Source organism: Chelmon rostratus, chromosome 11, assembly GCF_017976325.1.
Source record: "Chelmon rostratus isolate fCheRos1 chromosome 11, fCheRos1.pri, whole genome shotgun sequence".
Lineage (NCBI taxonomy): Eukaryota > Metazoa > Chordata > Actinopteri > Chaetodontiformes > Chaetodontidae > Chelmon > Chelmon rostratus.
In genome coordinates this window covers 26,118,219-26,188,080 of record NC_055668.1, presented here as the reverse complement: position 1 = coordinate 26,188,080, position 69,862 = coordinate 26,118,219, and the positions used below count along the sequence as shown (strand labels likewise).

At 45.2% G+C, this 69,862-nt stretch overlaps 6 protein-coding genes across 6 annotated transcripts in view; 5 read left to right on the top strand and 1 right to left on the bottom strand.

Annotated features, from left to right (window-relative positions):
* The first annotated feature begins 10,488 nt into the window (after nt 1–10,488).
* Nucleotides 10,489–13,248, top strand: adob (2-aminoethanethiol (cysteamine) dioxygenase b). The gene has a single exon (XM_041947729.1). It carries the CDS (start codon nt 10,531–10,533, stop codon nt 11,296–11,298), a length of 768 nt encoding a protein of 255 aa, XP_041803663.1. The 5' UTR covers nt 10,489–10,530; the 3' UTR covers nt 11,299–13,248.
* Nucleotides 13,249–15,330: 2,082 nt separating this feature from the next.
* LOC121614047 (early growth response protein 2b-like) lies at nt 15,331–18,339 on the bottom strand. The gene is made up of 2 exons (XM_041947815.1): nt 18,121–18,339; nt 15,331–17,910 (listed from the first exon to the last, which is right to left on the bottom strand). Exons 1-2 carry the CDS (start codon nt 18,290–18,292, stop codon nt 16,841–16,843), a joined length of 1,242 nt encoding a protein of 413 aa, XP_041803749.1. The 5' UTR covers nt 18,293–18,339; the 3' UTR covers nt 15,331–16,840.
* A 9,843-nt stretch (nt 18,340–28,182) lies between these two features.
* On the top strand, nt 28,183–45,210 carry kif11 (kinesin family member 11). Its single transcript, XM_041947226.1, has 27 exons — nt 28,183–28,334; nt 28,582–28,672; nt 29,920–30,049; nt 30,566–30,663; nt 30,781–30,859; nt 30,953–31,138; nt 32,457–32,581; nt 32,676–32,766; nt 34,032–34,177; nt 35,397–35,493; nt 35,592–35,687; nt 35,836–35,924; nt 36,324–36,411; nt 37,792–37,865; nt 39,223–39,337; nt 39,693–39,764; nt 40,463–40,598; nt 41,033–41,205; nt 41,318–41,443; nt 41,533–41,688; nt 42,412–42,551; nt 42,656–42,816; nt 42,906–43,024; nt 43,114–43,336; nt 43,529–43,695; nt 43,935–44,045; nt 44,968–45,210. The coding sequence occupies exons 2-27, from the start codon at nt 28,599–28,601 to the stop codon at nt 45,079–45,081; spliced, it is 3,186 nt and encodes a 1,061-aa protein (XP_041803160.1). The 5' UTR covers nt 28,183–28,334; nt 28,582–28,598; the 3' UTR covers nt 45,082–45,210.
* A 1,245-nt stretch (nt 45,211–46,455) lies between these two features.
* Nucleotides 46,456–48,344, top strand: LOC121614043 (SLAM family member 9-like). The gene has a single exon (XM_041947811.1). It carries the CDS (start codon nt 46,585–46,587, stop codon nt 47,488–47,490), a length of 906 nt encoding a protein of 301 aa, XP_041803745.1. The 5' UTR covers nt 46,456–46,584; the 3' UTR covers nt 47,491–48,344.
* Nucleotides 48,345–48,431: 87 nt separating this feature from the next.
* On the top strand, nt 48,432–62,954 carry slc22a15 (solute carrier family 22 member 15). Its single transcript, XM_041947603.1, has 13 exons — nt 48,432–48,555; nt 49,868–50,017; nt 50,145–50,277; nt 51,186–51,350; nt 52,736–52,865; nt 53,250–53,310; nt 54,917–55,083; nt 56,231–56,371; nt 56,480–56,565; nt 56,883–56,991; nt 57,132–57,204; nt 59,702–59,860; nt 60,960–62,954. The coding sequence occupies exons 1-13, from the start codon at nt 48,472–48,474 to the stop codon at nt 61,002–61,004; spliced, it is 1,503 nt and encodes a 500-aa protein (XP_041803537.1). The 5' UTR covers nt 48,432–48,471; the 3' UTR covers nt 61,005–62,954.
* Nucleotides 62,955–67,176: 4,222 nt separating this feature from the next.
* Nucleotides 67,177–69,862, top strand: part of LOC121614323 (TBC1 domain family member 12-like) — a 24,035-nt gene continuing 21,349 nt past the window's right edge. The window contains exon 1 of the mRNA XM_041948140.1: nt 67,177–68,678. Within this exon, the coding sequence (XP_041804074.1) occupies nt 67,177–68,678 (1,502 nt within the window). The remainder of the gene's footprint in view (nt 68,679–69,862) is intronic.

Sequence of the window (69,862 nt, the reverse complement as noted above, 5' to 3'; positions counted from 1 at the left end):
AGACCCAAACCAGCAGTGAATGCTAGCTGCTAACTGCTAACAGTTCACAGCCTGATCGATCTTCTTCCTCTGAGCCAAAGAGCTCCATTAAAACACATCAGTGAGCCTCACTTTCACTGGCTGACATGTTCCTTCATCACCATGAACACACACACACACACACACCGTCCTGCTGCCACAAACACTCACTACAGCACCAAACGTGGATTCATCCGCCGCTAAAAATAGTCCCAACGAATGCTCGATTTCCTCCCGTTTGTTTGCTGAAAACTACAGTGAGCAGCTGTTCGATGTGTCACTGAACCTTTTTAAACATGAAGCTGTAATTGTGAGGTGTTTTTAAAGATTTACGGACAGGAAGTCAGAAACTATTGCGAGGCGGACCAACACGTTGTTGGATTTGGTCTAATGATAGAAAGTGGAGCGTGTCAGTAAAGCAGAGTTGGAGTTGATTGGAGCTTTTGGTGGAGCTCAGCAGTTTCCTTCTTCCAGCCTTTGAGAGATTTTACCCTCCACTACATCGCCGGATAAAAACGAGCCATGCATGCAGGTGGACTTGGCTCAGGTCTGGAGGACGCCACACATAAAACGAATGTACTCTCGAGTTAACGTAGAGCTCACACTGAAGAGCCGCCGCGCTTTAAGACCCCGTCGCTCGGGCTTGAACCGGCACTCATTCACACAGAAACGGGTGGAGATTCTCCGATCACGAATGAATGACGTCGTATCAACGCTTTCATCCAAAGTGACTTACAGTGCCGTGAATGCAGTACATCACAGTACACCTGCAGTATCCTAAACAGCTCGTGGCGGCTCGTTTAATAGAATCATTCCCGTCTCTGCATCGTTCTGTTTACGCGTCATGTTTGCACTCATCCAATGATATGAATGTAAATGTAAAAGATGGTATTCGGTGTAAAATGTATCTTTGATGTCGGTGGTTTAGGTTTCGTTGACAGTGTTGATAGATATTTTGTATACGGAGCTATTATGTGTCGTCAGGTGGAAGTAGTAGTCCTACAGTACTTTAACTTGGCACAACATTTATCTGGGTCACATCTTTTACTTATTTTTATTTTTTTAATCAGGGTGTCTGCAGGCCCTGGAAAGGTCCTTGAATATAGTATGTAAATTCAAGGCCTTCAAGGATTTTACATACTAAAGACTCAGTAAGTCTTTGTATTCCTCTGCTCAGACTCTTCTGATGGGTCACACGATGACTTTTTAGTTTTAAGTTGTTCCAAATTAGTTGATTTTAGTTCATTCAATAGTCACTTTTCTAATTAACATTAATTAAGATTCTGAAAAGTCTGAAATGTTGGTGAACAGAGCTTTCAGGCACCTTTTTCAAAGACTCGACTAACAGTTGTGTCACTCATGATTTTAAGCCAAACGTTCTGATCTTTCTTTCATCAGTTTAACAGAGTCACACTGAGATCCTGCAGGTTCAGTAACAGCTGACACTGTTTCACAGGCTGCGAAGCGTTAGCCACCAGCTGTTTTAGTGGCTTCACGGGCGTAAGCTTGAGTTTTGTCAGGTTTGCTCTGATCCTGCCTGATCCAGGTTGATCTGGACAAACTGCCCGCTGAGAATTCCAGAGATCCACATGTGATCAGACGTCTGCTGTTTGAAGCCTGAGTGTTACCGCTGCTGTCCATTAAAAACCCTGCTTCTCAAGAACCAATAAACGTGTTTACTGCACATATGAACAGCATGAGATATATTTGTGTTTCAGTTTGTCGGCGTCACGGACCTGTCGGTTTACGTTCACCCAGAACCAAAGTGGGGTTTTTATGCAAACAGCAGCAAACTCGGGACTGACGTGTGTGTGCAGTGCTTCAGTTTGTCTCTGTTGTGCTGCTTCCTGTTGTGTGTTTATGGCGCTCAGTCATTGGAAGGTGGTGGAAGATGCATGAAGCAGCCCTACTACTACTACTACTACTACATATGTAGCTATTGTGTTACTGTGAAAGCATGCTTCATATGTAGCAAAGTACTTATTAAATACTGTTATCTTGTACTACTATGTGTACTTTTGTAGCAGAGCGAGGTCTATTTTAATGGGATAGTATTTGAAGGAAAGTTGCACTAAACCAACCCAGCGCTTAGCTCGGAGCTGTTGGATTTCATATGAAGGGACTGTTGCACACTGGACAATCAGCAGGGTTCATGCACGGGTTTGGAAAAGTCTGGAAAATACGTTTAATTGCTTCTGTGTTTTGAAATGTTTTTGGAAAACGTGCAAGAGGTCTGAAACGGGGAGAGAAAAGCTTGAGAAACATGACCGAGCAGGCGTTCTAACCGGAGTCGATTGTGACACTACTACCTTTCTCGCCGGGAGTCGGTGGAGATGAAGTTAGTTTTATGTTGTAAAACTGTTTCCGCACCACGTTTGATATCCTTCCGTTCATCATGTTTGTCTGTAGGGATTTCCTTTGCAGAAGTAATCTCTAGTTTTGTGCCTTCACTCAAAAACTCTGTAGTCTGTATAACACTGTGCAAAATGCAATACTGTGAAGAACTGGAATACTTTTTATGTTGAAACTTGTCGGTCTGTGTGATAACCATCGAAGATTAAAGAACAAAGATGACCCCAAGATTATGATCAGATTGTTTTTTTATTCAGAGATTATCACTGGTCTCCTGGATGTGAGAATAAATCCTAAAAGATTCTTTCACTTTTCATTCAGCGCCACCAGCTGGTCAAAGTTTTCTCTTTTTACTTGAGTTTAACATTGAACTTGTCATTCGTGTGTTTTGTTGTTGTGAATGTGACACAGTAGCGTCTGTATATTGTTGAATGTCACTGAAGTTGGGTGAGAATTTAGAGAAGCAGTGTAACTTCCTGTCATCACTAAGTTGTGTTCCTCTCTGTTATAAAAACAAACTGGACCCCTAACCCTAACCCTGGATTTTAATTGCTTTGTTGCAGTACCCACACATGGCCACTTGGTGTCACTCTGTCCCGCTGCAGGAAGGCTGGAACGGGTGTGTTTCCCTGCTCACTGAGGGGTGGCATCGGGCTTTTCTGCACTTTGTCTCAGCATGATCTTCTTCTTCTTCTTCTTCTTCTTCTTCTTAATTAATTAATTTCCATCATTTCCCAGCATGCCTCCTGTGAGCTGTTTGTGCCAGCTGGCTTTGTGCAGACTGTAGACATGCACTGCTTTTTGCCACAGTGTCAGTTTTTATTCCCTCAGTCATAAAACTCTCATGTTTTCGAATCCGACACAAACACGCTGTAAGTAACAGCTGGTTTTCTGTATTTTTTGCCCGTTTGTTGTGAATTCTTTTCATTACTTGACCACATTTTAAATCATGTGATCAGTCTAGTTATTCAGTGCTAAGGAGCGCTGTGCTGGTGTTGGCTGGTCAGTCAGTCCAGAACTTTGGTCCAAACTGAAATATCCCAACAGCTGTCGGATGGATCGGACGAAGTTTTCTAAAGACACTCATGTTCCCCAGAGGATGAACCCTGTTCCTGGTGGTGATCTCATGACCTTTCATCGAGCACCGCAGACGTTCACATTTGTGGTTTTGACTGAAATGTCTCAACAGCCGCGGATGGATTACTTCAGAGGTTACTCCAGACATTCACGTCCCTCTCAGGACGAATCGTAATCACCATTTAGATCCCTTAATCTTCCATCCAGCGCCACCATGAGGCCAAAATGTGTCCAGCACTTTGGTTTATGACCAAATATCTGCAAAGCTGATGGGATTCCCATCAGCCTCAGCTGTCTTGATGGACGTCTGCTAAACATGAGCATGTTAGCATTGTCATTGGGAGCGTGTTAGCATTTAGCTCAAAACACCAGGATGCCTAAAGGGAGAATGTCAGCTGTGAGGAGATGAGAAAGGAGCTGAATTTTGTCAAGACATGAAGGAAATCTTCATCGTTCAGTTTATCACAAACAGTCAACATCAACACGTCTGGAGATACAAGCTTTTCACCGGACAGAAAGGAATTTAAAGAGTAACAAAGTAACTAAAGCTGTCAGATAAGCATAAGTTCAGTATTTACCTCTGAGATGTGGTGGAGTAGAAGTACAAAGTTACATAAAGTGAAAATATTCAAGTCAAGTACAAGTAACCCAAATTTGTACCGAAGCAAAGTACTTGAGTAAATGTACTCAGTTACATTCACAAACATGTTTCTGAGTTGAGAATAGTCATGTGTCCGACAGCATGAGAGCATCCAAACTTTTCATTTGTGATGATGATGATGATGATGATGATGAAAGCAGGACGCGTTCATCAGCAGACACACACACACCCCTCACACACACACACACACACACACACACACACACACAGAGGAACCCACATGATGATGATGATGACGACAGTGTGTCCACAGTGGCTATATTTGCTGCTAATTATGTGACAGCCCACACACACACGCACACACACACATACGCGCGCACGCACACACACACACACACACTGACTGTAAGTTTGCAGCAAATCCAAATAACAAGAAGCTGAATTATTTCTAACAGTGTTGTGTTCAGTTACTCAGCGACTGTAGGACAAACCAGACATCTGGCTGCACTTTGTGTCACATGGTTTGATCTATAGCAGGCATGTCAAAGTGATTCCATAAAGGGCCGTGTGATGGCAGGTTTTCGTTCCAACCAAGGAGGAGCACACCAGGCTGGAATCAATTAATCAGCTGATCTCAGTCTTCAGCTGATAACTAAGTGATCCCTTGATGTTGATTGGTTGGCTTGGTGTGCTCCTCTTTGGTTGGTTTTGTGATCTATAGCAACTTTTTTAGTGAACACACACAGTCCTGTTTTAGTCCTGTTTGACATTTTTATTCACTGTCCAGCTGATCATGTCTGTGATGAAGTAAAACTGATCAATAGTATCTTCCCCCCTGATATTTCAGTCTGGATTCAGTTTGTGTGGCAGAAAAACACATTTTACACATATTTGTGTTTGATGGAAAGATGGTTGGTTTCAGGCAAAACGTCATAAAGCTGCTGAGGAAGGAGGGTCAGAGTCTCTCAGAGTGTGTGTGTGTGTGAGAGAGGGACAACATAAGGACGAGATTACCATGACAACACAGTTCTTTTTCCTCCCAGGCGCTGGCGGCTGCTTCACAAGTCCAAACTGAGCCTGAGCGGGAAACACAGACACGTTGAAGTCTTGTTCTGTGCGTCAGAGCTCGCTGATGTACGAGTGATGGTCACCTGGACCAGGTGTGGTCGAGTCCTCCTCCTCCTCTCGCTCTCTGATTACTTTGTGTTTGTGAGTTTTGACTTTGCAGAGTGAAACCTGGAATCCCCTCGAACAGATCACACAGCTGTTGCTGCCAGACGGCCCTTTTTCTCATGTCCTTAACAATCTGAAACACCCCCAGGTGTCAGCTTCATCTGCAGCGTGTGTGTTTTTATCTCCGTGTTTTTGGCCGAGCTCAGCAAACCATCTGTGTGTCGGTGGAGCTGAACCCGAGGCCACGGCAGAATGTTGAATGACTTGTTCTGTTGTGGTTCCTCGCTGCAAACACCGCAGGCTGCTGTTGATGTTTCATGGAGAGAGTAAACACGGTAACACAACACTTTGACGTCACGGCGGGGGCTCGGCGCTCTCGCTCCACACGCTCCCCCGTGAAACCCTCGCTCTGACGTCAGACGTTCGCTGCACGGAGAAAAGTGTTTTCTGAAGCCGTCGCGCAGCCGTATCGGCCGAGCATCTCTCGGGCCGCCGTGGGGGCCACAGATAACAGATTTCTGCAAGCGGAGACATGAAAATCACACGCGAGGCTGAGAAAACGCCACAGGAAGCAGCTTGTGGAAGCAGCTTGTGGACAGATCAAGCAGAATGTTATGCTGCTCACAGTTTTTGTTCTGTCCCTGCTTTTCTTCTGGTGTCCTTCAGGACCCTACAGTTGTGCAACAGTTTCTGGGATAAACTCCAGCTCCAGAGGAAAACCCGGACTTGTGTGTGATGTCTGTGGCTGCATGTGAGGCTTCCCTGTGGGACTCTCTGGCCTCCAGATCCAGTTTCCTGTCTATACCCCGTGGACCCAGGACTCTGTCAGAAGACACGTTTGGATCCACTCGAGGTGAAGTGTCAGAGGGACAATGGCACGCAAACCTCCGGTCGGCCTTATTCAGCCGTTCCAAACAGACTGTGATCAGCTCAGATTCAACATTCAATTCAAGATTCAAGAGTCTTTATTGTCATTGAACATGTCAATGAAATTTGCATTGCAACCCCCATGTTAGGAACAGATAGTCAGAAAGATAAGAAGATTAGAAAGAATAAAATTAAGATGACTACAATAAAATTAAATAAACATGCAGTAAAATATTTGTAAAAACAATTAAAAATATAACAGAATGAAAATATACTAAGGCAATAAAATATACTAAACAATAAACAATAAAATATGGAAGTGAAATGTACCGACAGAATAAAATATACCAGTGGACAATAAAATATACCAATGAAAATGAAATGTGCCAATATAGTAAAAAAGAATATAACTTAGTTAAGTGTATGTGTGTACCTAAAAGTTGAGTACACAGAAGGTGCAGGTGGAGGTGGAGGTGAGATCAGAGGAAACAGAACTGCTCAGAGGCCGACGTGATGATCGGAAATGTCTCAGTGGTACGACCCAAAAAGGTCTGAACTCTGTGTGAAACATCAAAAACCAGAATCAGTCATTAATAATCAAACTGTTTCCTGAAGTGTTGACCCTCGCTCCATCCTCGCTGTGAACCACTGAGCCTTCCAATCACCTGTTTACCTGTGGAATGATCCAAACAGGTGTTTTTGGAGCGTTCCACATCTTCCCCAGTCTTTAGTTGCTCCTGTCACATCTTGTCAGAATAAGCAGATATTTTCCATGACGCGTTCCTCATCGAAACATCCAGAATGTATGAAGGCTGGACACTTGTGTAAGTTCCATACTGGCCCATGATTGGCTCCAAGCTAGTTGTGATGTCACAGCATCTTGCAGGTGTGAAACTGAGACCGAAGGTGAGCTCAGGGGAAGTTTCCGCCTTCAGTCGATGGATGTGGAAACAGCTGGAGGCCACATCGTAAACCTGAGAGAGAGAAACCTTTAATTTCACAAGACTGAAGACAGTCGCAGGAGAGACGAGAAGAGAAAGCTCCTGTGACGTGAAGACTCACACCAACATCCAGAGCTTGTGTTTACTGTGTGTGTGTGTGTGTGTGTGTGTGTGTGTGTGTGTGTGTGTGTGTGTGTGTGTGTGGCCCGGCGGCGGCGGCCTGGTGCAGCACGATAATTCATCCTGTTTATTTGATCTGGAGGACGACCTACGCAGGGCTTCCACAGTTTGGCTCCACATCAGGGCTAAAAGCGTCCGAGCTCTGAATCACGCCGTCTATTTTCAGCCCGCCTTCAATTCCTGAGAAAAACTCGCCGTGTTGCTTCAGGACAGCCGCGGCGTCACGCGCTGACCGCGCACACACACACACACACACACACACTCGGGGGTGTTTCTGGTGCACAAGCGAGGCCTCGGTGTCACACTGTGAGTAGGTGGGTGTGGAGCTGACTTTACAGGATGCAGCTGAAGACGGTGGAGGTGAGGCGTGGGGGTGCGGGTGGTGCCAGAAATGATCCTTTTCTATCAGAAAGTCAGCACGGGGGTGTCCTGGGGGGTCAGTGGGCAGGAGGAAGCTCCACAATCTGGACTCAGATCTGACTGTTCACACCACAGCAGGTCTCAGACTCTGTGACGAGTGGATACAGTGGGGGAGGAGGGGGACGGGGACGGGGGGGGGGTTGTTTTCATTATCTGCGCCCTCAAATTTAGTGACTTGTACTATTTTCAGTTCAGTTTATGTCAAAAAGGATTTATTTCTGTTTCACATGGTGTCCCAGCTGTTACACAGTCTCCGCCTGTGAAAACTGAGGCTGACATTATGGGAAGTGTAGGATCCAGAGTTTTTTGGTTTTTTGGGGGGGGTTTGACCCCACAAAAACCTCTGCTGGATCAGACCACGGTTTTTAGATCTGAAGCCAACACTGATCCGTCCTTTGAGGGTCCAGCCTCTCCTGGCTCAGGGCTGATTGACTCCCAGCAGAAGAAGGACTTGCTGGTCCCTGCCGAATTGTGTTTAGAGCGCAGGGGAGTCCGGCCCTGGACGTGAGGAGGGAGGGGCAGCAGATGATCAGGATGTCTGGAGGCTGACAAACCTTCAGTACCTGCAGCAGCGTGGCGTCAGAGTCAGAACATCCCAAACGCAGCACGCCGTTTTTCCATCACAGATAAAATCAATGAAGAGGAGAAACACCAAATCTGATCACTTGAATCTGGAAATTAAAAAAAAATGTCTCAGCCACATCAGCCCCGGTCCTCCCACTGCTTCCTGTTCCTCTCTGCTGCGATGAACAAATATTTTAACAGGCCGACAAATTCCACCAAACAAATCTCTTTATCAGGCTGAAATTCCATAAAGTAGGTTGTCATCGCTCTCTTTTGGCGAGCGGGTGTGTGGGTGGGTGTTTCCCAGCAGAAAGACGTCCAAACGAGCTGCCTACGTCTTCAGAGCGAAGCGCCGATGCCACAACAAGTGAGTCACGCTCACACACATGAGTCACTGTTGATCTCGTGGGCACTGAAGTGTGTTTCTTACCCGCATGAAAACAAAAATCAGACTGTTTTCTGAAATCAGTTTTATCTCAGCGGCGTTCCAGCCGAATCAGTGTGACCTTTTGACCCCTGGAAGCTCAGGAGCCTCGGTCCAGAATGTTCCGTATGAAGATGGCGTCCCCCTCTGGGCGGGATTACTTCAGGCGTCCTCAGTCTTCACAGACGTGTCACATCTCTGGGTTGATTCTCCTCTTAGAAAGCATCCAATCAGAGAGCTTCAGATTCCAATGCTGTTCAGCTAACGGCGGCGCGAAGTTCAAACGTGCTCATTTAAATTGATTTGAAACCTAAAATAACAAACACGATTAACTAAATACAAGATGATGAATTAGATTATTCTTTATGCAACTGAACAATCAATGAATTTTATTTTTGCTTCTTCAGGGTAGCTTCACTCAGAGCGATGCTCTCCTCTCCACGTTCACACATTCACACCTGGAGGAGGAAGAACAACCACAGTCTGTTGTCAGCAGGTGGGATTGACAGCTCTGCTCGAGGGTACATCAGTCATGATAATAATATCCTGCCAGGAAGGGTCTCTGGCTCATCTTCAAACTAAAGGCTGAATGAATGAGTGGATGAATGGCTTTTTTTTTAACCACTGCTAACAGTAGAGTCAGGCCAAATTAAAGGTTTGCACATTATTTTTTTCCACTAGTTTTTATCTGCTATCTTAATATGCTCGCTCCAGAAGTCCAGATCTGCTGACGATGTGCTGCTGGGACAGAAACAGCAAAAGAATTGGTCATAATTTGTTCACTTTTCTGATTGGAATCAATAGACTCAGGACCTACAGACTAACTCTCCTTCCTGTAAATCACTTTGAGCTGCAGTTCCTGTATTAAAGGTCCTTTACAAATAAAGTTCATTAATATTATTAAGTGTGTGTTTTCCAGACATTGACAGCATGAAACATGCAGCACATAGAGCACATTAGTGCCTGCTGGGGACTGAAAGGTTTCACCTGCTGCTGGGTTTTCCCCTCACTGACAGTGCAGTTCATTGTATTTGGGTCATGACTGGGGGGCAAAGCTCATTAAAAGTTAAATTTTATGTTGCATGTTGGGTATTGTAGTACATTGTGCAGGCAGTTATGGATCAGATTTAAAAGTAATTCATTCATTCACAGGGAGACCATCCTTGGTTACATGCAGGAGTGTGACAGCAATGACAACTTTATTTTAGCAATATTTGAATTCAACTTTATTTTCTTTTTGACAGTGAGAACGGAACAGGCATGTGACTACATGCCCCACAATGCACAAGGTGTAACCGGTGAAGTGCTGTCTGGTGCGGACGTGTGTGACAGTTATTCAGAAATGGGGCTCTGGCCGCTTCTGAGCCAGATCCTGTCTGAAAATCGGCCCCGCAGATTCACGTTGTCACCTTTCTTTGTTGCTTTTCCGCGTGTAAATCCTCACGTGTTCATAGACAAAAAAACACGAATGTATGAGCACGTGAAACAGCAGAAAGCTGACACTTCTTTAAGTGCAGTGAAGGTGATGTCGTAAAGAGCAAAGAGCAAGAAAAGGTGTGAGGTCTTACTCTGCCTTCACTTCAGGCTACCATGACGTCATCGAAAAGCGCGACGCCTTTTCAGAACTGAAGTGTTTTATCAGGTTTTCGTTGTAAAAATGTAAAAGACCACCCGGACTGATATTGTCCCTGTTTGATTTTCATACGTATAGTGACGAAAATGTTTTATTTATGTTGGCACCAGTTTTGTGTGAAATCAGATTACAAACACTCCATATTCCAACCGTCCAAAGTGCGAGTCCGAAAATTATGTACGGAGTGACTGGTCTCGTTAGGAGACGATCTTCGGCGCTAGCTAAAGGCTACAGCTAACGAGCGTCCAGCGGAGCCGGACAGCGCGTTCCTCGCTGCGGAATGATGCCAGGTGACGGCGACATGACCTCCATCGTCCAGAGAATAGCTCGACAGGCTCTCCTTACCTACAGGAACCCGCCCCGGGTCGGTGAAGAGGTCGGTAAAACCTTCCTGGAGAACCACAGCAAACTGAAGAGCCTGATGACGGAAGTGCGAGCGGCGGACCTGAAGCTCGCCCCGCGCAGAGCCGACGACAGCTCCCCCGGCGTGCCCCCTCTGCTCCCGTACCACCACGGCGCGCCCCCGGTCACATACATGCACATCTGTGAGACGGACCATTTCAGCATGGGGGTGTTTCTTCTGAAAAGCGGCGCCTCCATCCCTCTGCACGACCACCCGGGGATGCACGGCATGCTCAAAGTCATGTACGGCAAGGTCAGGATCAGCTGCTTCGACAGGCTGGAGCGGCCGGCCGGCAGCCCGCAGGTGGCGCCTCCGCTCCCCCAGGCCCAGATGGACGCTCTGCGGCGCTCCGTGCTCCGCTCCACCGGGGAGTACACCGAGGAGAGCGGCCCGTGTGTCCTCTCCCCTGACCGGGACAACCTCCACCAGATCGACGCCGTGGACGGCCCGACGGCGTTCATGGACATCCTGGCCCCCCCGTACGACCCGGACGACGGCAGAGACTGTCACTATTACAAGGTTCTGACAGAAGCCGAGGTCAAAAACACAGAGCAGAAGGAGGAGGTCTGGCTCATGGAGATCTCACAGCCTCCGGATTTCTGGTGCGGAGGGGAGCCGTACCCAGGCCCGGAGGTCTGCTTCTGATCCATCTGACCTTCTCTTGGTCCTGGTCTGGTTTATGCGCCCTGCAGCAGAACAAGGCCGGGGCCTCTGGACTCGGATGGACAAACTGGGCTAAATGAAGGGTCATTCTTTAATCAGTAATCCATGTGTCGGTATCATGTGAAGCCACTACAGGCTAGAAACAAGTTAGAGGGTCAACTTGTGGGCTTTAATTCTGACCCAGAAGGTGCCCGTGCTGAGCTGGAGACCACCTGCTCCTTTAGGGACAGGATTCATGAACATTAGGTGGCTCAGTGTTCGGCACAGCGCTGCCCTGCAACGACGAAGAGCTGCAGCTTTTCAAAGGTGAAACATTAGAAGTCAAGTTCCCATTTCATTAGAACAGCTGGAGCTCCTGGCGGTCCTGAACCACGTCCTGTGGGCACTGTGGTCCCTCTCTGGATTACAGCCAGGGAAGCACATCATCTTCCTTTGAATGCACATACAGGTTCTCTGTTTTCTGACAAATATCAGATTACTTTTCGCCCTCAAAAAAGGTTTGAATCACATTGTCTCCTGAGCGATGTGGGAGCTTTAAGTCTCTGAGTTTAGAATCAGGACTTCAGTGTTGATGATTGACAGCTGCAACCAGGAAGTGGGAGCTCTCTGGGGGAGGTCACATGTCGCTCTGCCACTGAAGGCCTCGTTTATCTCCTGAAAGCTTTCGCCATCGGCACTTCAGGGTTTATCTGATGGATTTAGTGTCGTGAACGGGCAGAGCTCTGTAAACCAGAACCGGAGCAAATCATCCATCAGCTGAAAGGGTTAAAAAGTGAGAAGTATTAAAAGTGGAGTTACAGATGACGTAACAGTGGGCTAAAATGAGGTATTTTGGAGGAGAGATGCCGAGAAATGACAAACTGATGATGTGCAGGGTGCTAATGCTGCGTTCAGGAAAGGTCAGAAAGTCAGGATTTTCTCCTTCCCATTCTGGTCAAAGTCAAGTTTCAATTCCAAAATGGAAATTTGGGCCAGATTTCAGACCCTTCATGTTTCAAACTAAGTATAATGCAGCCATACTTTCAATAACCTTTAAATACACTACACTTTAGCTTTCCATATTGCATGACCTTCAGTCTAAATCAAGTCCTCGCTGGCGTCTGTTTAAAATGTGCAGTCACACTAACGACATGTCGCATGACGGATGCCGTGCATGCATTTCTCCCCGCTGCAGCACTGAAACGTACCCGTGACGTGACGATCTTCTCGTTGAGAATTCCAGACTTCTGCCTGCATCTTGAATGCAGCATTAAAAACACTGAGCTCGTGCTGCCCGGGACCACGGAGGGACCGCGTCCACGTCTTTTAACTGTCTTCCTGCTTCAGGCTTTGTGGATGAAGAACTGTGTGAATCTCCAGGTCTCTTTTGGAGACCTGCTCATGTGTAACTGCAGATCTTTTCTCTCGCTGTGTCTCGGACTCTTCTGTTTTTCTGAGTTTGATCCTCAGGGCTGTTTGTGACCTGTATCACTGACTGACTGTTTGAAAGACGTGCACTAAATTAAGCTTCTTAGCACAAATTCTGACCATCTTTACCACATAAGGAAAGAGGGGTTTTCACTGTTTGGTTACAAAACGAGGATCATAAAAAGATTTGTGTCACAGTTCGAGGTTGGGATTAATCAGCAGACTGAAGCTCCTTACAATCAGCACTTAACATAAAAACGATGCTTATTCTGAAACCAGTGGTGGCATGAAAGTAAAGCACTTATATTAAAATCTGCTCGTGAAGTTTTGGAGAATAAGACTGACGTGCTGTGTGTTGTGTCGCTGAGGGAACTTCTGCAGGTCTGATCATTAACCGGTGAACAGGAAGCTGTTCAGAGTCCAGACTGTGATCCTCCGGTCGGTGTTGAGTGAACAGTAACTGTGCTGATGTGTTTTGCCTGTAATGAAGATTTTCTGTTCATATAAAATGTGCTGTTTATTTTGCCTAAACACGCCTGCTTTATTTTTTTTGTTACTGAAAGAACAAAAAGGTTCTGGAAAGCGACACGATTCCTTCAGGACAGTTATTGCGCCGAATGTTTGTTCTCAGTTTTCTCGGTAAAATCTCCTGAATCAAAACTTTTCACATTTTCGGTAAAACTTGACGTTCCAGTCGCTGAGCTGCAGGATGAAGAAGCTCTGAAGTGTCAGCAAAGGTTAAAGTGGAAGAACTGTCTTTCACTCAGCAGCCGTCGAGGAGCTCAGGTGTTTTTAGGACACTATTAAAGGTGCAGTGTGTAAGAAGTGACCAATAGGGGGCAGCATATCAGCAGAGTAACTGCTTACAGCTGCTCTTTGTTGTAGTTGGCTTTAGCTACTAGCTGCTGTTAGCTAGTTAGCTCAGTTAGCCGTGCAGCTAGTAGCCCGATCAGCTGACTTGAGTTTTCCTCGACCGAGAGCTCGGAGCACCGAGGGAATATTTTCACATGGAACTCCAGAACCAAAGAGAGCAGACTGTTCCAACAGTCGAAGACAGTTTGGGTGAGTTTCATTTTGTCTCTGTCGAGTTTGAAGTTTGTTTATGATGAGTTAACAAGACAATTCAGCTCGTCTGAGCTCTGCAGGAAGGCTTGAAGGTGGACGGTTGCATTTTTCTGTTAAATCAGGAAAACAGGTGTAAGAAAGTTTCCTTTCTTGACATCGTGTGAGTTTATTTTGTCTATTAGACTAAAAAAGCTAAAAGAGCTTTGGGAAAGTCATTCATCTCCAGTTACAAAGTGGTATTATGAGAAAGGACGGGGCTGCGGCTAGCTGGTTAGCATGCTAGCTTCAGTCGCTGTCTGTGCAGGACGGCATCACAACCGTCACTGCTTCACGTTCTGTCCATAAAGTTGGTTCTGTTTTTGAACATTTAAAATCCTGTTCTTGCAGATTCCTCATTTTATGCAAAGATGCTTGTAAACTCTGGAGGCCTCTGCAGGGAGCGGTGTTACAGGTAACTGCAGGTCACACAGGAGCCCCCCAAAGCCCCCACGAGCCCACCTGATCCGGCTCTGTCCAGCAGGTTTGAAGCGCTGGATCTGGCCTGGATGCGTTAAGGCTTCAGTGTGCTTCAGATAGTGCTCACTCTTTGCAGTGATTGGCCACATGTGCACAGGTGGTTTGAACTTCTTCTTCACCTGTCGTGAGTCCAGCAGCAGAGCCTGATCCCTCGTGCTGTGGTTTGTTTGAAGCACACTGAAGTTCTGTTATTAAACCACTTTCCAGCTGCGTTTGTGTCAGTTTCATATAATATGCTGTAAATTTTCTATTTATCTCCACTGATTTCACTTATTATATCATTGCTTTATATTTGGATCATATTTTTAACAGAAGCCTTCTTATTTTTTTTTCATCTCTCTTTTCGTGCTGTTTGCTGTTCATGCAAACTCATTAAAAGTCTCCCAGAGGACAAACTGTCTTCCCCTTTTCTCCACAGGGAACCTTGTTTTTTTTATACAGTATGTGGCCAAAAGTGTGTGGACACCCAAACATTGCACCCACGTCTGATGGTTGAACATGTGAATCTCATCGATGTGTTGCTGTAACAGCCTGCGCTCCTCTGGTTTCAGGCTGCCCACCAGATGTTGAACCTGGTTTCAGGGATTTGCTCCCATTCAGACACAAGAGCATTGGGTGATCGGGTCTGGCTTGTAGTCTGATCCAGTTCATCCCAAATGTTTTTCCAACAAACAGGAAAAAACATTTATTTTTTGTCTTTATGATGTATTTATGATGGACGGGGGTGTCCACATACTTTTGGCCACATATAATATTATAAACACTGTGCATACCTGAAAATGGATTCAGGATGTGGGTGTTAAAGTAGCAGAAAACATTGTTGAGACGTCTTTAAAGGTTTCAGGAAAAAGCATCACAACTGGCAAACGCCATCATGTGACGCGACCCGACGCTCCGGAGGAACCACGAAATAGACTCAGAGGCAACAACAGCCAGAAGAACTCAAGTCAACATTTATTTGCATCGGCAAGAAGCATCAGTCCAGCAGAATAAAAGCCTTCGTGCTCGACTTGTTTGCATAAAAATTATAAAACTCAAAAACAGAACTTTTTTTTGTCCAGTGACTCTTTCTCTCACACTCGTCAGGTAGAAATGCTGGTTGGATCTTTGCAGTTATCGCCAGGTCTGTGCAGACACCTGAAAGCAGCCAAACATGGAACCAAAGCAGACAAAACAGATTATCAGGCTACAGTCTCATGAAATCCAAACCGAGCTGCACGTGGAGTCGACTCTTCTTCAGGTGCGTGAATGAAACAAGAATGAACGTCACCGTTTCAACATTTCTGATATGATACAAAACCAGGTTTAAAAAAAGCTCCAATGAAATTTTCACTGAGATTCCCACTTTAGCCCCGCCCTGCTTGTGATGTCACAGTATCTCTTCGGTGCACTGTGACATCACCAAAATGTCACCTGTAATTTTCCCACCTCCAAACATTTGAATCATGTTTTTTAATCCTTACATGAACCTCTCATCACAGCGCAGGGTGGCAGTTCAGTGCCTCCACTGTAAAAAACATCATTAGTGAGATCCAGTTTGTATCATCACAACAGTACAAAGTATTTTCTGTCTGATGTAAACCTGCAAAACGTCTTTTCACTTTAATATGAGTATTGTATTATGATTGTAGCTCACTGAACGTCGATGATGTAGCTACAGAGGAGAGGATGCAAAGATTTCAAGCTCATCACCATTAAATAAGAAGTAGACTGATGGTCAGATGAGTCTGAAATGACATTTTCCTCACGACAAAACCGAAATGCTGAAGAGAAACTCTTGTGTCATTATTGTAGTTTTGAAGTGAAACTACGGATTTGGATTTTGGGTGTAGGATGTTCCAGTGAATTGTATTTCTGTGTGTTTGGGGAGAAATGAGTGAGGCTCCAAAAGTCCCCTCAGACGCTATGACTTGTTGTATTATCTGAAATTAACAGGTTTTTTTTTTTCAACTTAGCTGCAATTGAAAGCCACCACCCACAGCTGGAGGCAGTGCAGCAGCAGCAGCAGCGAAGCCTCCAGCATCACTCAGACTCGGCTCACTTGCAGGATTTCGGTCTCATCTTTGCAGCCTGAATTGTAATTGAATCCCTGAGAATATGAAGCGTAGACAGTAGACATGGTGCCTTGCCACAGAGCACTGGAGCAGAAACATACGACTGGCACACTGACACCAACTGCTGTCTCTTTACAGTGTGTTTAGGAGTGTAAACCAAAGTCCCTTTACATTTCCTATAATTTAATGTTCTGTTAGTAATCTGGACCACTGCGTGAGGAATGATGTTTTAGATGATGTGATAAATAATGAAGTCATGACCAAACACATCACTGCGAGCTCTGGTTGTGATTCTCCCTGATTTTTTTTTCTTTTTAAAGATGTGGCCTCCAAACAGTTTTCTTCCCGTTGTTGTGAGGACACTACAGCTCCAGATGAGATGTGGGCTCTGTTGGCAGGCAGGCTGTGGCAGGAGCGCATCGAGCTCATGTTCAGACTCAGACAGTTTACATTCAGCAGCATCGGGCCGTGCGGGGTGAGGATTAGGACGCAGAGGACTTCTTCTCCTTCTGCCGTAGGTGAATCTTCATGTGCCTCCTCCGCTCGTCACTGCGGGCGAACTTTCTCCCGCACTGGTCGCAGGAGAAGGGTTTCTCCCCGGTGTGCGTGCGGATGTGAGTGGTGAGGTGGTCGCTGCGGCTGAAGTTCCTCATGCAGATGCGGCACTGGAAGGGTTTGTGGCCGGTGTGGATGCGCAGGTGCCGGCTCAGCTCGTCCGACCGGGAGAACCTGCGGTCGCAGCTCTCCGCCGGGCACGGGTACGGCCTTTGGTGGACGGGGGTCTTGCTCGGTCGGTTCGGGTACTTCCTGGGTCTTAAAATAGGCCTGAGAGGGAGGTTCTGGTGGCTGGGGAAAACGGCGGCCATCGGCCCATCGGCGGCCGGCGAGGGCGCACCGAGCGTAAAGTTCCTGATGGTGTTGAGGGGCGTGAGAGGCGGAGGCACCCTGAGGGAGTCTAACGGGTACGGGAGGGATTTTCTCTCTGGGAAGGCCGTCTGGATATCTCTCTGGCAGCTCTGCTGGTAGAAGCCTCCGTACTCAGGCATGATGGACAGCAGCGCGGCGCCGTCAGCAGTGGGTTTGGGCACAGAGCTGTAGGACGGAGCCGTGTGGTAGGACACGGCGCAGGTGGACGTCGCCAGGTAGCCCCCTGCCGACTGATCCTGGTACATGTCCGCGCTGCAGGAGTAGGAGGGGGCCGGGTGAGGGTGGGGATGAGGGTGAGGGGGCGCGTACATGTGGCTGATGTCCGGCTGGCCGTGCGCCATGGTGCCGTCCCCCGCGTCCGCCGCGTCTCCTCCTCCTCCTCCTGCGTAAATATCGGGGGATGTTGAAGGAGATTCAGACACCGTGAGCTGCCCCGGGGTGGCGATGTCAGCGCTGACCACGTTGATAACTTCCCCCGGTGTCCAAGGTCCTCCTGCGCCTCTCGAGTCCACCGAGAACTTGCCTGTAAACGCCACAGGGTGCGTGCGTAAAGTTTCCACGTACTGCGCCAATTTGCCCTGCACAAGCAGCTCAGGTGCGCTCTTCTCTTCCAGCAGAAGATCACCTGAAAAGGTAGAAAGGGACACTCAGTTAGAGTGAAAATAAAGGATCAAATGAAATCATTTTCCTCTCATGACACGCTTCCAACGCGCAGCGCTTCGCGGTGATGTTTTATCACCTGAATCATGAGAACAGTTTGGTACAAAGTCACAATTTTGCACTTTCACCCAAAACTCATCCAAACCATTTCAGAGGACATGACACAAAATCTTACCGCGCTCATTCTCAGGTGTCCCTTCGTGCTCTTCCTCACCTACAGCCTCCTCTTTAAAGACAACCGACGCCTGAGAAGACAACCCCCCCTCCGTCGTGTACACATCTTTAGGAATATTCTCTATAATACTGCTGAGAGACGCAGAAACTTCATCCAGCACTTTAGCAGTCATTCTGCCTCTGAGCTGCAGATTAGACGGTTTAAGAGAATTCAAGTCACGTTCTGCAGTTTTCTGCCTGACTGACTCTCACACATTCTCAATATTTTCGCTCATTTTGTTGTTAACCCTTGTCTGCTCCGCCTCTCACTTCTTGTAAATAGCTCCTGGATGCTGCGGTATGGTTATAAAGGGGATCTCTGGATGTCCCGTTACGTCATTTACCAAATATGGACTTGTTTTTTTTTTTTTTTTTTTTAAGAAGAGGGAACTCCAGAAATAGGAGTGGTGGAGCGCGCCATGACGAAACGTGGAAACAAATAAAAATACACCTTCGAGTTGGACTAAAGAAACAAAACACCGCTGATATGCGAATGCGGATGTTGTGATTTTATTTGAACCTTCATCTCAAACATCAGCTTCATGCTGATCTCGCGCTCATGGAAAGGAAAAGAGCTCCATCGTTCGGAATTCCGGTCACACTTTTTCCATAAATGGACTCTCCGGTGAGGTGAGAGGACCTCGGTCTGCTTATAAGGCTGGTATCCGGGTAAACCGGCTCCATTGTGCTGTCTTTGTGCCAGCTGAGCCCACACACTGACTGCGCAGACCCATTTGTTTTCTCTCCTGCCTTGTCAGGAACAGATTACTGCTCTGACTGAGTCTTGCTATTGTTGGCCCGCTGAGATAGATGAGGTGATTAGGAGAGAATAATCTTGTAAATCATTTCTTTGAGAAGCTGGTTTGTCTTATTGCACATTAATGGATGAGAAGCATCATGTTTCCAGTGGTTTAGTTTTGATGAAGGCGGATGTGTCTTTGGTGAGGGATTGTTTGCACTGCTGCAAATATTCTGTAGCATCACGACATCAGATCCACCTCACACATGTGCAGCGCACAAAAACTCATTTTAACAAAGAATTCTTTGAGAAACACGATTCTGTTGTTTGAAATACTAAGATTGTTCTGTTTTTGTCCAAAAATGACAAAACTGCCAGCACATGTATCTTGTTTTCATCTTAATTTTATGGGTTTAGTTGATTAAAGGGGCATTCACCATCATCATCATTCAGCAAAATGAGCTTTGGGATCACTGCTGAGCTGAGATTTCGAAAAGAAAATGGTTCAGTCGAGTCTCTGACTTGAAGTTTTCCACATTTTAACAATATTTATGTGCTTTTATCTTTGTTTTATATGCAGAAAGTTCTCATTAACTCTTATTTTTAGACAAAAACCTCAATTTTGTTTTGAGATTTCTGATATTTGGTGGTAAAACAAGGAGCCTGACAGACCAAACTGCAGCCAATCAGATGGCGACTCTTCAGTTCTTCAGTGCCGTCGCTTCAGGAGCATCTACTGTAGTTCAGTCCTCTCTAAAATGACAGGAAATAAACCCAGACCCCACCTGTTTCCCACCTGTGCGACGTCAGTACACCTGCTCATTCATTTTCACACACACACACACACACACACACACACACAGACTCATCAAGCATTACAAAGATCATGATGTTAATCAGGAAATCATTTACTGCTAATTTGAGTCTCCACAAACAACAGAACAGGCTCATGTTTGGCCTCTCGTGTATCTGAAGCTCTCTAAAGAAACACAGGATCATGTCTGATGCAGAAAAACACTTTGTGTGTACACGTGGAGTCATTTCATGAAGGACGAGGGGAAACAGGAAGCTTTGGTTTGTCCAGCAGGAGTGAAACACTGATGCTGCAGCCTGATCTCAGAGGAGGTTCAGATATGATGTGAAGCTGTTTGTGTAACGTGTGCAAAAAGAAGTGGAGCGTTTGAACTCAAGCAAGATGACCAAAATGTAACCTCAACCAAAAGAAAAACTGGACTGAACCGAATAAAATCCACAGAAAACAGTCCCAGCATGACGAGGACGAGCTGCGCCACACGAGCCGGACTGAAAGACGCGCAAATGAAATATGAGGTGAAACATCGACAACGCTTCAGAAACCAGTGAAGCCAAACTCAAAAACAAAACTGGAGAAAGATTTTCTCACTTATCAGCTGAAACAAACTCGTGCAGTTTTTGACCACTCGTGTTTGGGAGCAATGTCTTTGTTTGAGGACACAACCCACACACATCCCTGCTGCTGGTTTCATGCTGTCCCTCCGCTGAACAGTTGGTGGAGCTAACGAGCAACGAGCCAACAAACAGGAGGAAGAAGAAGACGCAATTCTGCGAAATTTACAATATTTAAAAAAAAAAAAAACTTCTTTACAAATGTTTTAAGCTGCTTTAAAAGTGCTCCAGCAGTTTAGCGTTGCACTCCTCCAACACTGGACTTCCTTGTCAGAACCTGCCTACATTACCCACAATGCAACTCTCCCGCTCATGGTTTGGTTGGAGACTCAGGTGTGCAGCCTGCAGCTCCAGAGGTCTGCTCAGCTCACTTCCTTCTAACGGCTCACCAACAGATTTATTGTATTTTGAAACGTGCACTTTTCAGCGCCGGTGACATCACCTGAGCGCCTGAATCAGACTCGACACAGCTGAGACGCTGAGGCGCCACACAGCTCATAGCACGTGCAGCAGAACTCCACAACAGATTCACGAGGAGGACAAACAGCTAAAGATGATCCAGAGAGAAAAGGCCGAATCCTTTCAGATATCTGGAGTGTAAACAGAACATATTGGCAGTGTGACGCTGCGTCTGTTTGATTCGCTGATTAGAAAGTTGATGAAGATGAAGCTTCCCGCCGCCTCGCTGAGCTGCGGAGACGAACAGAGCGAGCAGGAGGACGGCAGCTCTGCAGCCTTTTCAACGCCCACAGATACAAAAATGTTGGTGTGTATTGTCGTTGTGTGGCGAGCCGCCCACCCTGTGGCAGATGGGGGTTTGGTCGGTCCACACACACGCACACATGCACACACACACACACACACACACACACACACACACACATGCACACGCACACTGCAATGACCACACTCAGAAATCAAATGCACACATTTAGGATGCACACAAACACAAACACTCCCACACACACAAATACACACTTTCACTTGGTTTTTCACTGAGTCCCGGCAACAAATACACACACACACACACACACACACACACACTTTCTCTGTCAGAATCTGTCGAGCAAACACACACAAATCCACCCACACGCACAAAATCTTTCTCTTTCCTCTCTGCACACACACACACACACACACACACACACACACAGCTCCGTGGGGACGGTGCCCTGCTTCCACCCTTCGCCCACGCTCCTCCAGGCCGGCGAGGCTCTGGGGGGTTTTTGGTTTTGTGTTTGGTGGCTCGGGGTGTCAGCCGGGGGTCCGGCGGCTCGGCAGACCCCACCACGCCGATTAATCATCTGTCATCTGCGGTTTTTGTTAATATGGATCTTTGTCTTCATCCTCAAACGATGCTCGGGTCGGGCCTGTTTACCGCCTGCTGCCCTCGTTTCCATTTTTGCAACCGAATGTCACCGAAAAGCAACAAAAACAAGCAAACTGCTGCTTTCTGCACATTTCTCTCTGCAGCGTCTCGAAGGTTTCGCGCACTCGTCGATGTTCGGGTAAAATTCGTGACCTCCGAGGACTCACGTCGACACTTCTGCAGCATCACAAATATTCTAGTAACAGAACGCTGCTTTAATCCCTGATTAAAGATCTGAACCTCTAACGTCCTTCACACAGGGCTGAACTTCTGTCTGTTGGTCTCATGCTAACGGCAGCTAGCTGCTGATTTATTCATATTCATGCCATCACTTCGTCTTATCAAACCAGCTTCTCCACATGGATCCATACAGCTCATCCTCATGTTGCCTTTCGTGCATTTTCTCGTCTGACAGAAGCGAAGAGGAGATGATCTGCGAGTCTGGACTCTGAAAATACATCAAATCCGTCTGCGAAAAAGAAATCCCTGTTCTCTGAAAGATATGATCCAGGCTGACATTAAGTTGAATCATTTTTTTCCCCAACAAAAGACGCTCCGACTTTAAATAAACACCATAAATCATCTGAATTTTCTGCTCCCGTTCGTGCAAGAGCGGTAGGAGTCTTTTAAATGGTGGATGACTCATTTAGGAAGAAAACGCTTCTCCTGGTTTTACCCTGCAGCAAACTTAGATTATGAAATACTACAAGCAAATGTTTGATAAATGACCCGCCAAGGCCTTCAAGTACCTAATACTCTTTTATGAAAATAGCATAAGGGAGCTTGTGTTAAAGCTGTAGGCGTCGCTCGGTGTGGTGAAGGAAACTTTAGAGTCAAGCATCATGAATCGTTGTGATTCGCTCCTGTGCTTCGTGTTAACTTGCTCGCTGACTCTCAGATTTCTCTTTCCGGGATGAAATTCTTGATCGACCTCCAGATGAGTCAGGGTTTGGGAGGTTTAGGCGATGAACCCTCTAACCGGGCCGTCAATAGACGCGATTGCATATTCATGGGAAACGTATTGACTGCTGAGTGTCAGATAATAGACAGGCACATCAATGAGCGCCGAGCTGCGGTCAACGACTTCAACAGTATCTCCGCGACCCAGAATGTGTCGTCGGCTCCTCTCGGAGCTCAGATGAGGATAATTAACTTTCCGGAGGATGCGGATCACTTTTATTGTTACTGAAGCCAAAGTTCTGCGTCGTTCAGGACCAGGATCCTGAACCATATCAGACACCATCGATCAGCGTTCACCGTCCAGCTGCACAAGCAACATGAAATAAAATCAAGCTGCAGAACTGCTGCTTATTTAAATGTTGGATAGTTTATCAAACATGTCCCACACAAAGCTGCCCAATTATTAACAGGGACAATCTCAGAAATAACTTTTAAACCGGACATTTCAGAACAAATGAATTCATTTTAAACTATTTATCACAACTAATTAACACAAAATCTCCAAACTGATTTCAAAATTCAAATTAGAGCTGAAACTAACACTGATGTTCACTATACATCACTCTGCTGATTATGCTCTCAATTAATCAATTAATCTTAAAAAGAAAAACATTTTCTCAGAGCAAACAGTCCAAACCGCAGATATTCAGTTTTCTACCGCAGACGAGCGAAAACGCAGCAAACCGTCAGATTTAAGAAGCTGGAACTGAAGAAACTTCACAGAAACGATTCATCAATTATCCAAATACCAGGACTGATCGATTCAGCTCTGCAGTGAATCAAATCATAAATATATTATTGCCATAAAACGTGACGTCTCTGCTTGTTAAATGCTGACTCATCACATCGTCAGGCTTTGGAAATGTTAGCATCGAGCTTCAGTACTGAAACATGTGGAAACGATATTATATAATTAGATAATTATAATTATTTCCCCCAGAAAACACCCCAAAGCTGCATTTACCTGTATAATAACATATTTTTATAACATTACATTAACATTTTCATACATCCCTGCAGAGATTTCCATTTTGAAAACACAAATTAAATCTTTATTTTATAGGATTTTGGGCAGTTAAAGGCCTGAAATTGTGATTATTGATCGTGTGTGTGTCTGTTTTCTCTGATTCACACAGTTTTCCAGTATTTCAGCTGTTACTTGAACATGTTTGGATCCTTTTGCCTTTCAGAACACATAAATCCTCTCATGCAAACGGATGCAAACAGATCTTAAAGTCGAGCATCAGGAGACACAGAATGTCCGGTATGAAGAGAAATCGAGCTCTTAATGGAAGTCATGTGTTTTTTTTTTTCCTTCTTTTTGATGCTGCTCAGTATGTTTGTACCAGAAGTTATTTATCAGCTAAAATCTCTCCAGTAGAAAAGGTTCCTCCAGGTTTCCCTCCTCCAGCTCCCTTCCTTTACACACCTAAAGTGGATTTACACGTGACAAAAGTACCAAACTCACTTTGAACCTGGTGTGAAGAGACGTCCTCCTCGTCCTCCGTCAGCGTCCCAGCGAGACGACGTCCGACGGGCCTCCGCCTCGGCCTCCGCAGAGAAAGAGGAGCAGAGGAGCGCGATGGAGAAGGATCGGAGAGGCTCAGCGTTCGTCAGTCCCACCACAAAGTCACCCGCTCTGGATTTCTGGCTCGCCCCCGGAAAGGGTCTTCATCACCCGGGGTCTGAGTGGGCTGTCAATGACAAAAAGATCGAGAGAGGGAGAGAGAGAGAGCGAGTGGGGGGGGGGGACAATACGATTGTTCCCACTTTGCTTCCACCCTCGCAGTTAAAATTGTTATGGTAATGAAGTGGATTTTTTGCCGGACGGCAGATTGAAACAGAGAGATGCTTCTTTGAGGCCGGAGGTGTTCGAGCGGGGCGGCAGCTGACGATGGTGATGATGAAGGTGTACAAACACTTTAAATACTGATGTTTTGTCGAAGTGGAGAAACGCTTCAACGCTTCCCGATGTGTTAAAATCATCTCGTTCCACGCTGACAGACGGTGTCACACACAGTCTTCCTCCAGTATTCTGTGTGCTTCGTTAAAATCAGCCTCATCTGATCCGAAACGTTTGGATCTTTACCAGAATTTAAAGAATAAAATGATTTGTTTGAACCGGCTGACTTAGCAATGAGTGGCTCAGCAAAGCTAACGGCTCAAAAAATGCACCGTTTTAGCACGAGGCTATCGAAATCCTTATGTTAAAGTGTCTAAAATGAGGTGTTCGTGTTTCTGCTGGAGAATCATGAGCTGAACCTGCAGCTCCTCTCAGCTTCAGGAGACTTTCAGCCGGTTGTTTCTCTGCTCGGCGTCGTGAGCCGATCGCTTCCTGCTGAGCCGCGTTCAGCGGCTAAAGAACCAGATGTTTCCCTCAGGAGCCGGAGGAGACCAAAAACAGAGGTAAAAGAGAGAGAATACTGGACTGACTCAAACACGACTCCACATCAGTCGTGCTGCTGGATGTGGAAATAAACAGCTGCTTGTTTAACGTATCAGGTTATCTAGATGTTGTGTTCGCTGCTTGTTTCTGCTGTTAATGTTGGTGCAAAGCTTTAAATGAGTCACCTGACTTCCTCCATTGTGTCGTCAGAATTCCCTCTTGAGGTCAGATGCTGGTCCTGGTCTCTCCTTTAAACCTCCTTCTACGGGTAAACACCTTCAGCACGTCTTTCGAACTCGATCCTCCAGTTTGAAACTGTTTCCACGAACCACGATGAGTGAAATGACCTTAAAATCTGCGTAGACCTGCAGACATCTGAACATGAACGGCGTCTTCAGAGGCGTCTTCAGAGACGTCTCCGACAGCGACGACCTGATTCTGAAGGGAAAAACAGTTTCTGACAGTTTCTCAGCTGGAAGTAGATTCAAAGGAAACTGGATTTGACGTGTTGGTAAAAGCAGAATTGTGGGTTTTATGACCAAAAAGATGACCCTCATTAGACTTTCATGACAGGCTGCACAGGCTGCTCAGCCAACACTGCTGCCTTGGTTTGTGCATTAAGCTGGTGGAGCTGATTTTTCCAGTCGGCGCCATCAAACCACTGCAGACACAGCGAGATGCTGCCGTTAAAAGAGCTGCAGGCGAAGCTCCGACGATGGACAACACTGATGGAAATATGGGAGATGTTTGCTTTATGTATGAATGTGAGGAAGGTTACAGCCTCCTCATCGCTCCACAGAGATCTGAGGCTTTCAGCTGCACACTGGATGCTTCATGTTCTGCTCTACTAGCATTTAGCATTTATTTTATTTTAAGTCTGCTTCCATTGCATTTTGTCGCATTTTGTTTTTATTGATACACCAAGCATGGCCGAGCATGAACAGCCTTTCCTGACAAAGATTTGGTGATGAAATGATTCTGGTTGAATAAAATCTCTTAAAGTTGACCTTCAGTTTTCTTGTGAAGATTTACGTGAAACTGTAAAGGGAATCTCTGACCTCTAAGCGTCGGCTCTTATTACTTTAGCGTTCTCTTGTGCGTTGCTAGAAGGCTCCTCAGAAAACTTTAAGGGACTCAAACCAGCGTCTCCAAAGTGAAATCATTTGTGGAACAGAAGACTGAAGAAGAGGAGGAGACGCATCGTTCTGCACAGGAAGAACCAGCTGTGCAGCTTGCTAGCGTGTGGATTTGTGTAGCGAGCTAGCCAAGCGTTAGCATAGGGCGTATATTAATGTCGGCTCATTAATGCTGCGTTAGATTTGCTTTGGGTTATAAACTTGCGCGTTCTTTGTTCTTCGAGGAGAACAACGTTCTCTCCTTCCGTCCAGTTTGGCTTCTTCTTCTTCTTCTGTCCTCTTTCTTGTCCATTTTGATGGAGCTAGCTAACAATGACAAGTAACGCTAAAGGATGGTGATGTGACTGAAGCGTAACCATGGTAACTGAAGTGTGCATGCGCTGTAGCATGACAGTAAAAGCCTTCGTCTAAACACCGAGGCTTCATGCAACGCTCCTCAATGAACCACTGAGGGAAATATCTGGCATAAGTTTCAGACTTCAGGTAGTTTATGAAAGCAGGTTCTGCTCCAACGTGGCTGCCGGATGAGGCTTCATATCACCGTTACTGTGAGAAAACAACAAAAGGAGCAGAGTTTGTGTTTTCATGTGTGTCTCTGAATGCATAAATGGGTTTGTGTGTGTGTGTGTGCATGTGTGTGTGTTGAAGGGGTTGCCAGAGCAAAAAGGGCAACCCCCTCGTCCTCCTCAGGGGGCCGAGTGGGCGGACGGTGCTCAGCAGATGGATTGCTGCTCGCCACTGGTCACTTCATAGACCTGAAACAGACAAAGAGCGTGAACGTAAGGAATCTGTTCATATTTGGTTCATGTCTTTTTAAGTGTGTTTGAGTTAAATGCAGCGTTTGGAAAGTGTGTTCGGAGAGAAGAGAGGTGGTTTATTGAAATGTCTCTTTTTCATGTCGTCATCTGTACGATGTTTGTCCTTCATGTGTCTCATGTGTTCGTATATTTACTATTACCAAACAGAAAATTAGTCCTCAACTAAATTTAAATTAATTAATGCCATAATTGGTTGTGCTACTGTGCTAATGAATGTATTCATGCTAATATTATAGCCTCTGTGTGTGTGTGTGTGTGTGTGTGTGTGAATATTTGCCAGATTATCAGTGTGAATTAGTCTTCGTACTTTCTTCTAATTTAACTTTTTATATGTGTTTGTTTGCAGTACAGTTGACAACAGGCCAAATTCTGTTTCAGCACATTAGAACAAAACATGATGTCTGTTATAACTGACGGCTGGATTTGGCCATATTTCATATTTCATCGAACAAACCTTCGGCCTGCTTCTCTCCAACTGAACTCTCTTCTCTGTCATCTCTACCACTATTTTCTCATAGTTTTCTGGAAGCCAAAAACAGATTTTTTTGGCCTTTGTATGAAATTTTATTTCATTTTAATTATATTTCAGTTTAAACTGTCTTGAAATAATGCTATTTTGTAATAATGCTTAACCTTATAAATATAATAATAAAAAGAAATCAAGATAAAAGAAGGCTAATGTACATTTTGCATATTTATCTTAAAAAGTAGATTTTTTCCATAGATTCAGAGTCTCGTTTTAGAAAAACAAAATTATCAACTTTGATAAGAACACTTAAGATAAACTCACGCATTAATTTCACGCAAAGAAATGAAACGTGTCACATGTATGTGCTTCCAGGCTTTAATTGATTTAAACAGTTTCTCCTTAAACAAAATAACTATAAAATGAACAATACCGTATTTACTACGAGTGCACATAAACGGTATTTAATGCTTGTGGTTCATAGTAAACGAACAACGCTGCCGCGGCACTCTGCGTTCGTTATAATGTAGAACAGTTTTCAGAACAATGTCGCCACCTAGCGGATATATAATGGTAATACTAGCATACCAATCTCCCGTGATGCTCTGCGCCAAAGACGTCACATGTCCTTCCAACCAATGGTGTCTTTTGTTTTCCGTCACTCTCCTGTTATTGGTTCCACAAATTTTAAAAGGACTTTTTCAAATGTATTTTGTCGTCGGAGGTTTTACGGCGCCAGAAAAGAAGCCTGTGGAAAGAGATTGAGTTGTCGGAGGGGGCAGAAGCGGAATATATAACTTATAAATCAGATCAGTGGTGGACATAATACGCGGATAATTCGTGGAGGGAGAGGAAGAGAAGTGTACACCGGAATTCGGTAAATTACGCCCGTTGTTTTTTGGCTAGCGCTAACGTTACCTGAGATGCTAGTTTCCTTTTGACGTCGGACATCATATCTTTAAATGTTCTCCAGCCACCGTCGGTGATGTTTGTTAGTAGCCAAACTGTGAATCGGCAGATTTCGCCTCCAGTTCGTTCTTATCGCCTCGGGATTGTTGTTTTGTTTATATGCTAGCAGTTAATGTGAAGTGTGTAGCTAACTGTAACTGTTATTGATTTCGCAGAGAGCATCAGTGCAGCCATGGCTTCACACAACCTGAGCGGAGTTAAACGGGATGAAAAGGGGAGAAACATCCAGGTGGTCGTCAGATGCAGGTATGAAGAAAAAAAAACAACACTCGTTAATGTTTATTTATTTCTTGCTGTTGGAAACATTTTGTCAAGAGTGAGTTAACTAGTTCCAAAAACCTGACAGCTGGTTAACATCTGTTAAATTATGTTGTAACTAACATGGCAGACAAAATGTCTTATAACGTTACAGAAACTTAAATAACAGAAAATATACTAAACTCACGTTCTATATATGTGTGCAGGAGTTTAATTCGCCCTGTGAAATGACTTGAAGGTATGTGAAGGGCTCTTCCCAGAGTATAATGGTTTCTTAAAGCTGCCAAACCAACATGTTGTACTGTTTGCCTGAAATTCAATCAAAAATCTCTCTAAACTGTTATTTTGGGATGTAGTATGTGATACTGAGGCGGCCTCTGTTTGTGTCTGTCATGTGATGAAGTTGCCTGCAGCCTCAGAGCTCAGCATCTGCTTTTCTGTCCCAGATGCCATGAAAAAGATTTGTTCAGTTTCTGTCACACTGGCTGTTTCCTGAAACACAACACAAATACAAATGGGAAGTAACATCAGTATAGAGAAATGCAACTGATAATAAAACTTCTATATTTTTTTGGTTCTCGTCCTGCAACAAAACCAGAACATGTTGCTTCTGTTAACCACTTTTTGTTTTCTTAATTCGGACACTAAAGTCACGATAAAAATCTTTGTTGTTATACAGATTATTAGTCTTTTTCATAGATTCTTGTACCTTCAGAACAGTGTTATGGGTGAACAACTTTAAGGGTTTCTCAAAGACCATATAGGATTTATCTCGCATAGGAGCAACTCTGGATGTAATGATGATGAGAGATAAATTGTGGCTTCATTATTTTGTTCTTTGAGGAAAGATTTTAGGATTAAGGCTTTAATCCCGGCTGTTAGTCTGAGCACTGTCAGTGGGTTTAAAGGCTGAGACGTCTGACGGCAGCAATGCCTGTGCTCCAATGTGGTGTCGTGTTTTTAATCGCGCACAGTAACATGACACAGGACGTGTGATGTGGTTGTTCACATGCTATAAAACAGTCAAACAGCAGTTTGTAATGTGGAGTAAAAGGCGTCATTGCCTTGCCTCACAGTAACTGTTTTCAGGTCATGTAAATGTTTTCTATGTTGTCCCAGCCTTCATACTTAATGTGCATATTGCATATAGTTGTGGCCATGATTAGTTGGTGAAAGTAAAGCAAGAGGAGTTAATTTCTAATTTGAGATCTGTCTCCTCTGCGTTGTGTTTTCAGGCCCTTCAACACGATGGAGCGCAAGTCGTCCTACGGGGTCATCGACTGCGAGCCAAACAGGAAGGAGGTGATGGTGAAGACGGGAGGGATGAACGACAAGGCGTCACGAAAGACTTACACATTCGACATGGTGAGTGGATGCAGGCGTGCAGCAGTTCTGCTTTTGTCTCTCCACACTTCAACTTCAGTGTGACAGTGTGGCGTTCGCTGCTGTGGAGAGTCCTCGTTATCACTGGAGATGTCCTGAACCGATCCTAAAGACACGGGCCTGATCCAGATTTTAATGGACCTGTATTGATTTGTTGGAACCACAGAAACACTCAGTGATGCATCTTCTCTCTGGTTCAGGGTATCAGGAATCACATTTCCAGTTAATCTTTTATTCATATTGATAATTAATATTTTTGCAGCAGGAGCTTCAATATTTGCATCAAGTAGTTTGTGTAAAATCGGTTGTCTCAGATCAAGTAGCTGCAGCTGTGATTTCAGTGTGATGCTTGTTTAATAAATGTTTAGTTAAATAAAACTACTGGATCAGGACGTCCATAGCAGTCATGTATGAGGATTGATGTAAAGGAAGAACTTCAGAAGTCCACTGGAGGTGAATTCTCTGTTATCTTTTATATTTTATTCTTTTTTTCTTCAGGTTTTTGGTCCGGCTGCCAAGCAGATTGAAGTGTACAGGAGTGTCGTTTGCCCCATTCTGGATGAAGTCATCATGGGATACAACTGCACCGTGTTTGCGTAAGTAGCTGTCAGTGATTCTTCAGTGAACAGATGAGCCTTTTCTGCAACAATCTGTTTAATTAACAAGTAACAAAGACTTTGATGCATAACTTCCTCACCTGCCGTCTTGCTCAGCTACGGTCAGACTGGAACAGGAAAGACGTTCACCATGGAGGGGGAGAGGAGTCCAAACGAGCAGTTCACCTGGGAGGAGGTGAGTTTAGTCTTTTTTAAAAAAGATTTTTGACAGTAACCGAGCTGCATGCAGCAGAACATGAACACGAACACCTGCTGCGTTTGTTTGTAGGACCCTCTGGCCGGTATCATCCCCAGAACGCTGCACCAGATCTTTGAGAAGCTCTCTGAGAACGGCACCGAGTTCTCAGTCAAAGTCTCCCTGCTGGAGATTTACAACGAGGAGCTGTTCGACCTGCTCAGCCCCAGCGAGGACGTCAACGAGCGGCTGCAGCTCTTCGACGACCCGCGCAACAAGGTCAGACCAAACGAATCAGTGCCTGCCGTTACGACTCTGGGATTTGTCCTGTGAAAGTATCCTGCAGATATGATGCAGTGTTTGCCTCATTCATCTCTTTTTAAAGGAAAAGATTTTTAGCTTCAGCTTCTTTTGCTTTCCAGCTGCAAAACATTTCCCAAAATGTTAAACTATTCCTTTAATGGAGCGCAGTCTGGTGTTTGACTGCTGGGAATAGGGATGCACGATAACTGTTTTTTAAAACTGATACCGATAACCGATAACTTTCAGCTCCTAAAGGCCGATACCGATAACACACACATATACATCATGACATCAGTACCACAAACAAAACCAAAAACAGCGGTGCACAGTGAGAGATGTGACAGACGAGTAGGCTCATTTTAAATCAATAAAATGTGTTTTTTGTCACATTATTTAATGCTTTAGTAGTAAGCTGTGTTCTAAGCGGGATAACAAGCACCATCATGTCCATGATTAAATCTTCAATAACCTGAGCCCGTGGGTCATCTTTGGCAAATCTCTTGGATTTTTCGAGAGCCTCGCCGACTAGTGTCAGTCCCGGTGGCTTCTTTGTGGCTGGCTTGCTAACGTTAGCGTCTTTAGCAGGCCGGCCGTCCTCATACGCTTTCCAAACTCCGTCAAAGCGGTGGTTATGTTTCAGGTGGCTGATCAGGTTTGAAGTATTAAAGCTCGTGCTGTTTGTCGCTCCTCGTGGAACTCACTCGGAACATTTGTTACGAATAACCAGTGAACAGTCTCCTTCGGAAACTTTGAAGAAGTCTGAACTCTGTTTTCATAAGCACGCTGTGCCGCATGCTGCATTCAAGGTGTAACGTACATTCCCCCGTTCCCCCGTTCGGTAGTCGTTCTTTCGGCCTTTTTAAGTTCGTGTTTCTATTCCTCATGTGTAACAAAATTATGACAGAGTTAACGAGTTGTTTTCTGGCATGAGGGGGTGTTCTTGATTTTTCCCAGTGAGAAAGAGTTTTTCTGATTATGCCAACGTCACATGAACGCAGCATTCACTGCAGGCCATTCGGGTCTCATAGTGGGAGCGAGGCACTGCCGTGCTGACAAAAACACATATGTTATCGGGGCTGTTTGTGATGATATCGGACTTATCGGAATGACGTCATAATTTCCTGTTATCGGCCCGATAATTATCGTGCACCCCTAGTTGGGAAGGATCAGAAGAGCTTGGTCAGACTTGATAAAACTCAGATCAATTCAAATATTCCCTGTTCAGTTGTAATGATGCTGCAGAACAAACGGGGGCGCTGCTGCCGTTTGACTTTTTGTTGTGACATCTCTGCAGCGAGGCGTGGTGGTGAAGGGTCTGGAGGAGGTGACGGTTCACAACAAAGATGAAGTCTATCAGATCCTGGAGAGAGGAGCGGCCAAGAGGAGGACGGCCTCCACGCTCATGAACGCCTACTCCAGGTAAACTGTCCCGACGAGCGATCCCACGCTTCTGGATGGTTTGTTTCCAGCTTTTTATTTCACGCTCATGTTTGTCTTCCATTCCCTCCCGTAGTCGCTCCCACTCGGTGTTCTCGGTCACCATTCACATGAAGGAGATCACTCTGGATGGAGAGGAGCTGGTGAAGATCGGCAAACTCAATCTGGTAACCTTTCATGTCGACTGACATTTCTGACTAGAGGAATTTAAACCAGATGCACTTTTTACTGTTGGCCAGTTGTCACAGACAGAGCTGGTCGACCGGAGAGACAGGTTTAAAAAAAAAACAAAAAAACCTGTATTTACAAAAGGAGGGGGGGCAATGGCTGATGAGGCCATTCAGACACACAGGGACAAACTGAGAACAGTCCCCCTCCCCTCGCTGCAGGAGGAACATGGTGCAGTCCAGGTTTGGTGGTGCAGCTGAGACTCGTTTGCTGAGCCAGACGACTCCAGCAGGATTATTCAAAACGCAGCTTTAAGACACATTAAATAACCAGTTAATGAAACTAAGAGCAAAACTGACAGTTATCTGGAAGTGTGCACTCCAAAAAGACAACTGTCAGACTGTTACATGACACCAAAATCTGTGTGCAGGTTTTTTGTATGTGCATTTAGCCTCCAGATTTAACTGAATAGTCTCAAAAAAAGACACCACGGCACAGGAAAAGGTTATACGTTTAATTTCATATTCCATATAAATCTACTCAAAGTCAAAGGGAGAACATGTAAGCTCGCGGTGACACTAATTCCTCAGGTAATCCAGAAAGGAGGGAAAAGCTGCGTCCTACTTGCAAGAGTGGAAGAACAGTCCAAAGAGGAGCTGAGCCGCAGGTTGGTTCCTCAGTCTGGATGACCTTTAATCGTCTCTGGGTGTCAGTTCTCGCTGAGCCGTCGCCATGGCAACGCTGGCAACAGCCTTCAGGAAGCCCAACTCTGCCTTAAAATCCCAGCGAGAGGACCCTGACCTGCACGCAGACACAAAAGAACTGAGAGCCTGCAGCGTTCGCTGCGTGTGGCCTAAGTAGACTGCAGCATGAAGGCAGACACACCTGGCTTCAATCAGCACCTGAATCACAACACACACACACACACACACACACACACACACACACACACCAAACCACTCCCAGTCTGTGCCAATTAGAGTGAAGGTGATGACGAGTTCCCATCATGTCCTTTGGTTCAGTTTGGCTGCTGGTGCGGCCGTTGCACCAATAAACCAACCTCATAAGAAGATCTATCATCACATTTCTCTGACATTAATCATTAGGCTGAAATAATAAAACTCTAACATGTGAGTAATATTTTAACATATCTGAAGAAAGTACAGTTAACATTCCTGTCGGCTTTCAGGATAAATCAAATTAAAGCTTGATTGCAGAACGCATTTCATGGTAGTGAATCTGTGTGAACGTCCCTCGTCTGCAGGTGGATCTCGCCGGCAGCGAGAACATCGGCCGCTCGGGCGCGGTGGACAAGAGAGCTCGCGAGGCGGGAAACATCAACCAATCCCTGCTGACGCTGGGCAGAGTGATCACCGCCCTGGTGGAGAAAAGGCCTCACGTCCCGTACAGGTACCGTCACCACATCCAAAAAGCATGTTGGTGGTTTTATTGAGGAAAAAAGAGTCAAATCTGTTCGTCGATATACAAGCCTGGAATGTTTTACAAGAACAATCTGACGTTTTTGGAAAGCAGCTGTCGAGAATTAGATGAAAAGGTTGAACTCACGTGTGTATCTGAAGTATGAAGCTACAGCTAGAATCTGATTAGCTTAGCACAAAGACTGGAAACAGGTGCAAACAGCTAGCGTCTTCCATCCAACGGCGACATTCACTGAGCAGCAGCTTTAAAGATCTCTGTTAAAAAAGTGTGAAGTTGTGGTTTCTTCCTTCCTGTCAGGAAACAGTCCAGCATGTAAACCCTCAGAAAACCACAGCTTGTTGTTTTAACACGTCTCTGGCTTCCTCTTCTTCTCTGTAGCTCATAGATCTGGACTAAAATCAAGCTTTGACTTATACCTCTGAACAGGAAGTGTCCAACGGTTTTAATTTAGATTTACTAGTTTAGGCTGCCTGATGCTGGATTTTTGAGTCCATTTCTGACTTTGACATTTAATATTTTAAAACGGAAAAAACAATATTAATGCAAATCCCTTAGATTTAGCTTTTTTTAAGCGTTATGAGTACGATACTCCTCCGCTGCCAGAGACTGTTTGAGTTTTGTTTGGTATTTACCCTCATTTATAACATTAGGTTGACTAATTAGGTTGTAACTATCATTGTCATTATTTATTAATCTGCCAATTATTTTCATGATTAATCGTTTCATCTATAAAATATCAAACTTGTGAGAAATTCGAGTGTGAGAGGCGACGTCTTCAAAGTTCTTCTGTTGTCCAACAAACAGTCCAAAACCCAAAGCAGCAAATCTTTACATTTAAGATGCTGGAACCTGCAGATGTTTCACATTTTCCCCTGAAAAATCACTGAAACATTTCATCCATTATCAAAATAGTTGGTAATTAATTTTTCTTTTGATTGACGACTTGATTATTGGACTAATTGTTGCAGCTCGACACACTAATGGGCATCTATATTCTGTTTATTTCTAAAGCCCTTGAAGGCAGCATGTCGTCATAGATCTCTCTCTTATTAAACTGATTTCTCATTAATTATGCTTGTGTGTATTTATGATTTTAAAGAAAGCTGATCCAGCATCAGCTGATGTGTCCTCCTGGGTGACGTGTGGCTGTAGTTAATGGTCAGATAAATGATGTGTACTCTCCCCACAGAGAGTCTAAGCTGACCAGAATCCTGCAGGACTCGCTGGGGGGACGAACGAAAACCTCCATCATCGCCACCGTGTCGCCTTCCTCCAGCAACCTGGAGGTACGTTCTGTCTTCTGCTTTGAGAGGAAGAGCCTCCGGGCTTCTCTCGCTGCTCTGGTTCGGCACCTGTTTGTGACCTGTCCTCTCCACCTGCGCAGGAGACCCTGAGCACGCTGGAGTACGCCAGCAGAGCCAAGAACATCATGAACAAACCCGAGGTCAACCAGAAACTCACCAAGAGGACGCTCATCAAGGTAGACGAGCTCCATGGGACGCCAGCTTTATTCTCAGACAGCAGGTTGACGTCACCTGTGCTGGCGCTGATGTCAAACCTTCGTTACCCGTCTTCAAAAAGGCTCTTTAGAAATAAATTTTTACCTCCTCGTGTCTCTGTCCACTCAGGAATACACGGAGGAGATCGAGCGTCTGAAGCGTGACCTGGCCGCCACTCGAGACAAGAACGGAGTTTATCTGTCGGCAGAAAACTATGAGTAGGTCACATGACGGGGGCAGGGGGGGCTTGACTGAAGCTGATGAGCATCTTAGACCAAAGATTTTCTTAATAGATGTTAAACAGGTTTGACCATTTGGGTCCCAGATTGAGGCCATAAGAGTAAAACTGCAACAGCTGATTATTATTATTATTATTATTAATTAATCTATAAAAACCTTCAGTCAGTTAACGGTTAAACAATAATACGCCCTCAATTTATAGTGATGTAGAAAATCTTGTTTGTGAAGCTGCAACCACAGAATGTTTTTTATGTTTTATGTGTTTTCCTGTCAGAAACATAAATTAACTGAGTTTGGATTTTGTCTCTTGGAAAAAATGTGAAGTTTATTGGCTTCAGTGTTTTTAATGAGACGCACATTGACCGTCTGTCCGTCAGGAGCATGATGGGTCAGATCGCCGCCCACGAGGAGCACACGGTGGAGTACACCGACAGGATCGCTGCCATGGAGGAGGAGCTCAAGAAGGTGCGCTTGTTTCTTTAAAGTCTCAGTTTGACGCCTGCGGGTTGTTGCTGCGGCTGTGAGGAAGTTTAAATGTTGTTTGTAACAGAAAATTAAATTCCCGTATTTTCCGCACTATAAGGCCCACCGGATTATGAACGGCCTATTTTAAAACTTTTTTCATATATAAGGCGCACCGCATTATGAGGCGCATAGAAAGTACCGTGGGGTTCCGTTATGCATCCACTAGATCAGGGGTCGGCAACCCGCGGCTCCGGCGGCTGTTTCATCCCTCTGATGCGGCTCTTGAAATTAATTAATGAGCATTTAATTAAAATGTATTTTATTTTAGATTGTTCGTTTTGAAACAAACATCGCGCGCGCTCACAGATGACAGCTGATCCTGCGTAAAGATGCAGGTGAAGCCGCACAGCGCTGATGTGCAGACGCTGTGCGCTGATGTTCAGCAGCAGAAATCACATTAACCACGTTTGATTAATATTTTAATTGCCGATTATTTAGCATATATTCATATTTTTTCATTGTTCTGTGAAACAGTCATTTTATTATTCAGGCTGACAGCTGACTGCACGCGCCAGTAAAAGGATGAGAGTGGAATACCGCTGTTACTTCGGCCACACCCCCTGACTACGATAGCCATAATTAACCAATATTGATCCATATAAAAGGCGCATCGGATTATAACGCGCACTGTCGGTTTTTGAGAAAATTAAAGACTTTTAGGTGCTCCTCATAGTCCGGAAAATACGTTATTTTGATAATTAATTTTTTCAGTCAAACATTTGCTGTAAATTGAACATTTCATAGGCTTCTTGATTGGCAGATTGATCAATAAAGAAATGAATCTTTAGTCGAGTTACACCTCTGCCTGTATATAATGATCCCTCGCTATCTGTTGTCACGGTGAAAGATGAGAGTCTAGTGATCGAGGAGCCGGAGGTGAAGCCAGATTAATGGTCAGTGTCAGGAAGGCGGCTCTCGCCATTGAAGCAGCCGTGTGGTCGAACACCTCCTGACATGCTTGCTTGAGACTGTGGTTACTGTTCAGAACAGATGATGTATGACACGATCACACTTTGACTCAAAGATGGAGATTTCTGTCATGTATCAGTGTGTTCATGCGTGAAGCGTTCGGTCTGTCGTAGGTGTCTTACTGTCGCTCATATTCAATCATGACAGTGTCGAGTTGCAGAAGTTCAGCGTCTGTTATGAAACTAACTACAGCTGCTACTCAAAGTTACGATCACATTTCCATTCAGCTGCTGCCGGATTTGTTTTTGTGTTTTATGACATCCATATTATCATCGCAGCATCATGTTCGTGTCATAGCTGCTGTTGTTTCCGCATGCACCGGCCGTCCTCACGCTGAGTTCCTCTCCGCAGGTGACCGAGCTGTTCACGGACAGTAAAACCAGACTGGAGCAGTGTACCGTAGACCTGGACGAGAAGCAGCAGAGGTGAGTGATTGTTTTTACTCGACACGTTCGCACATCCTCCAACATTTGAAATGAGTCCGCAGGTGGAAGCAGATCAGTGCTGCCAATCCAACGAAATCAGTCAATCAGTCAATTCTTTATCAGGGATTTCAGTGGAGGAAGTACTCAGATCCTTAAATTAAATGATAACTTTTGTTTTTTACAACCTGGACCTTATTTGTAGCATTAAATACGAATATTTAGTTCTGATATGTTGGTGCTGTTCCCCTCTGAGCCGGCGGTCGGCTAGTTTAGCTGTAGTTTGGCACAGCTATGGTTGGTTATTGCGTATTCGTAGCCGACCGCCGCAGAGTCAGCCGTGTTGTGGCTGGCTGCTCGCAGTTCGGTAATGACGTCATCCACGTCAGAGGTAGGATGTTGATAACATGCCACCACGGCCTCAGAGGGGAATAGCACCAGCATATCAGAACTAAATATTGGAATATGAACGAGTTTCTGCAGATTATGCGTTATATAGAGGCTGCGCATGGATGCCCCGAGTACTCGCATTATACGGATATACGCGCCGCTCCTCTGGGGCTAATTTCTTCAAAACGACTCCAAATGCCACCGAAGTTGTCTGGGTGAGTAAATGGGCGTATTTAATGCTACAAATAAGGTCCAGGTTGTAAAAAAACAAAAGTTATCCTTTTAGTTAATTTAAACACAAGATACTTGTGCTCAAAAAGAGGATTCATTCTCAGTGAAGAACCGTGGAGCTCTAATCTGCCTCTATACCTGCCAAAGAGCAGTGATTCCTAACACGTCTCTGGGGGTCATCAGGTGGATACCTCCCTTCAACGGTGTTTCGCCTACTTAGTCCCACTACACCTCCAGGAGGTTTGGCGGTGAACTCCGGCGTCCCCGAGTCACCCCCCCTAGTGCCAGTTCACACTGCTCCTACACAATCCAAACAGCACCGCCACGTTCAACGTATTAATACACTAAGTCCTGCATTCAAAACCTGCCTTTAACAACAAGCAATCTACAGCGATGCATCGTAAATCATATGTTTGTAGCCTGGCTGTCCTGTGAGAACCTCGTATCTCAGAAAAACAGCCTGTTTTCAGCTCTGTGACGATGCGTTTCCAGGTGATCCAAGAGGCTTTTTAAAAAGTTTATTTAGCTGAAGAAGGAGAATTTTTTTCGAGAGATGAAAGAAAACTTTCATTCAACATCGACACAGGAAGGAATCTGAAAGTAACTAAAGCTTTTAGACAAATGTAGTGGAGTATTAAGTACAATGTCTTCCTCTGAGATGTGGTGGAGTAGAAGTATGAAGATGCCTTAGCTTTGTACCTCAGTACAATACTTGAGTAAATGTGTGTGTTGATTTCAGGCTGGAGGAGACCTGCCAGGACCTGCAGCAGACCAAAGAGAAGCTGAGTCAGGAGGAGTTCGTCTGCTCGGAGCTCAGCTCAGCCCAGGAGAGCCTGTACAGCACAGCAGGACAGGTACAGAGCAGCTGCACTGATGCTCCCGAACACTGAGCTATGAACTCGTGTGTCAGTTATATTTAGATGTTGGCTGGTTCGGTTATCATTTGCTTATTTTCCTTCTCTTTTTCTATAATTTGTTCCTTTTTCTACACGTACTTTCCACACTATTAATAGTGTCCCTTAAAATGCACCGTCCTGTTTTTTTTTTTCCAAACTTCTGTTTCAGAAAATATTTTTATCCTGTTTGAAATAAAACAAACATGAACTAATCAGTGTGATCAGCACCGCCGTACGACGTCTCTGTTCATTCTTTGTGTTTCTGGTGAATGATGTTTGCTGAGAACCTTTTTATATTTCTGTCCTTGTCCAGCTGCTGAGCACTGTGGATGTGAGCACCGCTGACGTGTCGGGTCTCCACGACAAGCTGGACAGGAAGAAAAAGGTCAGACCACTCGCTGTCAAGTGAAAACCACTGATTTCTAGATTTGCTGATTTTATTTTTTTTTATTCTTCAGATGAAGTGGAAAACAGTTGGGGAATTTCTCCTGCTTCATAAACTTAATTTAAATGTATATGTAAATTCTGCTTAAATTCCCATTGGATTATCCAAAAAATGCCAAAAAGCAAAACTTTGTAGCTCAGGAAGCTTGAGAGGTCTCGTTTTGTCCCTCCGAAAGTTGAAGATATTCAACTTCAATGATATAAGACTGAAAATGAGTTAATCGTCACAATTTGAGAAACAGGAAATAGTGTTTGGCAGCTTCCTCTTGCAAATGAAAAGTTGAGTTCATGAGCAGTGACGCTTAAATCTGTGCTTTTTCTGTACTTCTGGTACTGTTACAGAAGGTTTTAGCGTTTTGCATTGTCTCATAATTCACAGTAACAGCTGCTGTTCAATCAATCAATGTATCTGACAGCTAATGCTAATACTAATGTGCACTCATGTTAACTCATCTGTCATGGATGTGGATGTGTCTGATGTTTTCTTGTGACATCGTGTTTAAACTTCCTTGAAAAATGACTTTGTGGGAACAAAAGCAGATAAATATGACCTGAATCGTCTGACCAGGTCTGTGTCCACCGCTGACTTTACGGCAGTTTCATCAACACTCAAACAAATGCGCTTGATTGAAACTGCAGGTGGAGCAGCACAACAGGCAGATCCAGCAGAGCTTTGCTCAGCGGATGGATGGAGCGTTCAGCACCATGCAGCGCCGCCTTCAGCAGCAGGAGAGCAAACAGCACGACATGCTGAGCAGCTACTCACAGGCCATCGGTAAGACCAGAGAGCCGCGGCTCAGCTCTCATTCAGCCCCCACGCCGAATTCTGCTCTCACATTTAACACTTTTCTGATCCACACGAACCCGTCTGCACATCGGTGCAGCTTTGATGCACCGCACAGCTCTTATTTTTAAAAGGAACGCGTCGCTTTTAAAGCTGGTTCGCCTTTAAAAGTGGTGAAAAACTCCAGCAGCAAATGACAGCAAGAGGAGTTTTTATTACAACAAAATTATGACTGGTGGTTTAACTGCATGCTGAAGTCATCACAACACATGAGTTACTGTACCGTGAAAGGTTTGCAGCACTGCTCACACTGCTGCAGAATGAATGAAGTGGAATCGCAAAGGTTGACTCATATTTCACAGTTTCTGGATAAATAAAAGAGTCTGACTCTCTAATTCTGCCTCTTCGCCCTTTTTCCTGAGCAGACGGTTTGCTCGTGATGAATCAGGTGGCGCTGAAGGGGGCTCTAACCACCATGGAGTCCTTCGCCGGTGGAGTCGGGAAGCTGGTGGCCGAGGGCGTCGGCCGCTGTCGGGACAAAGTGCAGCAGCAGGAGGCGCTGTGTGCGCAGGACAAGGAGAGCCTGATGCAGCTGCTGGTGAGGACAGAACCTCTGCGAGCTGCCGTCTGATGTACAGCATCAGTTTCCCTCAGACTTTTAGCGTCGTGGGTGGAGAACACGTTCGACAGCTTTGTGTTTGTGTCTGTAGGAGGAGCATCGGCAGGACATGGAGGACGTCCTGGTGTCTCGGACTCTGATGGGGCTGTCGGCTGTCCAGCAGCTCAAAGACGGCCTGAGAGCCACAGTGGAGACGCAGCGAGCTCTGGCGGACAAGGTCGGTCAATATCTGCGTTCTGTCTTCCAGCACGTGCGCCTGCGCTAAACCTCATCGTCCTGATCATTTTCATCGGCTCCTCCTCTCAGGTGGAGGCGATGAAGGAGGTGGGAGCGTTCTTCAACGGCTTGGTTCAGCAGCTGGCCGGGCTGCGACTGGCCGCCGTGGAGGGTCTGAGCTCACTGCAGGCTGAGCATGACAAGCTGGAGGACGAGGTCAGACAGGCGCAGGAGAGGCACCAGACGGTAAGAGCTGTGAGACGTGATGGAGACGATCCCTCCTGCAGCTTCTGTCCTGTTTGATTGGACGACGAGAGCGAAGCCCCTCAGTCTGAGCTGACTTTCATTTGACACGATGACGATTCAACAGTTTTCTCTCCGTTTCTGCCACCGTTACTCTGAAACAGCATTTTTCTCATCTCAGCTTTTCCTAAATGGCTTCCTGATGTCTCATCTGCAAAATATAAATGACATAACCACGTGAATACAATTAAATTAAGCAGCTTTAAAAATAAACTGAATGTTAAAACTGTTCAGCAAAGAATCATAAACAAATGAACTGTTAATAGATATTTTCAGGCAGCAGCTATCTGATGTTTAATATAGTCGTGCATTTTGTCACAGTAAATATTGTCACATTTTAATTTTATTTACTTTATTAATCCAAAACTGGGAAATTATTCTCTGTATTTCACCCATCACTGTAAACACACACATGCACCATGCAGTGAACACACAGGAGCAGTGGGCTGCCGCATCAGGCGCCCGGGGAGCATATGGGGGGTTAAGTGCCTTGCTCAAGGGCGCATCAGCCAATGAAGAGGGGGAGGGGATACTCCACCACACCCAAGTTTCTCTGCCAGTCCGGTGGGGGAAATCGAACCGGCAACCCTCCGGTCACAAGCTGCTTCTCCAGGCCACAGCTGCCCCCCCCCCCCCCCAATAAAAGACTGTGCTTCCTTCTGTCAGGGTATGAAGCAGACCATCCAGTGCCTGCAGAACCAGCTCAACCTGCTCACCATGGAGGCCCAGAGGGACTACACTGATCTGCGCTCTGCCTCCAAATCCCTGCAGAAACCTCTACAGATCCTGCAGGAGAACCTCAGCAGGTGAGTCTCTGTGAACGGTTTTCATTCACACAAGTGCTTGTCAGAAATCTAGAAAAGTTTTGAATTAAACAAATCATCACCACCTCTCGTCTCCCTGTGTGCAGCGGTTGCTGCGCAGTGGAGCATCAGGCCTCGGCCCAGGCGGACCTCCTCTCCTCCACTTCCTCCTCTTTGGCCTCCTCCCTGCGTCTGTCGGCCGACGAGAGCCAGCAGGCGCTGGAGGAGATGACGGGCTGCTGCTCCCACATCCACAGCTCCGTGTCGGGTAAACTCATCACCTCTTCAGTTATCATTTAAACGCGTGCCGTACGGTCAGTTTACGTGATCGCCCATGCTGTCGATCTGTGGCTGCAGGTCTGGTCGAACGTGACTTCCAGTGGAGCTCCAGAGTCAAGGAGCAGGCCGAGACTCAAGCCCGGGAACATCTATCCTTGATGGGGCTTATTTCCGCTGAAGTGGAGACGCTCCATCAGGTGAAAATGGCCTCTTTTGTCTTTTTACTTTTATTCGTACCTGCTGGTTTTCAGGTTTCTGTTCTCTAATCCTTCATCCTTCTTCCCAGAACGTCGAGACGCGATGCACTGAACAGCTCCGCACGGCCGAGGAGGAGCTGTCCGGTCGGCAGGAGGAGGTGGAGGGGGCTCTGATGGGCGTGCAGAACCAGACCTCCCTGGACAGGACTGTCCTGGACCAGAACTTGGCTGAGCTCCAGGACCACATGGAGAATAGCCAACAGCTGGTCCACAACTTCCTGCAGGAAGAGCTGCAGCAGGACGTTCCCACCGGTACATGATTTAACCTGGCTGCCTCATTGTGTGTCTCTCACTGATTTTAGTGTGTGTGTGTGTGTGTGTGTGTGTGTGTGTGTGTGTGTGTGTGTGTGTGTGTGAGAGAGTGTGAGTGAAATCTTTTCAAGCCTTGTGCTTTTGAGTCCTTTACCTGTCCAGGTCACAAAACAGTTCTTCTGCTGCCTTCAGGTGCAACCCCTCAGCGTCGGGAGTTCGTGTATCCGAGGCAGCTGATGAAGTCGCGGAGCCGCTGCGAGCTGCTGGAGAGCCTGAGGAGGCAGCAGGAGGAGCTGCATGCTGCCCTGGAGGAGGAGGAGGAGCTGGAGGAGGAGGACAGACACAGCCAGGTTGACCTCGTACGTTCACTTCATTTTGTTCTCCAGAAGGCAGCGACAGACACTGTCCCTCTTATTTCTGGCTCATACACCTCAGTGTCGTTGGTTCAATCCCTGTTTCCGGTCATGTACACTTATTTACACTTTTTTGCATGAGCTGAACTCAAAATGCTACCCGCTGGCTAGAATAATGCCAAATTAACATAAACCCTCATTAACCTCTGCTCCATTTCCACCTTGTTCCTCTGCTTCGAGTGTAGGACTCTCAGGAGGACGAGCTGAGTACTTGTAACGAAAGCGTGGCCACAGAACCTTCCTTCATCGACGAGAACCTCGTCTTCAACGAGAGCAACCGCCTTCCCTTCTTCAAGGTGAGCGGCACACACATAATCAGGGCTGAAAATGTCTGGAAGCTTTACAAAGGGACATATATACACACATATATATATATACACACACACACACACACACAAATATATATGTATATGTGTGTGTGTGTGTGTATATATATATATATATATATATAGACATATATATATATATATATATATATATATATATATATATATATATATATATATATATATAGACAGAGAGATATTGGTATTTACATCAATCTTTAAGATACTAAGATTTCTAATCACTTGCAAGCAACAGAGAATTAATTGAATTTGTGTGGTATGCTAATTTGTTTAACAGGTTCATTTGGTGGTACCAGAAGTGTACCGCTTGCTTGCACCATAGCTGTTTTCAATGGGGCACAATTATTTAGCAATTGAGCTTTCAACACCCTGGACATAATGAACGCAGTGTTTTCATTGGCAGGCACTTAACGAAGGAGGGAGTAAACTTCCTGGAGCTCTGTAGAAAAGGCCGACTTTGTCTTTGGCGTGACGGCTAACCGTTAGCATAGTGACGGGTTCTTTCAGAGCAAGATAAGTGTGTCATACCAGTTCGGTTGCTAATTGGTTGCTATTGGTAACACTAGTGGAACTAGTCATACAGTGATGGCGGTTTGAACTGCCGGAGCTGGCTGTGGCCGGCCAGTTGGACCAGGCCCTGCAGTTTAACCTCAGCAGGCAGAGTGTCGACATGCTGCAGAGCCGAGAGCTGCAGGCAGACTCTGGGTCAGAACGTGTCACCTGTAAGAGGGCTCAGTAGATCAATGCAGCCACTGCAGGACCTAGCTACGGGTGAAACCGTCATTTAACATGAATGTTGGCTAATGCTCGTCCAACTTTTACTGTGTGTTGATGACAGTGATTCTGTATTCTTGTAATTTCTCTTTTCCAGCAAAAGAAGGGGGGCAAGAAGGAGACGAAGATCCCTTCCAGGTCAAAAGCGCCAGAAAGCGAAGTTGCACCATCGCCTCAGAAATCCAGACTGCCCCTCCGCTGCCTAAACTAAACCATTTCAATGATCTCTCACACTGTGTTATCGTTGTCTGTCTGTCATACTTTTAACCATTTTGTCTTCCTATACTTGTTTTATACTTTTGTTAATTATTAATTCCCTTAAATAAAATTTAAGAACATGGTGAAAAGCACTTTCTTAATGAGAGCTGAACAGGATTTCTTATGTTTGTCCAAAATGAAGAACTCAGATGTGGTGAAGCAGCAGGATCTGCACCCGTACCCACACTTACAGTCCTGACAAAGGGTCAAAGAGATGTACTCCCACCAGTCACCACGATGGTTAACTCTTTGTGAGTTGCAGGTATAGGAACATATACAAGATGGACACTCATCTCCAAAATGGATTTCTAAGAGGTCCAAAACAAATCAAGCACAGGTTTCACTTTCAAATCAAAGGAACTTTGACGTTTCAGAATTTAACTGTAATTTGGATGTTTATGGAACGAGAAACGGCAAAAAACAGCAGCTCAGCATTTCTGTTTTTCATATTTGTAAACTTCAAAGTTCAGCTCACAGATCTCCTGTTGAGTCTGTGCCTCTCAAACAGGATTACAACATTTACATTAATCAAATGTGCTCTAATCATGTTTTAAAGCCTCTAAATATTGAACTGTTGTGCAACCTGGTGATGACACCATTACATTAGTCTCCAAAAAGTTTTTTTTTTTTTTTTTTTGGCAAGTTTAATTGAATAGCACATTTGAAATTTATTTTGACACATTATCCAGGTACATACATAAAGATGCTTAAAATGTTAGTTTTGATGTTGATCCTTAAACAGCAAGAATAAGCTGTTTATATTAAATTATGGCCAGTTTAACACTAATGTGTAAGGTTGTTGTTGACCCTTTTAAAGATGTCCCTGAAAAGAAACTTCACTTAAATTGATGTCATTCTTTTTAAGTACATTTCAAAATAAGACGGCGCGTTTTGACGTCACGAAATAATCAAAAATCACTTGAATGCGAGTGTGAGAGACACGCGTATTTACTGTCAGAATTCAGGGTTCATCAAAATGAACACCAAAACAGGATAATCTTAACTAGAATACTTGATATCATTTGTTTGTATTAACGATTTCTTGAAGCCATAAGTTTGTTGTGTGATGTTACTCTGGTCAAGAAGCTAATGTTGCTATAGCTGGCTAACAATACTGCCGTAACGCTTCTAAATAAATTAAGCAATTCAAATCGCAATTCCTACGAGAAACACGCGAAATAATTGGTAGCTGTGTTACAGATAGCTGTATAAGTATGTAAAACTAGCTTATGTTCTGAGTTATAGATTAAATTTAATAGAGTTTCAGTCCCGCACTGAAAATGACACCTAAAGAAAATATCCGGGTCCTCGTCGTTCGTTCGTTCCCTTCAGCGGCCGCGGCTCCGGAAGAAGACAGACAGGGTGTGGGCACTTATCACCGTGTGGCGAACTGAAAGCTGTCGATGTTAGCGAAATGAAGGACGATATTCTTGTAGTCCTGTGTTGATCTGTGGACATGAAGTCACAGGGAGGTTTTAGGTTTGGGGCTGTGCTGCTGCTGTTGGCGGTGCTGGACTCTGCTTTACCGGAAGACGAAGACAAAACGTTTTACTTCGTGGTTGGCGGTAGCCTAACGCTGGACCCGGGGCCTGCAGGTTCTGAAAGTATCACCAGCATACTGTGGAAACACAAAGGTAATCTGCTGGCTGAATGGGTGAAGAATGAGGTGTCATTGACTTTCTACCGGCAGTTTAACGGCCGCGCAGCCCTGAACACCGATACCGGACGTTTGGACGTCAAAAATATAACTCAAGGTGACTCGGGTTTGTTCACAGTGGAAATCAACAACAAGGTCCAGGGTCGGCGTTACAATGCTAAAGTGATCGAGAACGTGCCCACGCCTTCAGCCCGGACCAGACCTTTGGTATGTAGCCCTGCTCATGACAACTGCACGCTGTTCTGTGATGGAGAAACTGCAGGGGCTGAACCAATCATCTACAGCTGGAGGAAGGGAGAGGGAACCTGGGAGATTTCGACGAAGGAAGTACCATTCCTCAAGAATGAGACAGCACATGTTAAAACATTCTCCTGCCGGATGCAGAACCCAGTCAGTGTGAAAGACAGTGAACCCATAGCCAATCCGTTCTTCAAAGAGGAACCGTCAGACGGCACCACTGTTGGGGCAGCTGTGGGTGTCCCCTTAGCCATCATACTCGTGGGTGGGCTTGTGTTTGCGGTTTTTAAAAGAAACTCCATCAAGGAATGGTATTATAAATGTCGAGGCCGCCATCCCAATGGATCTCCATCTGGAAATGGGCAGCCTCCTCCTGGTGGACAGCCGCCTTCTGATGGGAAGCCTCCTCCTGGCGGAAATTCATCTGAGATGGTCTCACTCATGGCAGTCACATCAGAAACTACATGAAGTTGTGAAGCTCTTGTCTCCTGTAAGCAGGATCAGATCTGCACTCTGCCGCCATTTTTCTCAACTGTTGTTGTGGGTTTTTTTTTTCACCGCATTCAGTTGTTGCCCTTATTGACTGTTACTTGCAGAAGTATTGTAAACTTTGAAAACATGAAGACATGGTTGTTTTTTATTGCTTTAAAACAGCCACCAGTTTGGATATGAAAGTAAATGTGAGATCGGTGAGACAGAGGGATGGATGGACAGGTAGATGTCTGTTCGTCACATTGAATGGCAAAATACCTGCCCGTAGTGTCCATTTAGCTACATGTGGGCATTTCATTTAGCAGTATCATTTTAACAATTTAAAAATGCTGTGTGATTTTTTTTTTTTTTTTTTTGCCTTTCTGATCTTATGATGAAATGGACAATCCACCAGAAATATATACAGAACTGTTTGCAGCAGACGCTTCTAATGATTTGAACGAACATCATTGTCACTCATGTTTGGAATGCCGTGAATGTTTTTATCCTGCTTCGTGTCTAATGTTAAGCTGTTTCACAGCATTTTGGACCATCGATGTGCATGATGAACAAACACCAAAAATAATTTGGATAACTCTTAGTTATTTGCCTAGCACCGTTTTATGCACTGGCTTCTGTGATTGTGTACTTTGTGTTTTTTGCTTTTAGTTATATTTTTCTTCTGTCATTTAGTTAAGTGCGTTTCTATTTTGACATGAGAGATAAGTTTAAAAGACATTATTGATGCCACTATTCTTATTCTTCTTATTATTATGATTCGCGCTTTGAAATGTCGATTGGCGTGTTTTTTATAAAGTGCCTTAAGAATAAATTGGTCACTGACACAAACAGACCTGAGGCTAGTCATTGTTTCCTGTGAGGAAGAGGAGTGAAGCGAAGCCGGAAGTGTGCGCGGATCATACTCACATTTGCGGCGGTGATGGTGAGCCTGAGAGCAGCCTGACTGCCCTACCGGGGATGGATTTAGAAGAAGCTTTTCAAGTTGTCGGCGAGTTTGGACCCTATCAGAGGCGGGCGGTGGCTGTCCTTGTTCTGACACAGGTTAGTGCATTCAGAAATGTGTGTTTTATACATGAGAAACAAAGCCTGGGGAAGCGTTGCGGACGTAACGTTAGCGCTACGTGGCTCTCCGCCTCTGCCGGAGGGATTTGCAGGAGTTTGACTGGACACACAAAATTACGATTAGTTAGAGTTTGAATTGTCGCCACTTTCCTAGAAGTTAGCGAGATATAAACGCAGCGAATTATCAGGTATAAAGACCTTTACACCAGACTTCCTTTAAAAATGGAGTGAATAGTGTTACCTTGATTATCGTCCAGCGTACAAACAAGGTAGCCTACAACTCAGTACCCTGTATACATCCTAATGAGCCAATCCTTCATTCGGACTATACAAATCTCGTTTACAGATAAATTAATCGTAGCGAACCTCTTATTTCCTTATCGTTTAGTAGGTGAAACCGCATCCCCACGGCGGACACCTTCGTTCACTCATAAAGCGAAACATGCCGATGATTTGGGTTTGATTTTTGTTTTTTTCACATTTATTGAAAGGACTTTGGTCATGAGCATATCAACCGCATGCCGAATTTATCACAACAACCTACACATTTTAAAATTAGTATAAGTAATGTCCTACTCGGTCTGAATTGTCACCAATATCCAATTTAATCCCAATTTCCGCATCTTTTAAACGGAGTTTCTGAAGGCGTCCGTGACGGTTAAAGTAAATCCCTCTCTTGCTAGTTAGCTAGTAGTCGTTAAACCTCACCAGGCTAAGCTAAAAGCTCAGTGCGCTTATTAACTCTATTAACTCTTCATATTTGATTAGTTTCTTAGTCTGTTGAACATGTTTTACAGACCGTTAAGATACACATTAAATCGCATGATCTTTAAGACGGTTCCCACTTGACACGGGTCTCACCTTGGGCTCCTGTGTTGTGGCTGGGTACACGTGTCAAGGACTGATCCATGGTTGGATACAGGTTTTATAAATTGGATTCAGTTATCTGGAGTAAATCAATATGCATGTCCGGTATATTTGTAATAACAAAGCTTTGAGCCTTTCTCAGCCTGCATCAAGGAGCCAGCTCTTCTGAAACTGCTGCACAGACTGTTTGGTGTTTGGTTTTGTTTTTTTTTAAACTATATTTTGGGGTTAAAATGTTTCAATATGAGAATACTGAACAGCAACATCACATTTTTAGTAGAAAAATATTGTTGTTAGGGTTGAAAAACCAATTTTAAGACCATGCTGACAGCTGGAGCAGTAGTGATGGCGATGTTGTTGGTGTAACTTGTCGTCGAACTGTCTCTTAGCAGGTTGGTACTGTAGTGATCTGTGTGTGTTTCAGGTGTACATGGCCTGTCAGTCCATGCTGATTGTTCTGGTTGGATCTACACCCGAGTACCGGATCGAGCAGCTGGACGCTGCCCCGTCCAGCCAGCAGGAGCTCCTCCAACGTGTCGTCTTTACAGAGGACCTCGACACCATAGTGACTGAGGTGAGGGAGCCAGGGTTCACGTGCGTTTTCACTTTTACCCAGCTGAAGCTTCTGATTCAGCATGTGTGAGTCCACAAACACAGCTTGGTCTTTTTAAGTGGTTTTCTCCTGCCTCTGTGTTGTCCAGTGGTTTCTCATCAAGCAGCAGGCCTATAAAGTCAGTCTAGCTGGATCGCTGTTCTTCGCTGGGCTTCTGGTCGGGAACATCGTCTTTGGGCCGCTCTCCGACAAGATCGGCAGACGACCTGTCTACTTGACTGGTGAGGAAAGCCACAGAAAGCCGGAAAATGGACAGACTTGTCTCAATGAAGCCTGCACTTCTCTAACAGCTTTTGCACACAAAATGACGTGTTGTGTGCTAAAGTTTTTGAAGCTGCAGAAATATTTAATGTGTGTGCAGTTATTTTTACTGCACCTGAGCTGACCATCCAATCACAGGAAGTCAAACTGTCAACCTCCATATGCCTCGACAGCATGGACAGCTACAGACCCTTATAGTGACATGAGGCACTGATTTTGATGATTTTACTGTTTATCAGAACACAAGAAGAACTAAAACGATAGATGATTGACTTCCTGTGATTTGATGCTCAGTGCTGATTGGATTGTCATCTCGGGTGTAAAAATGGTCAGATTCATGCTTGTAACTCGTAGCTTGTAACTTCAGTGTCACGTACAGAGATCGGAAATGTGTGTTTCTGTCTCTCAGACTCAGAAAACGTCCCTGCATCAAATTTGATTTTGACACATCACACAAAATATTTCTAAGGAGACAAAAACTTTGCATGAAATTTTTCTACAGCTGCAAAACTTGATTACACGTTCACAAACTGGAAATTGTGTGTTTTTCGTTTTTAAATTCTCACATTCAGATACGAATATGCAGGTTCTTTGACATGCACATGTCTGGCCTGACACGCCATCCTGCAGTGACCTTTGCATTGTGGCGAATAAGAGAACAAAGACACGTGAACGCCTCTGTTTGGTGTTTTTACAGCGTTTTGACACCCCATTGACAACAACACACACATCTTACTTCTCCTCAGTCAGCAGAGCCAACAGGGGACACAAGCTGAAAACCCTTTAGCCTCTCAGGGAGGATCCTGCTCCTCCTCCTCTCCTCATCATTTTCATCCCTGTCTCTCTTTTTTTTTTTTTGTTCCTCCAGGTCTGTTTTTTGAGGTGCTCTTCGGTTACCTGACCGCCTTTGCGCCCAGCTATGAAGTCTTCGCCGTGTCTCGTCTCCTGGTGGGGCTGATGAACGGAGGCATCGGCCTCGTCTGTTTCGTCCTCGCTCAGGAGTATGTGGGCAAGTCCTACTGGGCCATGACTGGTACGAAAACACCAAGACAGTCCCGTCGTAATCAATTTATGGCTCTGATTCCAAAAAAGTTGGGACCCTGTGGAAAAAACATAAAACAGAAAGTGATCGTTTGTTCATCCAGTGTGACAGAAACTCATCTGCAAACAGCAGAAAGTCCATATATTTAATGTTTGACCTCATCAACTTCAGTGATTTTTGTAAATATCTGCTGATTCTGAATTTGATGCCAGTTTCAAACAGGTTGGGACGGGAACAACTAAAGACTGTTGGAACGCTCCAGAAACACCTGTACACCTTTACACAGAGTCCAGTGTTTTTTGGATGGGGTTGTATATGAAGGCTTGGATTTAAACTGCTGCCAATCATACTAAGATTATAAGATGACCCGTTGTTTTGGATGTTAATCAGGTATTTTCTGGTTATAGCTTCTGAAATGGGAGGACTTGCTGCTCTTCTTCTTTCGTATCTATTTAAATTGAATGTTGAGCTCAGTGATAAACACTGTTCCAAATATTAATGCTGTTTTTATTAGTTTTTCTTGAGCAGTCAGTACAATGAAGGATGTTTTTTATCCTCAGCAGGTTTAATTAATTAATTAATTAATTAATTAATTTTACTTTACTAATCCCAAACTGGGAAATCATTCTCTGCTTTTAACCCTTCACTGATTCACTGAAACACACACACGCACCATGCAGTGAAACACACAGGAGCAGTGGGCTGCATTCAAGCGCCCGGGGAGCATATTGGGGGGTTAAGTGCCTCAAGGGCACATCAGCCGGCTGATGGAGGGGGAGGGAATACTCCACCACACCCAATTTTTTTTTCTGCCAGTCAGGTGAGGGAATCGAACCGGCGACCCTCCGATCACAAGCCACTCCTCCAACCACTTCTCCAACCTCTAGCAGTCACTCTCGCCCCCCCCCCCCACACACTGATGTCAACAGCTTATATATTTACTTTGAAAAGAAGTCAAAACGCATTGCTCCAAATTATTCGACACACAGTTTGCAGTTTGAAACCATTCATAATGAATTCAGAACAGAAGTTTTGAGGTGACTTAAACTCATCCATCAAATTTTTAAGCCCATGTGAAGTTCGTGCCTGTATTTGGACTACAGCCGCCCACCCTCATAGACCCTACCTTTCGGGGATGCTCCACAGGTGCTCAGTGGGGTCGAGCTCAGGGGATGATGGTGGCAGAACCACGATTTTCTCCCTTCATTCCAAACACGTAGCAGTGATTTTGGATTTCGGTTGTGTCGGGACAAAGCTGTGGCTGTTTCAGGGATCAGACCTGTGCTTTCTCCATTACGTGGTGGCCACTCTAACCACTAAGTGACCCTGCTGTTCCTTCACTGTTGGATTGAGTTTGTATTTCATTGTTTCTGCAGGGACGTTGATCAGCATGGCTTTCGCAGTCGGCATCGCCCTGTTCGGAGCTCTGGGCTACTTCATTCAGCCGTGGAGGAACCTGGCCACAGCGGCCAACTCGTCCGGCGTCCTGTTCTTCCTGCTGTCCGTGTGAGTGCAGACCTCAGAGAGACGAGCCATCGCCTGATCCAGATAGAACCAAAAGCACTAAAATAAACTGGTGGTTTTTAGAGGCATTTGATGCTTTATATCACAAATAACCTTTATAAATAACCTTTGTGATGGAGTTCACATCTACAGTAAATCTAAACAGGTGTTCAAAAATGGTCAGCTGTTTTTTGTTTTGCAGTTAAAGAGCTTGTAAAACTCCATTCTGCTTTTTTCAATACTTTGCTTTCAGTAGAAGTGAAGCTCTTCAGACTGATTGTCAGTTTCATGGTCGTGTTGTGAGCGTTTGCCGAATGTAAGACGACCTCATATTAACACGACATATCTGATATCCAGCGTTCTGTCCTCTGCTCTCTTTTCCTCCAGCACTCTTCCAGAGTCTCCTCGTTGGCTGTATTCTCAGGGCCGGACCGAGCAAGCCGAGGAGGTAAATCCGTCACTACAAAAGTTGTTGTCTGGTTCGGTTTAGTGTCGACAGAAGTGCCGATGTTCCTCAGCTGAGACCTGTGGCAGCCTGGTGTAACAGGAAAATCTATTTCAGTCTGCTGTATAAATGTGGCTGTTGGGACTCTGTGGGTCTTAAAATAAGACTTCATTCATCCCGGCTGGGGAAATTTGTGTCACGGTGTTGTGGAAAATTTCCCTGGTCTGCCTGTAGAGAGCCAAACAAACCACTGTGGAAAGCAAGTAACGTGCACAAAGTGTTTAGATAGATAGATAGATAGATAGATATACTTTAATTATCCCAAGTTCGGAAATTGCAGTGCAGCAGCAGCATTACACACAGTGAAATAAGTGAAAAATTCGGAAATAAGACTAAAAAGAACAAACTGTACATAATAACATATCAAAATAGTGAGCAGTAAAAATTATATACATAATAATAAAATAGCCAAATAGCAAACAGTAGTAATTAAAAAGTATCGCACAAAAAATATCTACAGCAAATGGCAGTGTGTAGAAAATAAAGTGTACCGTGACTGTAAGCATAACACAGTGAAAAAAGTGAAAGTTTGTGAAATAGGACTAAAAAGAACAAACTATATATAATGAAATATCAAAATAGCGAGCAGTAAAAATTATATACATAATAATAAAATATCAAAAGCAAACAGTCGTAAGAAGTATTGTATTATTATTATTAGATTTTTTTTTAGCTGTTATTGTACAGTGTAATGGCATGTGGCAGGAAAGATTTCCTGTATGTGTCCCTTCGACAGCGGAGCTGTAGCAGCCTGTGGGAGAAGGTGCTCGGCTGTCTGTCCACTGTGTGATGGAGAGGGTGCTGATCATTGTCCATGATGGATAGCAGTTTATTCAGCGTCCTCCTCTCCACCACAGTCTGAAAAGACTCAAGTCTGAGTCCGAGTACAGAGCCAGCCTTCTTGATGATCTTATCAAGTCTGTTGGTGTCGCTGGCTCTGATGCTGCTGCCCAACAAACAACAGCAGAGAAGATGTCTCTATAGAGAGGAGACACAGCCACAGAACCACACGGCAGTAAGCAGTTCACAGTTGTGCTCCCTGAGTCTGACATGCCTTTGGTCTTAGCAGAACTGGTTTAACAGATGACAACAGAAAAACAGTTGTCTGCAATAAAACTTGGTGATGTCCTGTCTCAGGACTTTACAGGTAGGTGTGATAACATCAGGTCATTTACTTTGGCACCCCTGGGAGTTAATTGCAGTAGGTTACAACAACAAATCCACCAGGACATCCTCTAGTCAATACAACAGTAAAACAGCTCAGACTACAGATCAACTATATAAACTAGGAAAACAAAATAGTAAAGTATAGAAACATGTAAAAATTCCATCACAACGGGCAAAAATTTGGCGAGAATTTTGCAGTTTTCACAGAAATTGCACTTGGACTGTAGTCCAGTATTTACTCTGTTGCACAGTAATAAATATATGTGTGTTACAGTAGAAAAAACAGTATATATGCAGAGGTTGAGTACTTGAAGAGAATGGAAATAGAAATATTGCACAAGTTTAAGTTTATTTACTTTGTTTATCTGATATATTGATGTAGGTTCTGCGCTACATGGCGCTGAGGAACGGCAGCGCTGCCAAGAACCTGATGCTGCGACGTGTCGGTGCTGCTAAAGCCGATAGCCATGCCAACAGGGGAGTGGGGGTCCTGCAGCTGGTGATCCACCCAGTCCTCCGTATGAGAACCATGGTGCTCATGTATGTCTGGTCAGTATACCACCACAGAAGAAGAACAAAACACACCGGCTGTTAGTGCAGCTGCAGATTTTCTGGTTCAAATCCTGCAGCTTTTACTACTACTAATACTACTACTACTACTACTACTACTACTACTGCGGCTGCTACGGCTGCTTTAGCTGCAGTAATTCGACAGCCAGCACTGCTCATACTGAAACTACATTTGCAGCTGCAGATATCTCTGCCTCAGTTACTTCTGGGGAACTTCTTCTTGTCCATTCAAGTGTAAAAATCAGCTTCAGATCATGTTGTTTTTTAGTTTTCTGTGGAGTGTAATGTCTCCACAGCTTTTCCACTTTTTTCACACACAGAAAGCACCTAAAGCACCTTTCTGTCTCTGCAGAGGAGCGGATCAGATTAGACTGACTGTACTCTCGAGGTTCACACACTTGTAGTATTTTCTGCTGCCGGAGGACAGCGTCGAGCAGTTTACTGTAAACACGCTCTGCGGGACATGATGGTGCAGGATGAAGAGTCCACAGGAATGTCAAAGAGCTGCTGAGCAGGCTGCAGATCTGAGAGCAAAAAAAACCATAAACCCATAAAACTATAGCCACTTACTCTGTCTGTCTGTCTGTCTGTCTGCCTGCCTGCCTGCCTGTCTGTCTGTCTGTCTGCCTGCCTGCCTGCCTGCCTGCCTGTCTGTCTGCCTGCCTGCCCGCCTGTCTGTCTGTCTGTCTGTCTGTCTGCCTGCCTGTCTGCCTGCCTGCCTGCCTGTCTGTCTGTCTGCCTGCCTGCCTGTCTGCCTGCCTGCCTGCCTGCCTGTCTGTCTGCCTGTCTGTCTGCCTGCCTGTCTGCCTGCCTGCCTGCCTGCCTGCCTGTCTGTCTGTCTGTCTGTCTGTCTGCCTGCCTGCCTGCCTGTCTGTCTGTCTGCCTGCCTGCCTGCCTGTCTGTCTGCCTGCCTGCCTGTCTGCCTGCCTGCCTGCCTGCCTGTCTGTCTGCCTGCCTGCCTGACTGCCTGTCTGCCTGCCTGTCTGTCTGCCTGCCTGTCTGCCTGCCTGCCTGCCTGTCTGCCTGCCTGTCTGTCTGCCTGCCTGCCTGTCTGCCTGCCTGCCTGCCTGCCTGTCTGTCTGCCTGCCTGCCTGTCTGTCTGACTGCCTGTCTGTCTGTGCTGCAGGTATGCGTGCAGTCTGGTGTACTACGGTCTGACTCTGGGGGCCGGTCAGACGTCTGGTAGCCGTTATGTGAACGTAGCCATGTACGGCCTGGTGGAGCTGCCCGCCTACCCGCTCTGCATCTACTTCATCAACAAACACTGGTGAGACACACACACACACACACATTATGCACTCTGTTGTGTCTTTGGCTTCAGATAAAGTTTGAGGCGATGTGAGGTGTCCTGGTTCACAGGTGTCCTGGTTCACAGGGCCGGGAGGAGGAAAAGCATGGCCAGTTTCCTGTGTTTGGCCGGTTCTGCCTGCCTCTGCACCACGCTGATCCCTGAAAACGCAGGTGAGGCAGCGACGGCGCTGACGCGGGCTAATATACATGAGGGCTTGAATGTTAGTGGAAACAACACCGACCCAACAAGTCCTGAACTGTTAACATTCAGTGTTTCAGACCAGGAAGATGTGAAATTATATTGAACCAACTGTTCAGGGGCTCAAAGCTAGAGAGAGATCCCTACAACCTCCTGAAGTGATTATATTGGGCTTTTATCAAATGCTCATCAGGCTGTGAGTTAAAGCATCAAACATTTGGTCCTTTAACAGCATTTTTTGTGGGAGTGAAGTCAAACGTGTGACCGTTTGTTTGATTCGTGTTTGCAGGAGCTTTGCTGAGCGTTACAACGTTGGCGCTTCTTGGAAAGCTGATGGTCAGTGCAGCATTTAACATCGCCTACGTCTACACCTCCGAACTCTACCCGACAGTCATCAGGTGAACTGACCGCAGTCTGCACACACATCACCCGGTCTGAAGCTGACCAGTGTTTCTGCTAAACGTTTGATGGAGTGAGAAGTTGTGTGATTTTGTCCGTTCAGCATTTTCTGGTTTCGACTGTTTTTTTTGTGTTTCAGGAACGCCGGTTTGGGGGTCTGTTCCATGTCTTGCAGAGTTGGAGGAATTCTTGCACCATTTGTTCCTTCAATGGTAAGGGTGTGAATGCATTCACAAAGCATGACGCATCATCATCAGGATTGTAAAAGTTTTGTTCCAACAGAGAGAACATGCTGGAACAGAGCTTTAGAGGCCGTTTCTTATAGCTGAGGGGATGCAGTGCTAAGCATTTCTCTTAACGTGTGATCCAGCTGGCTAGTTTCCAGCTACACTCCTTTGGCCAAAGATCAACAATTCTTAAATAGAAAATAGAAGTAAGACAGCATCGTGTTCCATAGCAAGAATAACTGAAGCATAGAAGAACCTGCAGACGAAAGTCAGGGTTAAAACAGTTCAGAAACAGCGAGATGAACGATTTCAGGACACTGAAGCCTAAAAGGCAAAATTCAGTTTATCAGAAAGAGGAAATAGTGATGTGGTGATTCGTGTGGAAAACGGCTCAACATGATGAATCAGTGTCAGTTTTCAGCCACACCTCGTGGCCTCGCTCGGAGGATGGAGCTGCTCCGTTGTCATGGAGTTTTGGAAACAAGTACTTCTTGTGATTGGTTTATTTTAACCGGAGTCGTGTGAAGAAAGTGAAGAATGAATGAAGAGTTCATTCGGCTTCATTCATGCAGTCGTTGGAGCAGCAGAAGCCTTTTCACCACACGTCAACATTACACATGATGCTGTACTTCAAGCTAACTGATCATTCTAGCTAATTGTTTGCACCTTTTTCTTTTAATATTTATTATCAGTACTATCTAAATAATAATAATAATATAAACTGTGTTTGGTCGTTTTATTGTTGAAGTCGTTGATTGATTTGCATCGTGGACCTGCTTTACTTACTAAACTTATTAAACCAAAGGTTGAATTAGTTAATTCATGCTCGCTCTGAATCGGCCGTGTACCTTTAAAACTGCCAGATGACACTTTTTAAATAAAGTGAGTAATTTCACTTTTCCATGTGACAGCACACCTGGTGAAAGAAATCTCAGGTGAAACAGAGTGAAACTGAGCTCTGTGACCCCCCCCTCCCTCCCCCCCTCTTCACACAGCAGGCGGAACTGAAAGCTGAAGATACAGCGACAGCTAGTGGTGGTTTAAGAGACGGCAACCGCAGCGTGAACCAGAGCGTCTGGTTCCAAAGACACAGATTTAGTGACAGCCGCTTTATGAATGATGCCAAGCAAACAGGACCAGAGCGGCTGAACACTCAGAGGTCCTCCAAAGGTTTCAGTCTTCATATTTATCAAGATGTTAACCTGGAATCTCTCAGATCCTCTTAATTAATAGTGTGTTTGATGCTGTTATCATGTGAAGGTGCTCTGGAAAGTTAAAGAAGTTAAACTTTAGCCGTTATTCATGTGTGAACAGAGCTTTGCTGGGTTGGTTGCTCAGCATTGATGTCTGTGTAGCACATTTGTGTTTGCTGTTTCCTGCAGACTGTTTATCTGATGTCTTTGTTCATTCGCAGGTGAAAATAATTTTACTCCAATAATACTTTCTGAAGAATGTACAGAGCACACTTTGTACTCTTTTTGTCCCCTTCAAGTATACTTAAGTGTACTCAATAGTTGCAAAATACAAACTTTAAGTGTCTTGAGTGCAACAGTGGAAATCAGGATTCATGAGCATTCAAACACACTCGCAGTACAATTGTACTGGATCAAGTGTTGGAAATATACCGTATTTTCCGGACTATGAGGAGCACCTAAAAGCCTTTAATTTTCTCAAAAACCGACAGTGCGCCTTATAATCCGATGCGCCTTTTATATGGATCAATGTTGGTTAATTATGGCTATCGTAGTCAGGGGGTGTGGCCGAAGTAACAGCGGTATTCCACTCTCTGCGTGCCGTCATCCTTTTACTCGCGCGTGCAGTCAGCTGTCAGCCTGAATAATAAAATGACTATTTCACTCATCAATGAAAAAATATGAATATATGCTAAATAATAGGCAATTAAAATATTAATCAAACGTGGTTAATGTGATTTCTGCTGCTGAACCTCACCTGCATCTTTACGCAGGATCAGCTGTCATCTGTGAGCGCGCGCGGTGTTTGTTTCAAAACGAACAAACTAAAATAACATACATTCTAATTAAATGCTCATTAATTATTTTCAAGAGTCGCATGAGAGGGATGAAAGAGCCGCATGCGCCTCCGGAGCCGCGGGTTGCCAACCCCTGATCTAGTGGATGCATAACGCAACCCCAGAAACCACAGTACGGTAGTTTCTGTCTATGTGCCTTATAATGCGGTGCGCCCTATATATGAAAAAAGTTTTAAAAGAGGCCATTCATTGAAGGTGCGCTTTATAATGCGGAAAATACGGTACTTAATAATACTTCAAATGAAGTAGAGTAATAGTGTTTTACAAAGGACTTGAAAATAAATGTGTCAAACATACCTCAAATTAAGCACAAACAGTGAAAGTGTGCTTGTAATGACTTTTCTGTACTTAGATCATATTTGTGTGTCATTGAAGTATCGTAGTGTCTGACCTGGATGTGGTTGTGTCTTTCTGAATGTGTGTGTGTTGCAGCGGGCTCTGCACGCCTCCATGCCCTTCACTGTGTTCTGTGTGAGCGGCCTGTCTGCGGGCTGTCTGGGCCTCCTGCTGCCTGAAACCCTCAACGGACCTGCAGCAGAAACTCTGGAGGAGCTCAGCGTCCCGAGCCACGGCCGAGTGCTGGAGAGCAAGGTGAGACGGCGCCGTGCGACGGTCTGTCAGCCGGACTGACGGATCACTGATGTTTAACAACTGTGGTGTGTTTTAAAATAGATGGAAGTAAGATTCAAGGCAGGAAGGGCAAAGGCCAGCAGAACGGACAAAATAAATCTAACGAGCAAGAGAACAAGAATGTAACGCTAAGAGATCAAAGAAAATAAAACTACGATATCTCACCTCCATAACTGAAAACAGGAAGTCTTCAGAAACGTAACCAATAAAAAGCTTTGCATGTGATGTGAGGACTGTTGCTGATGTTAGTCTTTTACAGACCGACACTGTGAGCCTTTTGTCATGTGTCGACAGACCTGTAGAGTGTTCACAGTATGAACACATTTCATCGACGTTGTCACATAACAATGGATATTTGTTCAAATTAGATAGATACTTTATTCATCTCCGAAGAGAAATTTGCAGTTCCAGCAGCTCAAAAGGTGAACACACAAGGGCATGCAAAATAAGAACAAGAACTACTTTCAAGTAATGAACCTTTTCAAGTAGGAGGTAAAAATACATAATGCAAAATAACAATATAAGAAAAAATAGTGAAGTAAAAATAAAGAACTAGGCTATCCAGGTTAAACGTCTTAGCATCTGGCTATACAGGATAACCATCTGTAATACAGGATAAACATTCGAGCAGTGAAATATGTGCATTGTAGTGCAGTTGTGCAAAATAACAGTGTGCAATAGTCGGTTTGTCCACACTTGGGTCCAGCATATAGATGTGTGTGTGATGGAGTCCAGCATGTGGATGTGTGTGTGATGGAGTCCAGCATGTGGATGTGTGTGTGATGGAGTCCAGCATATAGATGTGTGTGTGATGGAGTCCAGCATGTGGATGTGTGTGTGATGGAGTCCAGCATTTAGATGTGTGTGTGATGGAGTCCAGCATGTGGATGTGTGTGTGATAAAGTGCGTGTGTCCGTGCCGTGTAGTATCAGGAGGCTAAACTCAGGAAACTTTTTGCTGTAGCTGTTTGATCGGAGCGCCTCAGACCGTCCAGCTTGCACTCCGCATCCCTTCGTCCTTCTTGTCATTTATCAAGGCTTCCTCTTCCCTTTGTTCCCAGGCTCTGCTGTATGAAGATGAAGAATGGAAATCGAGCCACAAATGAAGCCAGCGGCCTCGTCTTCATCAGCGGGACAGATTGTCCACGCCTCGCTCTTCGTGGAACTGCTGCTTCAAAACGGTGAACTGTCCCTTTAATTTCCTTGAAGGACTGGTCACTTTTATTCTTGGTGAACGATGACATTTGAAATGGGGCAGCGGTGTGGATGCCGACCAACGCTCCGCCTTCAGGGAGGAGGCGTTCTCCACCGACTCGAAGGCTCCTCCTGAAGCCAGACGGTCGGTCGCTGCCTTTAATTTAATTTCCTGAATGTGGTCGTGGTGTTTGTGCCTTATTTGGAAGCAACATCTGGGAGAGACGGCGAAGACACGACAGGACAGAGATGTGACTGACATTCCACTCCAGAGACGCTGGGACTGAACAGTTCGCTTTCCCAGCAGCACAACAGGACGGCGTTCACCTGCGTACGAGATGATGGTGCAGCACACGTAGTTTAATGCATCGATGCTCAGCCAGCAGATTTGACCATTAGCTCCGTTTATTCAGTTTAACTCCATGCTGAACTCCTGTATCATTATTTATTATTACATTTAATTTCCATCCTGTACAAGTGTTAGCATGCAGTGCTGTAAGTGCCCAGAGGCAAGCCAGTAATTGGGTGTAACTGTATCTGTTGTCATGGGAACAGGAGATGAAGCTCTTGCAGTGTTTTTCCAAACATGAACGAGAACACGTTGAGGTCAGAATTCAACCTTCTAGCTGGGTTTATTTCTGTGTCTGAGCCTGTGAAAGGTGACGGACATGTTCACACCTGTGACACTACAGCTGGACGCCATGCTCCTTCACCTGCTGACCCGTTAGGACGCCATCATACAGGTGAATGGGTCTAAACTCATTTTATCAATCTCATGGAGGTCAGAGAACCGAACTGTGTCCCAGTGTTCATCATCATTATCATCAGCTGCTTTCGAAGATCTTGTTATTCCAGCTGCTCATATTTCACGACGCACCGTGACCATGAGTCGTCCTCGGGATGTCAGCGATGGCTGAACTTCTGACGAGCCTCGATTGGGGTTAAAGCTCTGTACACACCTCTCTGAAACTGAACCATGCTGACAAAAACCACAGCACCAGAAAGTCTAATTAAAACAAGAAATGAATTCACTCTTCATCAAACATCATGAAACGCACAGAAAGTCAGCAGCTACTTCATCAGATATTTGATAAAAAAGTCAAACATCATTCATCACATCCTGGAGTATTACAGCGTGAGGGTCAGTCAGGTAGTCGTCATTTATCCACTGTGAAGAAATCAAGGTCTGCGTGTCTGTCTTTGTCTGTTTTTATGGTGCAGCTGGATGAAAACGCTCAGTTTAAGTCAAAGAGTGTTAAAGCTGCACACAGTTTGGACCGCAGAGCGCACGGTGCTGTAACTGTAAGCCGAACGTGCGCTCACTTAAAACAACCAGCAGGGTTTCAGGATGTTTCCAGAACATTTACTCGGCTCTCATCAGGCTCACGAAATGATACAAACCAGTGCATTCAATAAGCTAGAGGACACTAATTGATGCGGGACCATTGTGTGTAAAACAGCTTTACTTTAGAGAAAAATGGTGATCAATCAGTAATCAATCAAGCGCCACTCTTCAGAAACTTTCCTGTGCCTTTAGCTCTGACGTCAAGATTTCAGATGTCAAGTGTTGAAATATATTATTAGACATTTGTAAGATGTAATTAAAGTTATTAAGATATTAGACGACATGTTTTCTGAGATGTTTTATATGCCAGCATTTTGTACAGTGTATACAATCACCTTTTACAGTGTGCCATGCAGATATACTGTGTCTAAAGCTGCTGCAAATGTTCAATGATCTCTTTCTGTCAGAGGCAGTAAACAGTTCCTACAGTCAACCCAGTTTTCACACGTCTGGTTTTGTTCACCTCCAAGTCCGAGGCCATGGTTCTCGACCAGAAAAGGGTGGCTTGCCCCCTCTGGGTTGGAGGAGAGATCCTGCCTCAAGTGGAGGAGTTTAAGTATCTTGGGGTCTTGTTCACGAGTGAGGGAAGGATGGAACGTGAGATTGACAGGCGGATCGGTGCGGCGGCAGCAGTAATGCGGTCGTTGTACCGGTCCATCGCGGTGAAGAAGGAGCTGAGCCGAAAGGCAAAGCTCTCTATTTACCGATCAATCTACGTTCCCACCCTCCCCTATGGTCATGAACTTTGAGTCATGACCGAAAGAACGAGATCTCGTATACAAGCGGCTGAAATAAGTTTCCTCCGCCGCTGCTCCTCCACATCGAGAGGAGCCAGCTGAGGTGGCTTGGGCAGCTTTTTCGGATGCCTCCTGGACGCCTTCCTGGTAGGGTCTTCCGGGCATGCCCCACCGGGAAGAGGCCCCGGGGAAGACCCAGGACACGCTGGAGCGACTATGTCGCTCGGCTGGCCTGGGAACGCCTCGGGGTCCTCCCGGAAGAGCTGGAGGACGTGTCTGGGGAGAGGGAAGTCTGGCCTTCCCTGCTTACACTGCTGACCTCGCGACCCGGCCCCGGATAAGCGGAAGAGAATGGATGGATGGATGGTTTTGTTCATCATGATGAGACTCATGGAGCGGACACAGAACACTGTTGTCTTTACTAAATACAATTTTACTTTGTGTTCCTAAAGATGTAATTTCTCTCTGTAGTTTGACCTTCTATTAGTCAGCAGACGTAGCCCGGCTTCGTGTCTTTGTGCTGGTTTTTGAATAAATGTTGAAGTCGAGCCATGATTTAATGCACCGTTCTGAAGTTCAGCACAAACACTAGAATCCAGACCGCAGATACACAGAAACAGATGTTAGTCAGTGTTTTGCAGCTGTTTGCTGGTAACATTTCCCTTCAGTTTGCAGATGAAGCATTTCGGCAGTGAGCTCTTTAGCCCTGGGGGGGTCTTTGTAGGTGAATCCTCCGCAGCGTCAGGACCTGAATCCCTGCTGGTGACACACCTGAACCTAAACTACCTGTTTATTAAAGAAAGTCAAACCTGTTTTTTGGTAATTTGTCTGACTAGTTTGATGTGATATTTAACTGATATAAGTTACTTCAGACGGACCTGTAAAGATGATGCTGTTCTGAAAGTATAATCAGTTCTTGCATCAAGTATTTCTATGTTTATTGTCGAGATAAATACAGAATATAAGCATGCGATGCTTCAACTGCTGTGCAACACTTGTCTGAAGTCGGCTTTTATAAGAAAATGAGTGCAATTAAACCCACATTTGCTCTTACACATAACACAAATCAAGCCCAGGTGAGCCGTGCTAGCAGCTCTGTGAGGCTCTAATGGGCCCAGCAGCGCTTTGAGCTACGTGCTAATGTCAACATGCTAATGTGCTGACGCTAAATGACCAGCGTGTAATATGAAGGAGGAACTATTGGCAGAAATTGATTAAGGTATTCATGAGTGTGTTTTCATTGGTGAATAATCACCTGAGAATCAGGATGTTTGTTACCTGACCTTGTCTGTCTTAGTGAGTAAAGCTTAAAAACGAGCTTTTCTGCTCAAAAAATGACTTCGTTACAAGTTTCAGTTAGTTGAGAACTTATTTAAGATGTTGGTCAAAATGAAAACAAAGAAAAGTGTTTGCACTCAGTGATACGGAGCCTCTGAGGTCACAGCGAGAACTTTGTATTTTTGTATCAGCTCAGTGTGATAAGTCGTTCATACCCCCGACTGAAAGCTTGTCCTCAGTCGTCTCAGCGAGTTTCAGTCGTCTCAGGCTAACAGGTCTGAGTCCTTCTCATGTTTTGCTTCACAGCTGCAGCTGAATGGTGTTAACTGGCAGAGAAGTTCTGCGGCGTTAGTTCGAGAACACATGTTCTGCTGCGTCCTGATCTAAAATGAGCTCTTCTTTGGTTCAGGTTTGGTGAGCCACAGCTGCACAGGTCTGACGTCGATGACTAAACCTGTTAGAAATGAAGGTCACTGCACAAAGCGTGGGCTGAGGACACCACGTTTCAGAAACACCACGGGAAAAGACTGACTTAAGAAACAATAAGTTATTTTAATCACATTATTTAACATTATTCAGCACATAAAAATCCACTAATAGTGTTTGTGTGAAGTTGTTATCTGCTCGAGTAATTTTTTGATTTGGCATTACAACATTTATGAGAAACGTTTTTTCCATTTAACAGTCTGCTGCACATGGTGTGAAAGGGCGGCGGCTGACACGTGTGGTTAAGATGCCAATCAGCAAAACGGGTCTGGAGTCACCATAATTTCTGTCTGAAGTTTTCAGTGTCTTAATTTCTCATTGTGGGTCCATACTCAAACACAATTTGCCAGAAAGTTTCATTACTCAGCGACGTGTTAAGACAACATTATTAATATGATCTAAATGTATCTTAAAATCTTCACATTTATTTCATCAGGATTCATTTTCAGGTCACGTTAACGCTGCATTTAAAAAGGCTGCTGTACGATAAACGTTCATTTCTGTGCAGTTTTATGAAGGCAGCTTTTTGTCTTGTTTTTCATCCTCACATTTTGAAATGCAGGCAACATACAGTGAGTTACTGTCGGACTGATGCTGCACAAGCTGTGACTTCAAACAGAACTGAAACATGCACAGAGAGACGCACTAGATTCAGATCAGGGGATTGTTCCTCCATTACTCACATTAACAACTGCAACACTTCAATAACCACTTAATAAAACCAAAACTTTTAAACTAAAGTTAATTTGGTTCAACGTAATGAAGCTTGTCGAGGCGACTCATGCTGGTTGTACTGAACTAATTAGTGTGACTGAAGCCTCACAGGATTTAATCAACAATAGCTGAGCTGGAATTACCTAAAAGATCAATGCAAGTTGTTAACTTAATTTTTTAAAGTGGAGCCAGTGTATTCTGTAAGTACAGTTTCTAGGTACATGTACTTCACGTGAGTATTTCCATTTTTTCTACTTTATATTTCTACACCACTACACATCAGAGAGAAATACTGCACTTTTTGCTCCACTATATTTATTAGATAACTTCAGTTACTTGTTACTTTGCCGATTCAGATTAATAATACAAAATAAAATCAACAAATAAATCAGGATGTATTATCATACATAAAGATGAGACTTTATTGATCTCTTAGTAAAATATTACCTCCACTTTAACCAGCTGCAACATTTAAGTGATGCAAACATTAAGGTAACTATATGCAACAATATTATACATTATTCTGAAATAGGCCATTCTTAACTAAATGCTCAGCCATTTTGCACTATATACATTTTAGTATTTTTTTTCAGCTGCTGTTGAGTATAGTATATCTTATGCTGCTGGTATATATTATGCTGTGGTATATTTTACTGTTTATTGTTCCAGTATATTCTTATTGCCTTAGTATATTTTCATTTCTGGTATATTTTTATTGCATCTACACATATTTTTATCTGCATGTTAGTTTCGTTTATTCTAGTATCTTTATTTTATTTTATTATTACTTTCTTATATTTCTTATTGTTTCTAACATGGGGGTTGCAATACAAATTTCATTGACATGCTATGCTCAGTGATAATAAAGACGATCTTGAATCTTCTACGTATGGGTACTTCAAGTTTATTTTCATGTGAAATGCTAAAACTTTTGTACTTTTACGTATAAAATTATGAATGCATGATTGTTACTTGTAGTGGAGTATTTTTACATAAGAGTGTGGCAACTTCTTCACAAATACAAACTGTGAACACTGTCTCCATCCAGCTGTGGTTCTTCCAAGGGTCAACGGGGTCAGGAATCCCTGCTGCAGTTACACGGAGTGACCAGCGGGCGTCACTGTAAACCCTTCAGCGAATTAAAAAACAGCGAGCGAGCTGGGGGGCATGACGTCACTGTTGGGGTATTTTCAAGATGGCGCTGGACTGTGGCCGGAATGCTGCTGCCGCTGCAGCCAAACGCCGAGGGATTTAATTAATCTTCTGCCCGGCAGCGACGATAGCTTTGAAAGACGGAGAAAATATTGTCGTTTTAGACACCAGAAATGAACACGTTACATCCGGCGAGCGTCAGGTAACGTTGAAGTATCCCTGGCTAAAATGGTAGCCCCTTCCTCCAAGAACAACAAAACCTGCTGCTGCTGCTGCTGCTGTTGCTGCTGCGGAGCTCGGCCGACGGGGCAGGAGGACTCGTTGCAGGAATTTGCGCCCGGGGCCGAGGCTCGCTTGGCGGACTGAGTGGTCATGGAAACGACGAAGGAGAACGGAGGGTCGTTTGCGGTCGACTTGAACGAGAACGAAGAAGAGGGAGGGGGAGGAGGAGGAGGAGGGAGAGCGGGGCTCAAATCTTACATCGCACTCAAAGACCACAACGCAGCGCTGCGAGCCGGTGTCAGCGGGGGTCAGGAAGCCGGGAAGGGCCATTTCGATGCGACCGGTAACGAGAGGAATGTAAACAGAGACGCCTCCGTACAGCCGCCCACACACGACAGGGAGATTATGTTGGACTTGGTCTCGGCGGAGGAGTACCTCCCCGGCCGGTTGACTGACAGATGTGTGATTTCGGGGGTTTGCGACGACCACGGCGGGCTGAACGGATTTACTGAGTCATTCGGTCAGGAGGAGCCGACAATGGTTGGGCTGGAAGGAGGAGGAGGTGGAGGGGAAGGAGGAGGGCTCGGCCTCGCAGGGACCACAGTAGCTTCCTGTCCAGCTGTGCTCCTGGGTCGGGTTTCGGCAGAGACGGGCCGACAGTTGCGGCAGCATCCTGCGGGGGAGAGCGAAGGGGAAACCCCGGATTCTGACGACGTTACGCCGGGAGAAGAGCCGACCGACGGTTGCGCAGTCACCGGCTGCATCAGGACTTCTCTCGCCCTCGATCGGCTGCCATGCACGGGCAAGCACCAGCGGAACTGCGCTTGCTCCGCGACGGCCCTCTCCGGTCCAGATGTAAACATGCCCAACGGAGACGCCGACAGTCCGGGTTACGAGGCGGACATCGCCTACTGTAAACCGGTGGGGGTGTTTTCCAGCCCGCGGCTGGGCCACAAGCTCGGTTTATGCGACGTGGACTGTGAGGAAGTGAAAGTAGCCAACGGTGGTTTGCACATAGTGAACGCCACCAGAGCAACATGTGACTGGCCAGACTCCGACTATTTCCCCGAAAATAGCGCCGACATTCATTTCGACCTGGGGGCAAGGCCGGAAAACGGGCCTGGGTCGGGGTTTTGTGAGAGGAGCGAGAGCGACTGCAGCGGGACATTGTTCTCTCAGTGCCCGGGGGAGGATGCACCAGCTGCGGCTGAGCTCCCTCACTTCCCCGATCCCTCCGCCCCGGTCCCGTCCAGGGACTCCCCCACCCTGGGATCAAGTGCCAAACTCCCCTCGCCCTGCCCGTCAACCCTCTCCAACGTTAACGGTGGCAGCCCGCTCTCTGAACCCAACATCAGGGAGGATGAGGATGAGGAGGATTTCAGTGACCTTAGTTTGCCCGTCAGACCACACAGTTTGAGGACTAACCCCAACCTCACGGTGTCCCTCAGCTGCGATGCCACCCCGCTGTCCCCCGACGAGCTTGGGGGCTTTTATTTCGGAGACGAGGGCTACAAGGAGGACTTGCGGAACATTTTGGAAGCGGGTCGGAGGCAGAGCGCTCCGGACAAACTGCCGGACCTGAGCGGACACACAGACAGCTCTGACCCCAAGCAGATGCCAAAGAGGTTCGGCATCGCTGATTTCTTCACCAGGTAAAACCAAGTGATCACACACACACACACACACACACACACACACACACACACAGACACACACGCAGGTCACCACCCACCAGGACCTGTCCTCCTGTGCTTATGGCCTCTCGTGCATCTTATGAACTGAAGCATATTTAATCCTCACTTCACTAATATTTGTACAGACAGCATCATTCTGCAGGATGGGGTGGGGGTTGTGGTACGCCGTCAACCACCTGTCCACCGCTGCTGCTCCACTCAGAAGAGCTGCAGGTCGCCGTTATTTTCATGATCATTTAAACAGTAAAGCAACCAAATTACAGACCCGAGTGATTAGCTCATAGATAGATGGATCCCAAAAACACACAAATGATTCACTTTATAATGATGTTCAACAGAGAAAAGCATAAAAATCTATTTCCTCAAACACACACACAGGTGATACACTCCAGACATGACATATGTTGACATGTTTGACATGTTTCTTGGCAGGTTAAGTTGTGTGCAGTTGATATGAAGAGCTGTGTTGGTTTGAGCTGCTGCAGTGTGTGTGTGTGTGTGTGTGTGTGTGTGTGTGTGTGTGTGGAAATGTTCACTGTGAGACGAGCAGATGAGAGTGGAAATAACTTGACCTGAGCTTCTGAAGCTAACATCGCTTGCTGGCTAACAGAAGCATTCCACAGAAAAATAGAAAACCCATCTGCCTTTACATCAAATATAAACATGTATCAACACTTTCTGAAGGTCAGGTTAGCCCCCCCCCCCCCCCCCCCCCCCTTCTGTAAAACCAGCTGGACATTGGAGTCTGAGGATTTCTCAGGTCAAAGCACAGTCCAGGCGACCGGTGACCTGACACATATTTTTGGATTTGTGTGGTGAATGAGGATGCTGGAGCAAATGTTAGCAGAGACATGTGCAGCTTACCTCGAGCCCAGGCTGGTGGAGTTGTTCTTTGCCCCACACTATGCCCTCACCTTCAGCTGGTCACTGGATTGGTTGACTTTGTTAAGTCCTTTGTATTTCCAGCTCCCACCACACGTCCTCCCACCCCCGACCTCCATCGACGTCATCACAGATCTCGAGCTGGAATGATGATGTGGCATACGTTCAGCACCTGGACTACTTTTGTGAATGTGTCAAACTGATTTTATTCGGAGATATTTGTGGTTTAACTCTCTGTTTGTGGCTGAGCTCCTCGTTTG

Excerpts from the sequence above, each read along its gene's own strand:
- slc22a15 (XM_041947603.1), top strand. The coding sequence starts at position 48,472 with ATGGATTTAGAAGAAGCTTTTCAAGTTGTCGGCGAGTTTGGACCCTAT. Across the intron at positions 51,351-52,735 it reads GTCCTACTGGGCCATGACTG|GGACGTTGATCAGCATGGCT; the intron begins GTACGAAAACAC and ends TTGTTTCTGCAG. Across the intron at positions 53,311-54,916 it reads GGACCGAGCAAGCCGAGGAG|GTTCTGCGCTACATGGCGCT; the intron begins GTAAATCCGTCA and ends ATATTGATGTAG.
- kif11 (XM_041947226.1), top strand. The coding sequence starts at position 28,599 with ATGGCTTCACACAACCTGAGCGGAGTTAAACGGGATGAAAAGGGGAGA. Across the intron at positions 37,866-39,222 it reads CTGGACGAGAAGCAGCAGAG|GCTGGAGGAGACCTGCCAGG; the intron begins GTGAGTGATTGT and ends TGTTGATTTCAG. Across the intron at positions 41,689-42,411 it reads CGCAGGAGAGGCACCAGACG|GGTATGAAGCAGACCATCCA; the intron begins GTAAGAGCTGTG and ends TCCTTCTGTCAG.
- adob (XM_041947729.1), top strand. The coding sequence starts at position 10,531 with ATGATGCCAGGTGACGGCGACATGACCTCCATCGTCCAGAGAATAGCT.
- LOC121614043 (XM_041947811.1), top strand. The coding sequence starts at position 46,585 with ATGAAGTCACAGGGAGGTTTTAGGTTTGGGGCTGTGCTGCTGCTGTTG.
- LOC121614047 (XM_041947815.1), bottom strand. The coding sequence starts at position 18,292 with ATGACTGCTAAAGTGCTGGATGAAGTTTCTGCGTCTCTCAGCAGTATT. Across the intron at positions 17,911-18,120 it reads GACACCTGAGAATGAGCGCG|GTGATCTTCTGCTGGAAGAG; the intron begins GTAAGATTTTGT and ends CTACCTTTTCAG.